Raw genomic sequence first — 60948 nt, 5'->3', positions numbered from 1 at the left:
ACAAAATGACTCGTCATTTCCTAAGCCACACGTAAAAATGCAGAAATTCATTAAATTCGAATTCTGAAATTATGAAAATAGTACCTTGTCTGAGGTCGGTTGGTCGCAGAGCAATGCAGTAATAGGAACCTGGTACATTGATACACAATTGTGAATCTACTTGTCTTGGTCTACAAGTCGTCTTGCATTCATTTATATCTGAAAGAAAAAAAATAACTTTATGAATAAATTGTGAGAATAAGTACAATACGAATTTTACCAAACGATACTAATTTGCACAACGCATCTTGACCAGTTATGTAAAAATATCCACATATAACGGAGCAAAAGAATCTTACCTGAACAAGTTTTACCATTAGAATCCAGGGTATAGCCAGTTTTACATTGACAATTATAACTACCAGGAGTATTCCGACAAATGTGATCACAAGGTCCATATACCGTACATTCATTGATATCTAGAAATAACAGTTATTTAACAATAATCAATGTTGTGCATTTTGAGAGATCGTAAGGGCTAATCACATAAATGCATAAGAGCCGAATGAAAGCTATAATTATCTTTAACTGATCCAAAGACGTGGCCATATCTTATCTGTCGATAAAAACATTGAACCAAAAAGTGTTATTACCGTCACAAGACCTCTTATTAGAATTCAGGGAGTAACCATTAAAACATCGACATTCATAACTACCATAGAAATTGACACAAATATCATCACAGGCTCGGAAACCAACTTGAGTTTCATTACAATAATCAGTAACTACAAAACAAAACACGACAGTTTTGTCATTAGCTTTCCATAATATAGACCTGGGCTATTACCTAAAATGTTAAGCAAATCTTCCCTGGATTATTACAAATATCAGCTCGGAATTATTTGAGTGTAGAAATAAACAAGGAAATATTCAAGCGCCCCATAGATTTGTGGAATACAACTCAATACTGTACTTATAGCCTATACAAAATATATCTGCTTTACCTGCAAAGCCTTGTCCTCTAGGTCCCGTAACACCATCAAAACCACGGAAACCTGCAAAAAGGAGAACAATAATTCATCAAATTAATGTAATTGAACTTTCTGCGTTACCTCGTTTTTCCCATTTAAGCGGTTGTCTCGAGCTCATTGCAATGGCCTAAATACAGAACCGCCTATTGTCTTAAAAGAGACAGCTCAGAGGTCTACACTAAAAGGGACTGAACTTCATTTGCAGGTAATCTCCAGATACAATTTCCTAGGTTAAAGCTTTCATTCACGTAATATCTTGCCCGAATTGTAGGTCAATTTACCTCGCTCTCCTCTCTGTCCAGTGAATCCAGTCATACCAGTAAAACCAGTAAATCCAGTGTAACCATTGGAACCTCGATCTCCTCGGTCACCTCTTGATCCCGACATACCAGTAAAACCGGTGAAACCGGTGTAACCATTTGCACCATCAAACCCTATAATAAATTGGGGTTTAAAGTGTATGTCTATTGCTTTTCTTCACATTATGAGATTGGGCTATATTACGATGGATGTAGAATCACTCACAGGGTGTGATTAAGAAACCATGACAAAACATTAAATGGCACCCCAAACCTTGTTTGAAATGAAAACTGTAATAAAATCACTTGCCTCTACGTCCGGTCTCTCCAGTAAATCCAGTAAAGCCGGTAAATCCAGTATAACCATTTCTACCTTCAAAGCCTCTTTCACCCTTTAAACCTCTCTGACCAGACATACCCGTGAAACCAGTAAAGCCAGTCATACCACTAAAACCGGTAAATCCAGTGAAACCATCTCTTCCACTTTGACCTGAAGGTCCTCTTTCACCACGTTCACCTAGTCAATGGAGCAAAAATTTGTACCTAAATCTAATTTCCTTTTCGAAAAAAACTAATGTACATTTCTATGTTAAGACAATTTGTGATCTGAAAGGAATAGCAAGTAGGCAAACCATCAGAATTATGAGATCTGATAGGATGCCATGAGCATTTTGGAAAAGCTGAGAATTTTCAAAGCCAACTTACCTTTATCTCCCGTGAAACCCCTATCCCCTCGTCCACCACTCATACCAGTGAACCCGGTAAAACCGGTATAGCCATTAGCACCATCAAAACCTCTTCTTCCAGTCATACCAGTGAAACCAGTAAAACCAGTGAAGCCATTTCTACCATTTAAGCCAGAAGAACCACTCATACCTGTATTAAATCATGAAAATGGTAAATTATGATCTTTTAAGATAAAGTTTGCCTCCAAAACATTCTTCGAACTGGCGCTTCTGTATAATTTTAATTCATAGCCGAATTGATTGTAAGGAACAACCGTATCCATATTTTGGAAAGATGACAAAGAAAACTATTTTAATTCTATATCTAAATGAAATAAAACTCACCTGTAAAACCTACCCGACCATCAAACCCTCTCTCTCCCTTGAATCCTCTTTCTCCACTCATACCGGACATACCAGTGTATCCGGTAAAACCAGTAAACCCAGTGTATCCATTGAATCCAGAGAAACCTCGATCTCCTTGTTGTCCCTTTTCACCAGATCTCCCAGTCATACCAGTGAAACCAGTCATACCGTTTCTTCCATTTGTACCATCTCGTCCTCTTGTTCCAGGTATACCAGTCATTCCAGTAAATCCAGTGAAACCAGTGTAACCTGATATACAAAAACTTTATATTGCTATATCACATTTACAAACAGTTATACGTTCCTGGTACATGTCTACACTTTCTGAATTTTTCTCAAATATTTATCATCGTTTCCGAAACTAATTTTATTACAATACACGTCATTTGTGACGTTGAACAATTTTTTTACTCACCTGTATAACCCGAGAAGCCAGTAAAACCGGTCATTCCAGTAAAACCGGTGTAACCATTTCGTCCTTCGAATCCTCGGTCTCCTTTCTGTCCTCTCTGACCAGACATACCAGTCATACCAGTAAATCCAGTAAAACCGGTGAAACCATTCCTACCGTTTACGCCTGCGACGAAAGAAAGTACGAGTCATTTGATACAGTAAGAGTAAGCTAATTCAAACAATATTTCTTATTTGTGTAGTTGTTGCAAATAGTTGTAATATACAATTTTATCGCATTACAATACCCGAATTTTACATACCATCTCGTCCCCGTTCTCCTTTCTGTCCTGGGAATCCAGTCTGACCCGTGAAACCAGTGAAACCATTGAAGCCTCGATCACCACGAACCCCTATTTGACCAGTCATACCAGTGAAACCGGTAAAACCAGTGAAGCCGGTGAAACCGTTTCTTCCAGAAATACCCTGTTCACCCTTGCGACCTTTTAATCCAGAAAAACCAGTTTGTCCAGTAAAACCAGGGAAGCCGTTTCTTCCAGTCATTCCACTGAAGCCAGAAAATCCACGATCACCTTAAATTGAAATATTATGTAGAAATGTACTTTTTCTAATTTATAGTATATTATAGAATTCTTCAAAGGTTCTCAAAGGTTTGTCCAATACCATAAAAGCAATTTATTTTGTGTCATGTAAATTCATACTTTACCTCTTTCTCCTTTCTGTCCCTTGTCGCCTCTGTTTCCAGACATACCAGTGAAACCGGTAAATCCTGTAAAGCCAGTCATACCATTGAACCCACGATCACCTCTTTGTCCAGTCATACCAGTAAAACCCGTCATTCCATTTCCACCATTATTTCCTCGGTCACCTCTATCACCCTTTATACCGGTTACACCAGTCATGCCAGTGAATCCCGTAAAACCAGTGAAACCATTCCTACCATCGACACCTCGGGAGCCAGACATACCAGTCATTCCAGTCATACCGTCCCGACCTGAGAAACCACGTAGACCAGTTTCTCCTGTGAATCCAGTTAAACCATTTGAACCTTGAAAACCTCTCTGGCCAGTCATACCAGTAAAACCAGTGAAACCTGTCATACCACTTCTTCCATCAAAACCTATAAGAGAACCAAAACATCAAAAGATTACATTGTGCAGATAATATAAGCATAGGACAAATCGTTTGCTGAGAAAACGATTTCTGAAACGCGATTTGTAAAAGACCAATACAAATGGTAACATGATGGTATGAACATTTTTCGGCTTGTGTTTTCATTCCAGGAACAAAATGCGAAAAAAAGCTCTACAGAAAATAAATTTGGAAACCCTGCATGTTTTCTCCGTTGCTGCATCCATAAGCCGGGATTGATCAACGGTTGTTAGACAAATAAAGCTGTTTTAGCAGTACCTTGACTTCCTCGTTGACCAGCATCACCTTGTAAACCTTTCTGTCCCTTGTCACCTCGAAACCCTCTTTCTCCACTCATACCCGTAAACCCAGTGAAACCAGTGTAACCAACTAATCCATTGCTTCCAGCAGATCCTCTATCACCTTGATCACCTCTTTGACCAGCACTACCTTGTTCTCCTTTCTGGCCTTTAAAACCACTCACACCAGTCATTCCGGTCATACCATTTCTACCGTTAAAACCTGCTCTACCTGCATGAGAGATAAGATCAAAGTTACGGCTTCTGGCGTGTAGTGTCATTCATTGTTAATCGGGGGAGATCGGTGTTCGTGTTAGAATAAAGAACGGGTTATTTCATTAATCTTCATGTTTAGTGCCTATTCAACAATTGGACAAATATCCTGTATAAAGTACTTTGCCGTATATGTTATAAATATTTTTAAAGGTATAAATCGAATTTTTTATACCAGTTACTCCAGTGACACCATCTGATCCGGAAAATCCTCGCTGACCACGTTCACCAGTAAAACCAGTCATACCACTTTGTCCAGACATACCGGTAAAACCAGTGAAACCAGTTCTGCCATCAAAACCTGATGAACCTCTCTGTCCCGCCACACCCGTCATACCTGAAAATCAATAATTGTTAATACTAGAATAAAAGTTTTGTTGCAAAAGATACAGCATAATCGGGTAATAAATATAATCGCCTCAGGATACATTTTGCTGGTTTAAACCAGTAAAACCCTTGCGTCTTTTCCAGATTAATGAAGACGAAAAAGTTCATGAAATCAAAGTATTTGTATAGTAAAGTCTCCTGAATGAGAAATTCAAGATTTGTAGATGGGAAATTGGTTTTGTTGAATCCAAATATGTCTATCAAGACGGTACCATATCTACATTTTCATTACGGCGTATGTAAAAACGACGACCGGTCCTTACTGTTTTTTTTTTTTAGTAATTAGTTCATCTTACCAGGTTGTCCATTGGAACCATCTCTACCATTATTACCATTAGATCCTCTATCACCACGTTCACCCTTGTCTCCTTGAAATCCTCGATCACCTTGTGTTCCCCTTGGACCTAGCAAAGAAAAATTTCAGATAAAATGGTAATTAAATTCATAATTTATATCAGTTTAAAATTCACGAGACACCCGTAATCGAGGGTGCAAGTTCCATTAGAAGAAGCCACTCGTCAAGGAAAAAGTTAACGAATATATTATAGTATATTATTTACCCGTCATTCCAGTAAAACCCGTAAAACCAGTGAAACCAGTAAAACCTTCTCTACCATCAAAACCACGGGAACCAGTTTGTCCAGTAAATCCAGGTATGCCCGTTCTTCCAGTGAAACCATCTGGACCTCTGTCACCACGATCTCCTCGCAAACCTCTATCACCTAGTTAATGCAAAAATGATCCATTATGGATTGTGATATTTATTTATTCATTATCATCTATTTGTAGTTCATGAACAGAATTTCAGGATTTCATTCGAAAAATATACTTTACCAGGCTGTCCAGTCATTCCAGTAAATCCCGTGAATCCTGTAAAACCATCCCGACCGTTAGAACCATCTCTACCATTAGAACCATCACTACCACGATCACCTCTATCACCACGAGGACCAGTAACGCCATCAAAACCTCGATCTCCTCTTGGACCTATTCGTACAAAATTAACTCTATGTTAACGCCGATTATAAATTGATATTAAAGATTAGTAGCTTATGGGAGAAATAACCTTTACTAGTCAATAGTCAAACTAAAAGCTTACCGTGTTAAATAAGTGCTTGTAGTTACCGACAAATAAGGGTTTAAATTTTACTACATAAAAATGGAAAAAAGTCCTCTATCATTCAGTAAAAACATGTTCTTTAAAAGGGGTTAAAAATGCTTCTAGAGGACGGAGTGATCAAGTAAATAGAAAGTGGACAGACATTTTAAAATAGTCTGCACCGAGAAAATGTATACCTTGAATACCGGTTTGACCAGTAAAACCATCTCTACCATTACTACCAGATCTACCATCACTACCTCGAGGACCAGTTACACCAGTAAATCCAGGTGATCCTGGTGAACCACGAGAGCCATCAGATCCTCTGCTACCTTGATCACCTCTGTCCCCGCGTTCTCCCTTTTGTCCGGACGATCCTCTAGGTCCAGTCACACCTAAAAAAAACAAAACATTAATTATAATTCAATTCAATTCAAGTGTCAAATGTAAATGACCATGTCAAAAACGTCAGGAGGTTTAATTTAAAAGTTACACTTTGAGTTTGATCAATTCGTTAACATACATACCAAAATATACCAGTTCGCATCCTTGAATCTCCAAATATTACCTGTTGCACCACCAGATCCATCTCTTCCGTTATTTCCTTGTCGTCCTTGAGATCCTGTCATTCCAGTAAATCCAGAGTGTCCGGTCATACCAGCTGGTCCATCAGAACCCCGATCTCCTCGATCACCTCGGTCTCCCCTTTCTCCTTTATCGCCTTTGATAACTGAAATTATAACCGTTATCTTACAATTTGAGAATTAAGTTTGAAAGTATTAATCAACCAGATAATTTTAAAAGGGATATATACTATCAATACTATTTTACCAGTCTGATTAAATCAACAGGTTATGGTAAAAAATACATTTTAAAGCTTCGTGATACAATTACGTTACCGTGCACGCAATTCCAATTATTTCATTGCGATTTTGATAGGGTTTTGGGTGGGCACAACTCCAAGCAATTCATAATTAGATCATTTGAATAAAATATTGGGTGACGTGTAGAAGCACCAGAAAATAAATAACGTACCAACTAAAATATCTGCTTGAATAAAAAAGTAATAAGTCTTAACAAAGGATGCGATAGTAAACTGATCACCAACTCGACTATCAAACGGACTGGCTAAATTAGCAACTCTGGTACCATTGTTTGGATTGGGAGAGACCACGTAGCTGATCGGACCAATACCACCTTCAAAACTCCATCCTAGAAGCTGACCAGTGCTGACGGATGGTCGCTCTGGAATGTTCACCTGTGAATAAGATACAGTTTCTGCTTGAAATACATATTTATAATTCTTATCTTTTTGGAAACGCTACATTATGTAATACAACCTTATGGAATAAAAAAATTTTTCCAGGTGAAACAAACCGTTTTTCCAGGTGAAACAAACCGTTTTTAGATTAATAAATGGTTGAAAATAGTAGGCTATCATTAATTTGTCAATGAATACCTACTTGAAATCTTTCCTGGTAAGACGGTTATAAATAAAATGAAATGAATGGAGTTTTACGCCCTGTGGTAAGACGGTTATAAAGTATGGAAGGGTATTTATATGCGTTTGCCAAATACGATTAATATCCCCGCTATCCATATCACTTATCAGAATCAAAACTCACGCCCGGTGAACAGAAAATATTTCAGATCAATATGGATCGTCATCATTTAACTTACTATTTGAAGTCCTTCATTTTGATTAAATTGGACCTGCTTCACAAATCGTAAAGTATATCTAACTCCCTTTTCATTCTCGTCTAGTATATAAAGTCGACCCCTAAATAAATAAGAAAGAGGGAAATATCAAAGTTTATATGCAATGGAGTATATACAAGTAAATAATGACTATAGTTTATATTAATATAAAATACCGGTTTGCCTACTTTGTTACTGCCAACTTGCTTACGGTACATCTGTCCACTGAAAATCAGTGTGACAACCTGCTTCTTGGACACGATATTCTATTATGGCCTTTGATGAAGGTTATAGATAATAGCAAATTTTCCCTCAGACAAATCAGGATCAACAATATAACGCAGTTAGGAAACTTTGCGAACCAATCAGCTTACCTTTTAACGCCTAGATCTTGTTGAATTTGGAATTTAACTTGTTGAAGTGTGCCCTGATAAAATGGGAAATCTTCGTTGATCCATAAAGCTTCCCCACCTTCGTTGTAGTAATCTGTTCCTTTGTATGCTGTTGAGTAACCAAAGCTAACAGTATGCGTTTCTGAAATTAAAATAAACTACACGAGTATTGTATAAAACCTTTGGCTATTGTCTGAGAAGGGTTTAGTGTCCTGAACAGAGTACCCTTCTAATGTGAACAAATGGGTTTGTTCTGAACACAGTGCCTTTGCAACGTCAACCAAATAGTTTATCTATTCAGGGCTATATATTAAATTTGTAATGGAACAAATGACTGTTTTTTTTAAGCTGAACACCTTTATAATATACATGTAAACCAATTGATTTGTGAACTGAATTCCTTTGTAATGTTAACCGAATAAATGAACACTTACGAGAAAAGGTTGTCTCCAGAGTAGCTAATAATACCAAACATGACAAAGGCCATGCGAGTCTCATCTTGGATAGAACCTGCAATCAGTGATACTTGTTCAATTTGCAATAGAAATTACATATAAACATTGAGGCAAAAAATGTCTAAATAATCGTTAATAAGCACACCTTCATTTGATAATCAAATATGAATCAGAACTGTCCCTGGTCTCATGCCTATTAGTATCAATATAATCATACAAAACATTCAATTCAGAATCATCGGTCGGAAAGACTTGAGTTTCAGATTTTCAGGATTCATATTGTCATAACTTCACAATGCGAGATTTAGACGAAAAAAAGGGCAAAATACGAGATATTTGAAAAGTTCAATATCTGAGAGGTTGAGGGAGTTTTCATAGACCAGAAAAAGCAATTATAAAGCATTTAATTGTGTTATTGAAGACATTGTTTACCTTGCTATTTTATTAACACCAATATTCTGCTTCTCATAACCTTCTATTTATTCAAGGAGTCAGAGCTGTACAAAAATCCGACTTATCTCCTGGCGTTTCAACTCAGAAGATAACGCACGTGCAATTGAAATTAATCACGTGATAAATCTCTGACAAGTCTTCCCAGTCATGAGCACGATTATTGACTTCCGGTTATTTGACAAGTGTTTAATCTGATGTCTTTTTTAGTAATCACAAAGTATTATTGATTTGAATTACAGGCTAAAGATGTGTTATTCGATCCTTATAGAAATAGTAGGCCTAGTATATTTGGTTTTTTAGTGTTGAAAAGATGAGAAGAAATCGGACCTTAGCAGTCTAGAATAAGTTTCGCTTTCAAAACTCTTTCAAATTGCATGATATTTAGGATTTTTAAGGTAATATACGGAGCTTTGTTTTTAAAAAAGAACGGCAGAACGGGTACAATCACCAGTATGAAATATTCAACCATTTGTTTTAAACTCCTTTCGAACCTTTTTGAATTTCAATAGGTCTCTTCTTAGACCGAAACATCTACCTGTATTTCAGTCTTTGATAGGTATTAAGAAACTTGTCAGCTGGTGACCGGAAAACTGGGGATTTTTTCGCACATCCAAAATTATTTAAATCGGATCCGCCCAACCCAGATATTTTTTTTAGGACTAGTCTCTACCTTATAATTAATAAGGAACTAAGTGTTCAAAAGCTAGAAATCAAGGACAGCAACTTGTTATAATCTATCTTTTTCGAATTTTTATACTTTCACAGGGCTCCTTGAATCATATACAATTTCATCAAGCGGACAGGGTACAGGACCTGGATCCGGAACCATAATATCATTTTAAAAATGTCAGGCTACCTATACAGCAAATCAAAGGCCTCGACAAAAGGTCAGTAAACACTAAGCCATAATTTTAAGAGTCTTTCTGTCGATGATTCTGAATGGCTGTATTCTCTGGTATACAAGCCAATCAAATCGCTGCGTTCCGGGATACAAGAAAGGTGGCAATAGGAGCAAGGTAATAGCTGAAGGTACTAATTGCTTGACATTGTGATAATGTAGGTACATATAGAATATTGATTATTTATTGCTTATCATGACAGTGAATTTTACAAATTGTATGTCACTCGTGGCTACTAGTGCCACAGACAAGGTCGACGATCATAATAAAACAAGTAGACTAAGATGATATTTTTTATTATCACACATATTCAAGGGCAGTTTCATGTGATCATAAAATTCATAATAAATATTGTCCCGAATAAAAGGTCAAAGTTCAAATGATTATCTCACATGCTCATCATCTCCACAAAATCAGTAAGATCACTCATTAGCTCAAATACTAAAGTTTCTAAATAAATGTCTTCATATGTTTTACTAAATACGTCTTTTTCTTTTTGGTTTATTACCACAATGTGGTAATTTGGTACTATCAGTTATTGATACCATAGTGACACCAGCCATCTTAAAACCTGTCATTGATGCCTGAAGTAAATAATAAAGGGATTAATGCAACAAGAAAATGTTAAAAGCTGATTACAATATCAATAATATTCAATTCCATAATCATAAAACAAACATTCCAAACTTGTCATGAAGTGAAGACACAAGAACAAGATTGCTGGTAAAACTTCAGTATGGACGCAGGCTGATGTAGGTCAGTTGTCTGAAGATCCACAGAGTAACAACATGCTTTGTGTTCTCTACAATTTATGTATTGAGCACTATTTTAACAGTCAAAATATTCTGTAATTGTAAAATTCAATAATTATCATAAAAACAGTATATGGCCTTCTTCAAATGAGCATAAACTCAACTCTAATATTTGATTTAAGAATTCCAGATTAAGCTTTTGAATATTTCAAAAAACATTTTTAAGTCCTATAGGTCCTTATTCAAATACTGTAATTAGCTCACTGTTAATCATGCTCTCCAATCTCAGTCAGATTGCAAAAGTCATGTGTGAATGATCTTTGCACATTTTTCCAATCAAAACAACTGAAAAAAGGGTACAGATGCTTTCTGTAGAAAGAAATGTTGCCCTGACAAGATTTTAAATCATTCTTGAAACATGTAGATGTTCCTTTTTTCTTTTTCTTTTTAAATACTTACCAATCTTCCAGCTCCAAATCCTTTTACATTAATTCTGACCACTCTAATACCTTTACCACGAGCTAATTTCTATAAGAGATAACATTGATCAAAATCTAGTAGTATACGTTAACACCAAAGATGAACATTTAATTTAGTATTTTGAAAAAATCTCCATGAAAAACTAAGATAAATACTCATCTTTAGGTAAGTCTGAAAATTTACATGAAATTTTATTTTTTCAAGATCTGAATTAACAGACATAAATTAATGTACATTTTTGTTTTCAAGGGCAACACTGGTCTAAAAATTCAATATAACATAGAAATGATTAGAATAAAACAGTTCATGACACTAATTCTGTTGTGGCATGTTCCATTCAATATAAACTTTACCTGTGCTATTGATATAGCTGCAGCTTGGGCAGCAATATTGGTTCCTTTTTTTACATTTCTAAATCCAACAGTACCCTGAATTCACAAAATTTATCAGAAAATCATTCATTTGTGACCCATTTGTTGACCCAGATGTAAATAAATAGATTATCCTAAGCTATGCTTTTTTTCCAATTCTTGTTGTATTTGTATTGCATAATTTCTGTTAAGGGTAACAAAATCACACATATACAAACAGTATTATTGCCATTCAAGACAATTTTTTTTTTTATTCCTTTTCTTCTTTCACCAATAAAATTTAAATGATAGCAAAATAAGGTCCCAGTGAAAGGGGCAGAAAAGAAAAACACTCAAGACAGTCAAATTTTTATATTGAAATGTTCCATTAGTAACTGACAATAATTCTGCTAGTTGTTTTTAAGATATAGTTCAAGAAAGTATATATTTACTTACACATGTCTCTGAATACATCACAACTCCTGTTAAAGAAACAAAAGATGTATCAAAGTTAGAAATCCAAAATGAGTAGAAGATAAGCTTGACAAATCTGGTCCACACGATATATATTTCAATGTCAGGGGCAAACTCAAAAGGTCCATTTTATGGGAGTTGCTCTCATACATTACATCTGCATACCACGTCCGAGAAACAGGTCAGATATGTCAGACCAAGGTACGATTTAATTATGTTCCTTGGCCTTTATGATGGTGAGTTTGTTTCCAATATGTTCATGATAATAAACTGTGACATATTTTTCCAACTGCCTATGTTATGAAATAGATCAGCAGGTAAAGTCTAAGTTGGGTTCAGTGGAAAGGTTCACATAACAGCCACCCACCACATTGGTTCCATCTTATATTACACCTTAACTTTAATAATGGCAACTACTCTTTTGGAAAAGAGGGTAGAACCTTCCTGGGAGAAGTTTTTAGTGCTCTAGTCTCTTTGGAAGTGGACTTACAAAACTAATACCTGTAATTAAATTGTATCATTTGATTGTAGGCTATTGAAATATTTGACTTTTGACAGCTACACTTACCTTTATGGTCTGTTACTGATAATATAGTGTTATTAGATGTAGCTTTTATATGTATTATAGGTAATTCACAAAATGGCACATCATTTATTAGCATTGATGCTGTGTCTTTATTTGGAAAAGTTTGTCCAAAATCAGCCTCAGACCTGAAGAGAAGAGAATTAGACAGTGATATTTGAAATGTATTTTTTAAAATGATCAAACGCAAGAACCATGCCACTGTCGGTGCCTTTCAGAGTTGGCTCTTAGCTGGCTCTCAAACCAATGTACCTGTTCCTGAATATCATGAGATTCCATTACATGATATGGATTCATACATAATTACATATATATACATTCAGTAGTAGGAAATAACATGTTTGATTTATTCTGCGAAGAGCACCAACAAATGGTCAATGTAAGTTTTATTAGAATATATACCGTAAAAGCTTCTTCAATTTAACCTTATCTGATCCAAACTCATCAACCTGTGCAATTGAAATTTGCGACCAGCTAGCTTATTTAGGTTACTAGAGGTAAATTTAATTGTTATATAAGAAATAAGCATTGCAATGAAATGCCTTGAAGCAGATTCAATTGCAAGCTAACACATAACTGGTTCATAAGGTCACATAAATAGGAGAAGTGGATCAACTAGAAATTTTTATATCTCACACCAAATACTTACCAAACATTTTCTGGTGATGCAGTTTTCTCACTGGACTCTTCAACTTTCTCCTCTGAGGTAGAATAATTCTGAATTTTAAGTGAAGCTGGTGTAGCTGAAATATTAATATATACTTAAAAAAAAACTGTATCGTTTAATTACACTTTGTTTTGTAACAACCTCAAATTCATCTGCCTTGTTTGTGAGTTATTGTAAACTCAATTAAAAAATTCATGATATGCCCCATTAACACTTGTAGACCCTGGTTTTTCAGCTTTCAAAAAAGCAACATAAATACACTAAGAGTTTCCATTTGTACCAAATAAATTTCTGAAGCAACATCTGTGATGTTTACAGAAAGTGACGTCATATTTGATCTAATATTTCTCAAATTACAGGATCCAAACACCACAGTACTCAAACGAGATATAGAAATGGTGTTAATGGAAGCTAAAAAGTAAAAGAGTAAAATACTCATTCAAAGACTTGAAAACCGTACAGTACAGTACAATACTTTCATAGTTTCATACAGCAAAGTTGTTGACCTGTTATAAGTGCAAGTTGTTACTACTTCAAAAATATCATTGTAGTCTAATGAATTGAAAAGGATATAAAGCAATCAATTAAGCCTTACACAGTGTAAACATCTTTATCTTAAAATCCACAAGTTACAAGACCACAGTGTCAGTGGCTGTATACATAAACCCTAGTCAACAGAAATAGGGTCATTTCGACATTGGCCAATCCAACAGTAAATGCAATCAGTACGAGTTAAAAGTACGTGCCTGCTATTCTAGATGAAAAAAGTAATGATGAACATTGTGAAGAGGCTATCCTAAGAACAGATCGCAACATTTTAAAGTTGTCTTTTTTTTTAGTTTAAAATTATATCATTTTCTCCACTCAGGGGGCTGCCATTTTCTTCATCTCGAACACCCAGTCTCCTAATTTGTATGAAAAAGTTTTCGGAAAAATAATGGACTTCTCAATCGAGACATAAAACTCGCTAAATACTCGCCTCTTACACTCCTTTTCTGTATAACAATATTATGAAAGGGACGTGCAGTTAGGGACAAAGGTACGATCAGCTTGTACTCGTTAAATTTAAAAGGTCTAACAATTATAATAGTTGAAAATCCTAAAAGATTAGGTTAAAGCAGCTCTTCTTGCGAAGTTTCCCATATCGTACACTGCATGACACTGTACATTATAATGATTATCCCAATCAGGTGCAGAAATGTGGGATGTAAAACTCCATTTATATTTGTTACCGGTACCTTAACTAAAGCTGTTTTAACATTTGTTTGGCATTTCTTTGAATGTGACCATTTTTTTGTATTTCATAGATAATCTTACTGATTAAAAAACTAAAATACATTTACTGGAAAATAAAACAACATGACAGCATCAGGGAGATACATACTTGTTCATTTACAGAAATGTGGAGAGAGAAGAGCAGCACATTTCACAGAAGTAAGATTAAAATATTTATTCAGAGTAGGTCCAGGAGCATTGGCTGAAAAGCAAGAAACTTTTTTCAGGTTTGGTATGGTTTGATTTCATTAAACTTTTTGTCATGATACATGATTCAGCTAGTACTAGTATAGGCACATCAAAATGACAGATTCCACTACCATGTAAAGCCAATGTATTGAATGTTGTATTGTAATTTCAGTGTATTGTAGACTACTTTTCCAATAAAAAGGGTGATTTAAAAGCCAATGTCACAGTGGACTTAGTAAATAATAATTTGATAATATCTGATCAATCTACACCAACATCACAATCTGTTAAATTAGTAGTAAGTAATGAGTCTATTCGAATATTGTTAGCTCTGTCGGTAGTAGGTTGGATTCTTGTTTGTAGAAGTTTTGTAAATTCCCAATGCCTTCAATATTATGTCTAATTGATTGCTTACTTCAGCAGTCCAACACCACCAGGAATAAATAAACCAATACCTTTAAAATATTAGACATGGCAACAGTCTAAACTTCTATGGTATATCATTATAGTTTTGGTATACAATTATAGAATATTTTCGCTGTTAAAATAGGGCTCAATACATCAATTGTAGAGCGATGTAGGAATTCAAACAGTTTTGGTATATATGAGAAATGAAACCTGATTCATTTCAGAGAAACCTTTATCATTGAAATATAACTTGATCATTGTGGTATTAAATATTCCATATTTTCAAAGCATTGATTTCTCTTCCAGCATCCATCATTTTGTCCTATTCATAATTTGTCACCAAAAGAATTAGAAGAAATACCTAAAGATATATTAGAATGTGGTATTAATGTGGGAGTGTCTATACTAGTAGAAACATCTGATAATAAAATATTACTTTCTAGGAGAGCAGCACATCTTAGAACCTTTCCCGGTATATGGGTTCCTCCAGGTAAGCAAATGCCATGTAACATTGATTCCTGCAAATTATTCATCACATAAATATCATGATTTGGTGCTTATGTCTAATACCTATTTGCTTTCTCTCAAACATGGTTCAATTTCCAAGCTGAATTTGATGGGATGAATTACAAGATATCTTAAATCTGTATGCTATATGCTTTTTATTTCAATAAGATCATTTAGTGTTTAAAACTAATATTTATCATAGGCAAGTTTTATCTAAAATTTGATCTTTATTATGGTTATTTCTTTTATTTTTTAAGGTGGTCATATTGAAGAAAATGAAACGGTATGTTGTCTTATATTTTGCTGATTTATTTAAAACTGTACTTCATGGTATTTCATGTCATTTCAAAATATGGGTGATTTCAAAGTTGAAAACAAATGTCCATTTGTATTTGATCATCCACCTTAGATATTCATAGAAATATTTCCTTGTAGTTATTAGAAGCTGGATTAAGAGAATTTGAAGAAGAAGTTGGTTTACAGTTAGAGACATCACAATTTACTAAACCTTTAGAATTACTAGCCTTATGGGAGGTAAGTTCATTAGGTTTTTGTTCATTGATCAAGTCTAAATTCAAAAGTTAGCCAAAGAACTTTCGTTCCATTTTTTTTATTAGCTTTCATTTTTCTTTTAACCACTTCAGTTACGGTGTATTGACAGCCTTTTTGACCTAACTTTAACCAATCAAATTTCTACCCCCTCCAGCGCTGGCATTTTGTGACGCAGTGTTTAAGAAGAAAGAATGCCATGTCGATATCAATTCGAGATGCACATTGGAAAGTACTCTTATTAACTGAAGAAAGCAAATCTTTTTTTTCCATTTATTCAAGCAATTTTGTTCTGTTTGTGGTCTGCAGGTTTCCTAATAATATCAATGGAATTTGGTTTAGAATTATGAGCATTCTGTTTTTGAAGTGAATAAAGATAGGACTTTGAGGGCTAAGAATATATCATCTTCTTTGATAATTGATTTTTTTACAGTCAGTGTTTCCAGCCAAACTAAGTGCAGGTTTACCAAAAAGACATCATGTAGTCACCTATTTACATGGTAAACTGTCCAGTTTGACTTCAGATGATTTAATATGTAAAATCAAAATGGATGCCAATGAAACAGACGCTGTGATATTTCTGTCAAAAGATGAAGTTCAAGTTATTGATCAGTTACATGAAGAGAATAAACAAGACATTATCATTCCTTCACATGTACCTCAAACAATCAAGTAAGTAAGCTAATAACCTACAATTTAGTACAAACTGATGGAGATTAAAGATGGTTTCATGAAAATGTATTGCCAGTCAAAGAGAATGACTGATGAACAGATTTTTATGATACCTGATACAAATTTTTTTTTCTGTTTCAGATCTGTGATATTCAATAACAAAAATCAACAAATTATAGGTGATATTAGTATTTTACCACTGTTTAAAAGATATGAAGGTCCCACTGACACTGGAAGAGTTAGTTCAGGAACAAAAATGGCCCTGCATGAATGGTTGAAAAACTGTTGTTGATATTGGTTGTTATTCTTCTATTTATGTTATGTTCTTGTTATGTTGTGTGGTTATTAAATGTTGATAATTTTTTTCATTCATATTCCAATCTAAAAACCATTAGTACCATAAGTTGACATATGAATTATTTTACCAACAAAAGATATCAGGGCTGCCCATTGAAACTTAATTTGACAATTAATTGTTTTAAGTCATTTCTTGTGGAGCAATTGTCATAAATAAACCAAAAAGCTTATGGGCAAATCCTTAGCAGTATCAAGGCAGTTGTCGGTGTTCATTGCTATTTAGTACTCAGATGTAGTCTGATTTATATAATTTTCTAAAGAGTTGCTTCCCCTAGTGGTAACAGATGCAGTCACATGATCTTAAGTGTATAAAATGGCGGATGTTTCTGAAGCCGAAATTCCACCAGTGGAGAAAATTCCTGTCTATAAACGAGACAGGTGAGTACATTACTTCATGAACTTCACCAGTTTCTAAAGATAACATAATGGACTACAATTATCTCTCTGATATAGCATGACAATTTTCTCCATTGAAGATATCCTCAATAAAGATTTTATGGAAGAAATGAAATGGAAGATTGGAAGGGTCAATAATATGAATATTGGCCTAGAAACTTCAACTACTGCTGATTCTTTTTCAAGGTGAAAAGTGATAAAGGAAACTGAATTCAAGCTTAAATTATATCAGTTGATTAGTAAATATTTAGTAAGACAACTTTAGTAGAAACTTAATGCATAATTCCATATTATGCTTTGAAATTCAGGTATGAAAATTTACGAAGCCAGTTCACAGCTAAGTTTAATAAAGAGCCAGAATATTTTGTAAGAGCACCTGGAAGAGTAAATCTAATAGGTATTTTCTGCTTTTCTTTTTGTTTCAATTTCCTACAAGCTTTAATCATGTACACATTCAAACTCGATAGCATATTTTCCGAAAAGGAAAAAAGTTGTATCTCATTTCAATTAAAATTCTGTCTCAGCTATTATCAAAATGTAGTTACTCATAAGTAGTCTTTGATTGATTACTGGAATGTTGTCAGTATTAAAATTATTTATTTTGAAATTCCAGGTGAACACATAGATTATTGTGGTTACTCAGTGTTACCTATGGCAATAGAGCAAGATGTTGTTTTTACTGTTACAAATAATGCAACTAGTAAAATACTTTTAACTAATACTAATTCACAATACAAGTAAGAACACTATATCAATGAAATGTGTCAAATGCATGGAAAGTCTATATCTATAGATATATAGTATGCATGTATTAAGGTATCCTAGTTGGTGGGAAAACTAAAGAGTTGAATGCTGTATGACTTTTGACATGATATAGTCGAATATACTTGAATTGAGCAAAAGTGGTAACTTTGCAGTATCTTTGTTAATTGACAAACTTTTGAACTAGGATTTTTGTTTCTTTTTCTTAGCTTTAAAATAGTTAAGTGGGAATTTTTGTTATCTTGTAGAGATTTTGAATGTGATATAAACAACCTTAATATACCAAAAGATGACCCCCAGTGGTATAACTATGCTCTGTGTGGTATTAAAGGTATATTAGAACATATTAAAAAAGATAACAGTACTGGTTTTACTTGTTTGGTAGATGGTACAATACCACCCAGTGCTGGTTTATCAAGCTCAAGTGCTCTGGTTTGTTGTGCTGCTCTTACTACTATGTATGCTAATAAGGCATCCTTGACTAAGGTTGGTACCACATTTAAATTAGAGATCTTATCCCCTCTCATAATTTGAGTGCTTGCTAAGATATCAGAATAGTAATATAAGTAGTAACAGTAGTGAAAATATTGCCAAAATAGGTATGTGAAATAAGTCTAATCAAATTTCTTATTCCTGGTTTTAGATTCACAATCAGAAGAGTAAATTCAAAATACTCATTCCTGATTTTCCATATTGATATTAGTGATTGTTACCTATGTTCATGTGTGAATTTATGTTCATATACATATGTATTTCAACTTTGTTGTTTATAGAAAGACTTGGCAGATATTTGTGCTCACTGTGAACATTATATAGGAACGGAAGGAGGTGGAATGGACCAAGCTATTAGTTTCATGGCTAAACAGGGAACAGTAGGTTTTTCTTTAATTTAATTAATTTCAAATTGATTGAAATTTCCAATGCCTGTGCTCATATGTATATGTATGCTTATGTATATTTGAATTTATAACTAAGTGGCCTGCTGAAAATATATATCTAAAACACTTGTTGACAGCATATCAGCTCTGACTACACAAAGTGATAAATAACCTGAATTCGATTTTGTCTCACTGTAAAAGTGAGTCTGATTGTCCAATTTGTTCTAATATTACAATGTTTATAGATACATGCAAGATTTTGATATATCAATGGAAAAATTAAAACTTCCCCTTAGCCTTAATAGCTGCTAACTAGGCTTCTAATTCCAGGCTAAATTGATAGAATTTAATCCACTCAGATCAACTGATGTAGAAATACCTTGTGAAGCAGTATTTGTTATTAGTAATAGTTGTGTACAAGCTAATAAAGCAGCTACATCAAGTTTTAATATTCGGGTGGTGGAATGTCGTCTCGCAACACAGGTATTTAGATTAGTCTAGTTTTATTTAGCCTAAAGTATCTGCGCAATCAGCCACTCAATCAGTAAATTGTTTTTATGGTTTTTCTTACTGAGTTTTTGCTTAACTGTAACCTTACAAATCCGTTTCATATCCATTGGTGACTGATGGAAAAAGTTTCTCAAATTATTATTTGATTCAACAAAATGTTTTTCTGTATGATTAAGTCCAAGAATTTGAATTTAATTATATTTTATACAAGAATATCGTTTATGTTAAAATTGAAGATTGAAAAATATGCATTCTGTTTTATTACTCATTTATTCATATTCAAATATCAAGATGTTTCAAAATTAATTGAATATCATTTGTTCATTATTTTAGATCATGGCTAAGAGTAAAGGACTAGAATGGAGAGAAGTGAAGAAATTGGCTGATTTACAACTAAAATTAAAGCTTTCTCTAGAACAAATGTTGGATTTAGTTCAACAAACATTCCATAAAGAACCTTACACTAAAACTGAAATTTGTGAATTACTTGGTGTAACAAATGAAGAGCTAGCTACTACATCATTAAGTCAGAACACTCTTGATGGTATGTACAGAACCGTTTCTAAAATATATAATACCTCAAAAATTTAAGTTACAGTGAAGCTAACAATGTTAAATATTGTATTTCAGTGGAAGTATTTAAGCTATATGATAGAGCTAGCCATGTATATAGTGAAGTTAACAATGTTAAATATTGTATTTCAGTGGAAGTATTTAAGCTATATGATAGAGCTAGCCATGTATATAGTGAAGCTAATAGAGTTTTACAATTTAAGATGTTATGTGATGGTCTACTGCAGGATAAAACTATCAGTAAATTAGGAGAGTTAATGAACACTAGTCACAATAGCTGTAGAGATTTATATGAATGTAGTCATCCCGAACTAGATAACCTTGTTGAAATTTGCAGGTGAGATTCCTGTTTTTTTTTTCAAACTTGGTTTATTCATCCGAACTTCTTCAGGATACACAACCATTAACTCAAAGACTTCATGTGACAGAATTTCCTTACATTTAGCTATTGATTTCATCGTCATCAGTTTGTATCTAAAAGGTTAATCAATTGTTCCTATTTATGATATTTTTTAAACTTTGGGGTTTTCTCTATAAACAGGAAATCAGGAGCTGTAGGATCAAGGTTAACGGGAGCAGGGTGGGGTGGATGTGCTGTTTCCATGGTGAAAGCAGGTGATGCTGTATCATTCCTAGCTAAAGTTAGAGACCAATATTATAAACCACATGAAGATCGAGCTCAGAAAATTCTTACATCTTTATTTGCCAGTGAACCTGGACCAGGTGCAGCAATATATACTCTTTAAAACTTGGGACTTACTGGATTCGGTTTGGGTGGTTTTGATGAAATCTAATTGTACTTACAGAATGAAAAGATTGTTTGAAATATACAAAATTTAATGAGTATGTTTATTATATTATGTACTGGGTAACAATGGTTACGGTATTGAACTGAAATTCAATTGTACTTGTAAAATGAACAGGTTGTTTAAAATATACAAAATTTAATGCAGTAATCATGCTTCATATTTGTGCATCGTGATATCGTGCAAACTGGATATAATACAAAGAGGATTGAACTGAGAATAACTCTCTGGGTTTTCATTGCTAAAAAAATATGTATCCATTTCCTATCAAGATTGAGAAGATTTTAAAAGGAAAATATTTTTGAGAAGCTTTATTTTAGTATACTGTATTATGATACTGGTACAATTTGTTTGTTTTGAATACAGTATATTTATATTTCATGCTTGACTTTATGGTATCATATATTCATTTGTATCCTCAAATTTTGGAATAAACCATCTTGATAGGCAATGCCAATAAGCTGTCTTTATTAAGCAATTTTTTGTGCAAAAGATTTGGTGAAAGATTTTAAAGAATCAGTTTTTCCTGGAATCAGACCAGAATTTCCAAAATGATGATCAAAAATTGTTTGAGGTAATTGTTAGACGGATGGAGTTTTACGTCCTACTGCATCAGATGGTAGTGTTCAATGAGGGAAATTGTGCCAGGAGAGCGGCAATGGACTTATCTTTTTCTTATTCCAATGCAAAGGAAATCTTAATCATGCACACACAGGGCCTCAGTTGATTGTCCCTTCCAGATGCTTTTTCCATGTCAGTCCCTCAAACCAGCATCGCTGACAGGGAAGCCAAAAATTTAAAAGATATTATCTCCACAGATATATTTCAAATGTTAAAATATCACAGACTAAATATTAATACACAAAGATTAAATTATTTGGTAGGAGCTGACACAACTTTTCTTTCAGTTTCTGATACACTCTCATCAGTATCTGATTCATCTGATGATCTGGTATCTACAGTTACAGGTAGTTCACGACCTTTCTCCTAAAATTTATATTTTAAATCAATTATCTTGGCAAGTATTTTCCATACAAAGTTCTAAGTTCGATTTAGTTCATGTAAACAGTTTATGAAAATTGTAAATCATTATTATTAAATCAAATTATTAATATGCCGATTGCAAACTGCTTGGCACGATACAATTTTTCTGTGGTTAGAAATTTTAAATTCCCTTATTTTAATAAATCAATCTGATTTTAATGTAAATGGTTGTTTAGTTTTTCTACTGGTGACTCATTTGCCAACCATGATCTGACTAGATTCGTAATTAAATTGTGTTCTGTGGAAATATCCTCACATGTAGAAAAGAAACCTTTTAAAGAAGACTCCGTTTAATTAGTTGAATACTTACCCTAAGAAATGCAATTTTTTCACACAATATTTTCAAATCTAATGGATTTCTAGTAAACATTAATTCTTTCTGTAGTGCATCAATTTCTCTATTCATTTCTACCTTTCTTTTTTCTAAATCAACTATATCTTGGTTGGTCTCATCACAAATTCTAAAATTTGAAATGAAAAATGTGTCATATTTTCTACACCTGATTGGGTAATGAAGACAGACATAATTTTATTTTATTTTTTCAACTGTAAATGGATTTTCAACATATACTGCCTGCAAGCACACATGACCACAGTCTATTGTCCAATATAATTACCTTGCATCACTGATGGGGAAACAGGGTTATCATGTCAACCTTGCATCACTGACAGGGAAACTGGGTTCCCATGTCAACCGTGCATCACTTACAGGGAAAACCAGGTAACCATATCAACCTTGCATCACTGACAAGAAAATCTGGGTTATCATGTCAACCTTGCATCACTGACAAGAAAATCTGGGTTATCATGTCAACCTTGCATCACTGACAAGAGAAACTAGGTTACAATGTCAACCGTGCATCACTTACAGGGAAAACCAGGTAACCATGCATCACTGACAAGGAACCCTAGGTTACCATGTCAGCCTTGCCTCATTGATAAGGGGTTACAGACCGTGGGTTCAAGATAATTATTTATAGGGTTTTAACCCTGTCCAAAAAATGGTCTGTACATTTTGGGAGTTGACCCCATAATCCTATTTCTAACTGAAAGAAAAATACCCAGATACCTCTCAAGAGAAATTTGATATACTTGCATTTAATTCTTAAAGAAATAATAAATGGTGTATAGACAAATGTTTCTTTATTGATAATAAATCTATTTTAGTCTAATTTCTTTTCAATTTCAATTAAATCAATACAATACTAATATTAACATTAATGATATTATGTTATCTTAAACTGAGAAAATAATAAAAAACGAAATTTGAAAAACCTAAAATATGACAAAAAATGGATTACCTCCCTTCCCTTTGCAATTCATAATTAATCAATATAAAGGTAGTAGCCTTACAAATGTGATTTTCTCACTCAACGTCTGCTATATGGATTTTTTTATTCCCAAGCAGACATCATGCCCTAAAAAGAAGCAGAAGATATGTGATTTGCTTTACTCTGATTTTCCACTTAACTGATTTAGAGATCTAGTCATCAAGCACTTTTACATTTGCATCTATGAAAATACCTATAATTTATCTATTTCTATGTATTTTATTCCAATCTGTATCTAAGTGCATTGATTTTCTTTACTCTCTTATTCAAACAAGACCATCTGTTAGGTTTTTGTCCAATTTCTTTTCTTTACAAAAAAACTTTTCTTTATATTTTATTTGTCATACCTTGTTATTCGCTTACATTAAGATTTTCCTATCTCTAGTCATTGATCAAAATAATTTGTATAAAATTTATCATAATTATATGAGCATTTGCTGTCAAATCGCTATTTTAAAATACCTGTAAGAAACTGAGCATGGTTTAAAAAAATGTTTCAAATACCATTTGGCATTTTCAATTTCATTCATTTGTGTTTTAGGTTTTGTTTTGTAATATACAGTAGCATATAAAAGTTATTTTAGACAATTTTTATTAATATTTTTTAAATATAAATGTATACTTACTTCTGATATTCCTTACTAAGGGCGTTTGATAAAGATAATGTATTCTGTATCAGTTGTTGATATGTTGGTCCTGATGGAGTAATACATAGTAAAGGAACATAAATAACAGGAGTCTATTTTGTCATTTTGAACAATCTTTCATAGCAAATCTGGTGAAAAGGCAGATAGTTTTGTTTGAGTTTTTTCAGGATAATAATAATAATAAAATCTGAATCGACTTGCACACCATGACCTGAAATTCTGAACCATCCAGTAAACCACAAAAAAACAGGAAACATGCATTTCCAATTATCTTCCAAGGTCAATAACAAAAATAAGGCTTAGCAACTGTATTACTGTAGAACCAGATACTATTTGGCTTAAGTGTTCTAATAATTGCTTTCGAATAGTATAATTTTAATCATAAAGGATATGGCATTTTTGCTATTTCTGTTCTTCGGACTTTCTGTCCAGGTTGTTTTAAATCACGTAATTGTCTCATATATAGATAATGTGATATCAATGGACTGCGGCCTTGTGTATTAAACTTGACTCTTTCATAATCGGGACCAGGTCCAATTTGATGAGACTGGAAATATATCATACATAAATGCCATGCATCCAAGGATAATTATGTGCACAAATGTCATGCACCTGCAGCTTTGTAAGTGCACAAATTATGTCATGCACCAAAGGCTTTTTAAGTACACAAACGACATGCACCCAAGCTGAATGAAATACACAAATAACATGCACCCAAGGCTTTTTAAGTGCACAAATGACTAAACACAAGGCTCAAGAAATGCACAAATGTAATTCACCCAATGATTATTAAGTGCACAATTTCCCAAGCCTAACCAAAGCCTAATTTAGTGCACAAATGACATGCACCCAAGACTTATCAAGTACACTAATGTCATGCTTATTGAGTGTAAAATAAAATTCATCTAAATGACATTAAAATAATCCAGAAATGCCTTTTAAATTCTGAGTAATTTATGTACGATATATGTATATGTTTATCTATCAAATGGACCAACCTCTAACTGTTTAGGTTTATGTGGTACCACTGTTCTAGATTGAGGTATAGAAGGAACTGGTAAAGGTGATGATGATGTTAATGTTGTTTTAGTTATATCTCTATGGAAACCACTAGGAGAATGTATAGGACTCTTCTCTACTCCCAATTTCTCTATCATTTTGTTAAATGAATCCATATCTAATGTTATCGTAACTAAAATATATAAATAATAGAAATATGAAAATATCTTATTTCAGGCAATTGCTGACAATTGTATGATTGGAATATGAGAAAGTACTGAGTCTGATAGCATATATGATCTGGTTCAAGATCAATTTTTCAGAAAAAGAAATATGAAAAATCCTTGGAATGGTACCTATGGTAGATACTCACCATCTTTATTCAAAGCAGCTGCTTGAATCATCTGTTTAGCAGCTACAACATTATCATCTGTTTTATTGCCTTTTGTAACACTTGGATGTAATGCCAAAATATCCCAATTATTGTAGGTCGCTGGAACTGGTTTTAATCCTGATTATAAAAAAAACATGGTGAGGAACCAAATTTATCATTAGATCTGTTTTGACCAGTTTCAAAATCATATGTTAACATTGTCAAATCAATCAATCTTGGTTTTTTCATTGATGTCAATACCATATCATATCATACTCAATGATTTTATCTTTTAAAAAATATAAATGACTTATATATACCTGTAATCCATTCATGTGCAAGATTGATCAAATATTGTTTAAACTGGTCATCAAATATAGGTGTTGATTCAGGAAAAGCTTCACTATATATAGCATATAAAGCTTGAGCATAACAATCTGGATACACCTAATAATGAAATTTATAATAGGGATATCAAATAGCCCACTGGGAATTCCTAGGCTACTGACATGCCAAAACTGTATATATTTTTTTATTTACAATGAATTTTTCAATGAGAAGTATATAGTTAACTTATTTTTGTATTTTTCTATATTATGGGTTTCATGCCCCAAGCCTTAAAAAATATGTAAAAAATCAGAGATTTAAGAGATCTACTAGACATAGTGGACATTGGTGTCACATTAAAGCACATCATATAAAACAGCCACTAGCAGTTTAATTATTTATGTACAAATATTTGAACTTACAGCCAAGACTTTATCTTTAACATCTTTATTAATGGTGGTAAATAAAGCAACAAAACTATCAGCTATTCTATCAAATATCAAATCTTTATTCTCATTCTGGCTTTTCTATCAACATAAAACAAAAATAGAGGTCCGTAAATTCATATTTTTTCATATTAAAAAGAATTGTCAACTGATCAATTACACCAATGATACTGTCCAATTTACAAAAGTTTACAAAATATTATTGTATTCTGAATAAATCAAGTTTATATATTATGACAAAGACAACATATACTTTAAAAGTAGACTTTTACGTAAATATATGCAAACACTCTTTATTACTTAGTTGGTATGTGGTCTCCAGGAATGTGATGCTATAATCACAAACCCCAATCACAGAGAGATATCAGGTGTTCTGGCAGTGCAATCTGTAACATTATTGATACAGAAATAATCATGAGTGCTTTAAAACTAATACGTACATCTTTATTGAATTGATCTAAAAAGATCCACCAGAATGTATCTTGAACAACAGCAACAGATGCTTCTGATAAAAATATCTTTTTCCAAAATTTCTTAAATCCAGGCTAATAGAATCATAAACATCATTAATATCACTCTTATTCAAAATGGCAAAAAAATTTCACATAAATAATCCATTATGAGGACAGGTGGTAGTTATAGGGGGACATTTTCTCTACATTACTGAGAAAAACAGAAAATTCAGAAATAATAATGTAAAATGTTCCATGTATTTAAAAACCAGATACTGCCAATCTTGACAGATCATACTTACATTGAAATCTTGAGCTCTAGTGACTCTATCTAAAATGGGTGGTGTCTCTAATTGACTTGGTAGTTCAATAGACTCTTTCTGATGAAAACCAGGAAAGGTACAGTACTCTAAAGATCTTTTACGACTCTCTATTATTGATTCACTGTAATCCTAAATGAGATTTTGAATTAAAAAATTGTTAAATTGAAAGGCCTTTCAAACCTTATTCAAAATTCCATCTACTTTTGCGGTCCTTAGATTTATAATAATTACTTGGTACTAGTGACATAAATAATCAGAAAGTCAATTGTATATTTAGTACAGAAATAGTTCTTGGAAAATGGGAATTTGCAAAGATAAAATGGATGATATGAAACATTAATTTTGTAAAATGTTTGATTCAAATCAATAAGTTTGGGAGCAATAAAATAAGAACGAAGAAGGTCATCCCAGATAGCTTAAATTAAGTTTTAATAAGATTTATCCAACATAACATTTGGTGAGAAAAACAATATTTTATACTATTACTTACAACACTTTTACATCCTTTAGAACTTCTCTGAGTCCTCAGTCCATCAAACTCAGATGTCTCAGTAATAAAAGCTGAAAAATTACAATACTTAAAATAAACATTCAAGATATCCTCAACTTGCGAATGTGAATAAATTTGAAACATTCCAATGTGATCTTGCCTTGCTATCAATATTCAAAGGTGGGCCTTAGACTAGCATTAACTCTATAAACATTCCTGACCACAGCTGATATTATTCATATGATAAATGTACATGTATTGTGTTCAATACTCACATGTGTCTCAAAACAAAATTACTTACTTTTGTCTTTTGGATGAAACAATTTGACTTCCTGCTCTTCAAGTATTCTATCAGAGAAATATTTTAAATTCTTCTCTATATTATCTAGTCTACTGTCTAAAGCATCTATCATATGAACACCTAAAGCTTTGTATATGGTTAAGGATTAAATCATTTCTGCTCCTTTTAATTCCAAACTATTAGATTGACTGTTAAATGTAGACCCTTTTAATTGAATTCATAATGAAATATAGATTTTGAAAATGAAAATAGATCAAAAGTAATTATTTAGAAAATATTATCTCTAAAGCAAATGTATGTCAAGTCAACATGCATAGCCACAAACACAAACTTCTTGAAGTTAACATTATAAAGGATACGGGCAGCATCTCTTAAAATACTAATAATATCTTCTTGGGAACCTAGCATATCACATTCTTTTTTAAAATCTAATGTTCCTTCAGCATCAAGTGGCCACTGTGTCTATTAATAAAAATGCAAAAAGACTCAACTCAAGGCCCTTATCGAAATGGTCACTTAGAATTCACTTAAATCAGGAAAGGTAAGACTATTTATCTGAATATAACTTTAAATGATGATAGGGTCATGAAACAATAAGAATGCAAATAGACTAAAAAAAAATTATGTACAAAGGTACTTTTCAGATTCCTTTTCATGTCCAAGACTCCAAAGAATATTGCATAAACCAAACAATTCATTTATCTAAAAAATTCAAAATAATTACAATTTTTTCACATTTAAAAAATTCTTCTAGTGTGGTTGGTGGCTTTACTGTTGTTTCTTCATGTGTGGGGCCATCTCCATAGCTACCATCTTCTATTTCTTGAGGATCATTCTTATGCTCTAATTTGGCCATTAATGCCAGGACTTTAGGATCAATCTTATGAGATTGTTCCATAATGATACTCATGATGATAACTTTTCACCTCTTAATCTGAAAAGCAATGCAGTGACAGAATCATTGTAACTGTTGTACTGATTCCAATTCATTTTACAATCATTCATTGAGTAAATTGAGTTATAAAACTAGATCATGCTATGAAAATAAGATGCAGCTCATCTTTTTTTGTCCATTATATCTATATGCCATGCCTTGGTTTGCTTAGGGCTAAGTGTCTATCTTACTAAAATAAAATATCTGCCAGTTAAAACATTGTTAAGACAGGAAAGGAAATGCTAATGATTGAGATGGTAAAAGGCTAGTCAACTCAAAACAATTATTAATTGGTAACAGTCCGTACACAAACACTGTGACTGTCCTTTTTACAATCACTTCGTTTGAGTGGAATTTATATGATCATGGATATTGTATCATAAGATTTTCACTTGTCAGCTATGACAGCTTTAGGAACATAAGTGGAATCAAATAGATATACCTTTACGGAATGTATGAACAATAGATATGCCGGGGAAGTTCATGAGTTTGGTTTTCACTTCATTGTGATTGCAAAGTTGCTATGAACGCCATTTTTGTTTACATCGGAACCGGAAATACACTTTTTTATTTGACGCGAGTTTAGAAAGAGTTACCTCCCTTATAAAAATCCCTTTTAACAGCCGAAGAATTTACAGAAAAAGTGTCCGAAAATATAGGGTTTTGCATTGTCACGGAGAGTTGCCTATCAAAACATCTCATAAATATCAAATGATAGACCTTTGTACAGTATACACAGTTTCTCTGAAAAAGGTAAAAGTCATCTACAACAGAGTGGTCAAAAACACGACTTTCTTCAAACGTTAGGCCTATCTATAGCCTAACAGACATGGTTTTACAACATTTGGATAGTATCTGATTGGTATTTCCAAAACAAAAATTAACGACTTTCTTTAGAGTTCAAACTGAATTGAATTTCATAAGTAGGATACAAAAAAGAGAAAATATCAGAATCAAACGATATATTGATCTTGCGGTTTAGAAGTTTTATAAAATATAATTTTGTAATATCTGATATCAAACATGCTTAACTACTCTTATAGCCAGTTACAAAACTTTGCTGGGTCCTTTATTATCTCTTTAATTTTTCAAATATAGTTGGCCATTCTTTTCCTTTTAAACGAAATAATTTTACTTGTGCATTTTGTTTGCTTTTATTCTTAGCTAAAACAGTGTGAAAGGAGAATGTAATGTATGGAGAGAAAGATTATCCAGACAATATAAGAATGTTAGAATATAAAGACAAAGGTGAGGTTCTGGACAACAAAGTCTATTTGTAGAGAGACAGAAACAATCGGTGCTCCACTGAGCTAGTAATTTCCGTATTGTTCTTAAAATAGCTTTTAATTAAGTATTTTAAACCTCCGCGTGAAAATATAGTTTCATGCAAGTTTTCAGATTCCTTCCCAAAGCTTCCACGTTTTTCAATAAAATTAAACCCCTCTACAGAGAAATTATATATTTTATTAAAAGCTAGAGGTAATTTGACTAGTGTTTTGATATTTTAAAAATAGATACGAACCGCGATGTTGTCACGGTCAAGACTCATGTTGTTTCGACATGGGGCCGACTACATAAGATATAACGGGATTTAACGAAAAGTAATGGAGGACAAGGCAGTGAAGATGGAAATTATGATATGGATTCATGGAGCGATTTGTTAGGAGGAGCGTTTCTAATCAGCTCCTCTATGTAGCAATATGCATCAAGAACATGGACCTTTGGTCCTAGCAGCTATAATTCTTTTGTGGAATTTGGCAGATGCTGGTAAGTAGGGAAAATACTATACCGTGTAGAGATATTTTACTGAGTGATACTGTTATGTGTTCACTGACTGCTGTGTCTGACATCCCATGCTGAAATTCCATTGTCTCTCAGATTTAGTTCTAGTTCAAAATCATGTCAGTCTTTGTTAGACTATTTTATGGTTTCAAGTAATTTAGGCATATGTTTACTTTAAGGGGACAAAATGTAACAATGTTATAATTTGAAGAACATAATGATACTGTTAAGGGTTTAATACAGAGAACATGAGTTAAATACTATGACTTATTGATTATTATACCACATTATTATATCATATCTATATAGGCTTATATAACCAGATATATAAGTGAATTACCAGTTTGTTTCATATAATTTAGCTCTGAAATATAACAATATTAAAGGGACAATCTATTGGAGATATAATTTTTTTTTTTTGAAACAAAGATTAAATTGGGTCAACCTTAAAAAAATATTGGTCTAAATATTTTGCTCATCGGCTAGTAGAGGTTGATGTCAGCTATCAATACCAATAATCAGATTAAAAATCAGACATCCCCATTCTACAATTAGAATGGAAGTTTAGACAGTAATCAGGGTGAAGTTAATATTCTCATGTGCAAATATTACCTATATCATGACAGTACATTGCTATGATGTGGGACTTTTATTCTCAAAGATGCTAGGAATATATCTGAAAGTGAATAAAATGAGCTCTATAAGCTTGCAAAGTGAACATTGAGAATGACATATCCTCTAACAAAAAAAAGTCCTGGAAATTCAACTTTTCATATTTCATATGCAATACCTTTTAAAAATTTAATCAACATAACAGGAACTCTGAAAATTATTTTTGGTTACAATGCATGTGTTATTACTTAAAGTAAAGGTCACATTTTCTTTGGTCGTTCATGTCAATGTGTTTTGTAATGAGAAATTTCAAACTTTCACGTCATGTGTGTGAGTTTAAATTTTATTTTGAAAATTTTGAAAGAAAAAGTTTTCAGTGTCAATTGAAAAGTTGCAATGGGATTTCTTTATGAAATTAGAAATCGTAGAGTTCTCTCATAATTAGGTAAATTTATCTAAGTAAGATTACTAAAACTGATATTTACTACTTGGCAGTAAATAGTAAGAAAGAAGTAAACCATTAGTCTAAACTTGTCTGAAACAAGTTATACAGGTGATATCTTAATTAACAAATGACCCAGAACTAATCTAATTCTGGTCTGTGTGTGCCTGTGTGGTCAAATATGATACACAACACTGTACATAGATTTCTTAACACACTGCTGATTGCAACTGTGCTCACAGGTGTAAATTCCCAAAATTATTTATTAGCCTGAATTTTTCTTTTATGTTATGACCCACAACTACTATTATCTTGGCCAAATTCTATTCAGAATGTATATTGAGGAGGGTGTTGGTTATTGTCTCTTAGACTTATAACTGTCATTGGACTCATAGTATGAAAGGAGAAAATAGTGATCTTTGTTTATTGATTTCAGTAGTGATTTTAGTTGAAAAAAGCATCAAGAAAATCATGCTTAATCTAGTGTTATCTAGCAGCTATAATCAGAACTTCTGAGATATAACTAGACTAGAAAATTATTTGGCTTCAGAAATAGAATGGTATTCTTCGTTGACTATAGGATAGAGGAACCATCAAACATCGTCATTTAAAACATACCTCAATATCAGTAAAAAGATGGGACCATAGTTCACTTTGTCCAAATAGTTTTGTATGAGGCAGTGAATTTTTACCGATGATATTAGCTATGATATGATAAGTTTCATGTGTGTTCATATTTGCAAAACAATATGTGGGTAGAAGCATGTTGTTTGGCTGTGTTGAAAGTGACATCATTAATATTTATTACAAGTTATAATTTATAAGCTACTAAAGTGAAACAGGGTAGAAGAAGAAATATGTAGTTTCAAGGATGCTGAAGAGACAATGAAGCCCAAATTGATAATGCAGACCTGGGGGTTATCTGACAGCTATCTTTGAATTTTAATGCACCGTCAAGAAATTGGTAAATATCATGTTATAAAAATACATGTACCTTTTATATAGATCAAATTTATTTAATTATCTTAATCCACGTTGCTACAGATAGATAGATACAAGTATATGTCTTAATTTAGTAAAATATAATCTAAGGTCATGTTGATATCATACAGTTTAAATAGTTAATGTCTAGTAAGAGATATATTTACTCTATTTTAAAACCAAATTAATTCTCCATTCAGATACTGTAACAAAATATTGCAATATGTCCCACCTTATTACTCATTTGTTTGCTGATTTTACATCTGTCTTTTCTTTCAAAATATGGTAGGTTTCAGTTAACATTTTGGCATTTATAAAGTTCTTTTGATGTCATACAGTTTGCAATCTTAAATGGTTCATTTAAAAATCTTTTTGTAAAATATTCTATATATTTTATAGGAAAGGTGACATACATAAATTAACATTCCTATTGTTGCGAATTGAATATAACACTTATTCAGTCTCAAAGGTATTCAAAAGGTTTAGTTGTTAGTACATCACGCTTGATTTCTACAAAAATGCAATTTGACGTGTGTATTCACAATTTTTGCAAGCCAGATTTAGTTATTGCCCTCAATTTATTGTGAGAAAAATGTTTAATCCCATTAATTTTTGACCATTTGTAGCCATTTGTGACTATGATTAGTGACTGGCTACTCACCTTTATTTTCGAGAAGGGAAATTCCTCTGTAAGCCACTTTCTGAAAGTGTCCTGGGGTAAAAGTGCTGTTGTGAGCAGACTATTTCCTATATTTTACAGTGCCAGTTGAATTGAAATTAAGTTGATGATCATGTTTGATTGTTAGCTTGTTTATATTGTGAAGTTTGAGAAATGTACAGATGACTTCACAATGAAAACTTCACCTATTTTTTTGTGCATGAACGCCTTTGAACTAATATTTATATGGATAGAATTCTGAATTGATATAGAATATACTAAATGAAACTTTCTGTTGACATTTAAATAGACTTGATGTTTATTTTTTGTTATAATGATAAGATGTAGTTTGTAAGATGTGAAAACTCAAGAAGTGTGTTTTATTACCAATCATTTATACTGCTCTACATTTTCTTTGATGCTAGTAATTTTGAATTTGTTTCAAAATTGATTACATTGATTACGTGATTCAATTTAACTGAAATTGCATGTGTCTGAAACTAGATTTTCTGAATAAAGAACAGGGCTTTTATAAGCCCACATTATAATGGGGTCGTATTTTTCTGTTGCCCAGTTGGTCAGTCGGTCTGTCGACAATTGCTTTGTGAACACAATAGAGACTACAATTTTTATAAGGGTGTCATTCTGATATTTTTATGATTTTTTTCTGAATGATGAAGCAGCTTTCTTCCAAAAATGTTGCCAACAAAAGAAATGCAGTAAAAAATGAAAGAAATTGTGCCAAAAGAGTGGTATTTGTCTACACTTTACACAACTGTCAAGGGATTTTCATGCTCAACTTATTCCACCGGTTGTCGGATGTCTAGAAAGAGTTGGCGTGTTGGCAAGTTTCCCTCACTTCACTCTGCATGGTGTCGTTCATCTCTATTAAAGAGAGGCAATAAACTACCTCAAAGGAGCAGTATGCAAAAATCATTTCTAAAATATGCTATTTTCTACTTTGTATCTACATGATCAACCTGATTTTGTTTTAAAAGGTTATTAAAAGAATATAAAACATGTATGATTTTAGTTGAAACCTCAGTCAGAAACTTATTTTTCTACAATTTGGCGTTTAATTTTCTTTTCATTAGTTTTCCAACAGCAACAACAACCAAAAAAACATAGGGACTATAAAATTATCGCCAGGTTTTTTTTAGTTCAAAACTTTCAGACAAGGTAAGCGACACGTATCTGTTGATTTTGATTTATTGTTTTTGTTAATTTGGGCACTGAAATTTTCCGACCTTCTTAGAATATCTGCCCCTTTAAATTCATGCAGATTTTTTATAAGATTTTCTTTGGTTTCTTGATCAAGCAAAACCAAAATGTTTATATTACTTTAAAACATCAACTATGACCTGGTATGCATGCACACTCCTTGTTTTATCATAGTGATCAATTTTATGCAGGCTACAATAGATCTATTCAGTTATATTCTCTATTGATGTAATAAAATAACTGCCTTATAGAATAGTTGTCTAGAGTAGCAGATGTTGTTTTCAAAGCTTTAACTTGATTAGTCTATCATAACATTTGACTCAACACACAAAAATGTCAAATGTTAGAATATAGACTTTATTTTACCTACAAGCAGACTATTCCATCGGTGTATGGTTTGCAAGCATTTGTCCGAAACCTCTTAGTACTTGTTTCTGTTTGTTAGTAGATAGATCAGCTTATAAAACTTGTTGTCTCTCATCTACAGCTTAGCCTACAGTGTGGCTAAACTAGAGACTCAGAGTTCCATCCAGGCATAGGTCAAAATGATATTATGAATATTTTAATTCATTTCCCCCTTGTCAGTGAGGTTAGTTTGTGTGCATTAGAAGTTCAAATTTTTCTCCACTTTTTTGTTCTGAAAATGTAGCATGGTCCTAAAAGAGTACCAGAATATCCCTATAATTATTAAATAAAACTCAAGAAGAATAATTCAAGCCAGCCCAAAAAGAAAGATAATTTTGCTAAGTGGACTAGACTCTACTCTACTCAGATTTAAATCATGATGTTTTATTCTATTTTAAGTTTGCATCATATGATCTTATACATGTCTCCCTTCCACCATTCTGATCAAACAGCTTGAAATAAGTATAAAATAGTTTATATCACATTACTTCAAAATTCATTATAATCTAATTGGTAATTTGAAGAGTTTGAAATGTAGAAATGCTTGAACTTGTGAAATATGATGCAGAGAGGAGATAAAATATGATGGGTATGCCTGCCATGTGTGAAATGTTTTTGATATTTTGGATGATTATCTCATGTGCAGTAAATGATGAGTCATGAGTAGGCCTGTCTTCTATAGTACTACTGGCCGTCTGTTACATCAGATCTTTTATAGTAACCATTTCTACAGTACTTCACTACACTGCCACTAGTCTTCTGCCATACTCTCATCTAGTTTTATTGACAGCATCTATTGGATTTTATTGGCATTTAAATTACTTGCTCAGATAGCATGAATTGATAATATTTATTCTGAAAATATTTTAATGTGAACATGGAAAATTGTATGAATAAATTTGTAATATTTCTGCTCAACTGTAGAAAACTGAATACATTATCACTTTTAAAAATGTCTGTATTTTATATCAGAATGAACTGATGATTATACAGTCTATAGTCTAATGATTTCCATAGAGGAATTCTGTAGAGAAATAATGAATATGAAATGATGGCATGTTGCAAGTTGCAGCACCAGTGGGGGTTAAGGGAGGAGGGAGTTAATATCCACAATTTCCTGACCAATTTTTCCTCAAAATTATTTGTCAGAAAGCAACAAATCAATTCTATTTTTTTTTTTAATTTTGTGAGAGAGGGAAGGTAGTGAACTTCCCTAGATTCTGCATGAGAGGCTTGGTGCTATTCCACATTTGTATCAAATTATGTCGTTTGGCACTGCATGTTAAAAGAAGCTAGCCCTGCCATTGTATTCTGCAGATGAAGCAACATGGTTTAGTCATGTCTGTGGTATTTAAAATGTCATATTATCTAATGCAGACAATTGAACAGTTAGTAATGGCAATTACACATATTTCTGCTCAATGAATAACATAAAATAAATCTTTCATTAAAAAAAGAATGCATAATTTACATAAAATGTTAAACATAACGACATGGAATATAGGATATAAATATTACTGAAAAAAATTCCAGATGATAAAAAATAGAAAACATTTTGACCATCCTATTTAATTACCTTATTAGGACATACTGATAATGACTAAGCTAAAAAGAATGGTAAAGTGATAATATTGACCCTCTCCACATTGCGGAGGAGGTTTACTCTGGGAGACTTCAATAGACCAAAGTTTGTAGCCTGGAGCAATTTCCTTGTTAAAATGGCATTTGGAAGTTAATAATATTGTGTAATAGAGAGAAATTGAATATAATTTGTTTATAATATAAGGCCTACACCCTAACATGTCTGTTCATTAAACATGTATATTGAATTAAGAGTTCCACCCAGTTCATGCTATATGATATACTTGAATATATGTGATATATAAGATGAGAACACTTCACATCTGATTCCTTTTGACATTTTTACTGCTGAATTTTTGTACCTTATGTTTACAATGAACCATGTTATTGGTACTGTAAACAGCACTCAAGATATACCATTTTACACATGTTACATATTCATACACCTGTAACTTATCAATCATGAAGAATACCATATCATATTATCCAAAGTTATGATATTTCTCAATTGATAATGTTATTATTAAGATTGTGATATTTCTCAAACTCATGATAAATGGAATAAATTGTATCTTAAAATACTCCTGTAATATGGTAGATTTGAAAAGTACTTTAGATTTAGGTTAAATATTTTTCTACACTGACTAATACTGTTGCTCAGTGCTGTTATTTTGTCAATCTACTAAATTACTCTGAAATGCCTCTTATAAGACAAATGAATTTTTTGAAATTTTATGAACATGCTCCATTTTTTGGGGGGGCCCTTTTCATATGTAGAATTATACTTGACTTTATTTGAGGCATCATGTGTTTGTAATCTGTAATTTTAAAGCTGACACGTGCATGAAATATAAATTTGAAAAGTGTGTGGTTTTTTTACAGTGTTGCAAATTGAAAACATTCAATCCTCAATTTAGATTTTATATATTTTGTTTATAAACAACGGCACATATATAGTATTTGAAGAAATTGGAAACTGCTACTGTTTTGGTAGCTTAAAATATTCTTATAAGGAGTATCTGATCCTTTTTATTTTCACAAGGGGTTAATTAAATTTGTCAGTGATAATTCTAAGTCACAAGGGAGGAAGAGAAACCGAAGTCGACTAGCCAACAAAATCAATTTGACAGAAAAACAAATAAAACAAAAATGAAAAAAATAAATGGCAATTAAAAGATTTATGTTCAGAAAACATCAGAGGGTGATGACAAAGACAATGGTTTCAGAAAGTTTCTGAAATATTAAAGATTGGCTTTCAGTGAAAACTATGGCCTGTGAACTGTTATCTTCACTAAAAGTAATTATATTTCATGTTCTATGATATCTATTTATTTATATGTGTTTACTCTTTCTCTTTTCAGCTTCATTCTATGGACAGAGTTATGTCAGAGTACCATTTCAACTATCAGCTAGATCCAACCAGGTTGATCTTGACTTCAAAACACCAAGACCTCATGGCTTATTACTGTTGGCAGCAGGATCAACTGATTACTTCTCCATTGAACTTAGTTCAGGAATCATCAAGGTTCAGATTGATCTGGGATCAGGAGAAGCTATCCTTAACTCTCCTCCTGGATTACGGCTAGATGATTCACAATGGCATCATCTCAGCATTAACAGAACAAATGGCAACTTAGTCCTAACAATTGATGAAGTGATCACTAGCTCCACAGTTATTCCTGGAAAATTCTCAGAATTGAACATACAGCATGGAATCTTTTTGGGAGGTCTTGGAACTTTTACAGATGCTTATGATGGTACTTTCAAATATTTCCGTGGCTGTCTGAAGAAAACATTTTTCAATAAATATGACATTTTGTCTACAGCACAACAAATGAACAATCCAGTCAACACATTTGAAATCTCTTGGAGCTGTGATGATGAATTTGATGCTGGTTCGGATCAAGCTATAACTTTCAAGTCTGACTCTTCCTTTGTTGCCTTCCCACCTTTACACATACGAGAAAAGGGGACATTTTCCTGTGATTTAAAAACCAGATCAAATACTTCTGTGATATTTTTTAATACTGGTCGAAGATCAAGTGGGCTAGATTATATTGGACTTGAGCTGATCCGTGGTAAACTAAAACTGAGTGCCAATAAGGGAAGTGGTGTCATTGACGTTTTCTCTGATAAAAAAATTAATAATGGGCATTGGCATCAGGTGGATGTCATCATATCTCCTGGTATGTTAGAACTTCGAGTTGATGGACAACGTAATATTACACGTTTGTACTCAAAAGACAATAAGTATTTGAATTTAGCAGGACATTTGTATGTGGGAGGAATAGGGGTTAAGGATAAGTCTAATGCTATAAGACGTGGACTGGAATCCCTCAAACATGATCGTGGTATGCATAGTTCAATGAAAGGATGTATACGTAATGTTGTGATAAATAGTCGTACTTATGGATTTCGTGAAGTTGTTGTCAGCAGAGTGGTTCAACCTAAATGTTCTTTTGACTTCCCATGTGCAACAGAACCATGTATTGAGGGATCAGTGTGCAAAGAACTGGACAACAATGAATATAAATGCCTATGTAACCAAAACGTGTGCACAAAATATGTGGGTACAACTGAAGGTGAGACTGGAGAAAGAAATTCAGCAGATGTTTTGGCAATTGATGAACTGCGTGTAGAGGAAGGTGGAGAAGCAACACTAACCACAAATGTTATTGATGTGATATTTGACTACCAGGCCTATTCAATTAGGGAATCCTCTGTTCAATTTACTGTTAAAGTTCATCCAAGGTTTGGAAGTCTTGAAGTGAATTTGCGAAGGAGGACAAATGAAGACATTTTCACATTATTAGATTTAGTTGGTGGTAAGGTTTCTTATGCCCATGATGGAACTGATACACGTTCAGATGATGTAACTATTGAAATGAAGATTACTTCTTATGATGCTAACTTTCCAAAGCAGTATCAAGGATCATTCATGTTTGTTTTACCCATTAGGATTTCACCTGTAAATGATCCACCCAAGTTAGTGCTGGTGGCTGGCAGTACAATTCAAATTCTGAAGCATACAAAAACCTTATTTTCTAATCAGATATTTAATGTTGATGATCCTGATTCGACTCCCAATAAATTGCGCTACATGCTGACATACATCAATAATGATCATGGATATTTTATACGGGCAAATGTCTCAAAGAAAGAAGTGACAGATTTTACCCAAGCTGAAATAAATTCTGGAATAATTTGGTATATGCATCGAAAAGATAACACTGTTCCAATCCGCTTAAAAGTTAGTGATGGCTCATTAGAAACTGCAGAAGCAGAAGTTATGCTTCATGCTGTGGACATTGATATTTCAATACCTATAAATAGTGGATTAAAAATGGCGCTAGGAACAAGTGCTTTCATTCTACCAGGAAATTTAACTGCTGCTGCTAATGTACAAGGACAAACTATAGATCTCAGATACCGCATAATTCAAAAGCCCAAATATGGAAGCATTCAACGAAAGCAACATGAAAACCATAAGTGGGTTACCGTAGAAACCTTTTCTCAAAGACATATCAATAAACATAAAATACGTTACATTAACACTAAAAAACCAGAGTCTGAATATTTTGATGAATTCAGATTTTTGGTTAGTGCTAAAGAATCAACCACAATTGAGAATAAATTTAGAATTACTTTCCAGTCAGTGAAACTTCAACTTAACAATAATAAACAAATACTTTTGGCCTCTACAGGAATTGGACAGGTAACTTCAAAAGACCTTGAAGTTATCTCCAACTCTGTAGCTGTAGAAAGTGATCAAATTATATATACTGTTGCTGGCACACAATCCCAAGGACAAATTTACCGAGTACCTGAAGATGATGCCACTTCTAAGGACAGTTTGTTTAGGGATGTACCACCTATCTCCACCTTTACACAGAAAGACATTAACAATGGCTTTATATATTTTAAGCTTACCAAACCAACATTTACACCAGTCAATAATTTTGTGAAACTAAGTGCTTCCTTCCAAGATCAGCAAGTTCTTGAAATGAGACTTAATTGGAAATATGAACCTGAGGAATCATCCATAAGATTTACCAATAATGGACTCCAAGGTGTCATTGAAGGCGGTTCAAAGGCTATTCTAAGAGATGATCTTTACCTGGAAATAGATGGAATTCAAGAAACAAAATTCAGTATTCTGAGTTTACCACAGTTTGGTATGCTGATTCTGAAAGATCCTAGATCTAATGCTGTTATTCAAAGTAATATTTCAGAATTCACTTCCAAAGATATTTCAGAGAGCAAAGTTTATTACAAACATGACGATTCAGAGCATGACAAGGACTCGTTTTCTTTCATGTCTATACCTCTATATATAGACGAGGAAGAGATCTCTGGAGAAATTCAGGAAATTTCAGGCGTTTTTGATATCAAAATGATGATGAGGAATGATAATCAACCAGTGAGAGAAGTTGACAGAGTTTTTCATGTTGTGACCAACAAGAATCGACCATTGACCATTAAAGATGTTTCTTTTTCTGATCCAGACATTGACTATGATGCTTCCAACTTGAAATACACTCGTCGAGGAATACCAAATGGTGATATTGTGGACAGGGAGTCTGGTGCTCCAGTTTACCAGTTCACTCAACAAGATCTAATAGATAAAAAGTTACTCTTTCAACACAGTGGTGCTGAATATGGTAGAGCTGCTTTATGGGTAACAGATGGTCAATTCTTTACCAATAGTTTATTTGAAATACAAGCTTCACCGCCCTTCGTTAAAATACAAAATAATACAGGTATAACAGTTAAAAAAGGCAGCTTCAGTTCAATATCTTCTCACAATTTGAGCCTGGAGACCAATATTTTTCTGGAACCAAGTGATATTAATGTAGTTTTAATTGAAGAACCTCTTTATGGTCATTTGAGAATTCGGGGTAAAAAGGTTTCAGAATTCACATATGATGATCTCCTTTCAAGCAATGTAAAATTCTGGCATGATGGCAGTGCAAATCAAGAAGACAAATTTAAATATGCCATAGTTGCCAATGAAGCTAAAGTACAAGGAATCTTCCCAATCGTTACCTATCTTGAAAGTCAACTTCAACCACCAAGAATCACCCATAATAAGATCTTAGAGGTATCAGAAGGCAGTGGAGCCATTATTACTCAAAATCAACTCAATGTTCATCATCCCGATTCCATACCAACGGATATTGTCTACACAGTGACCACCAAGCCGCAATATGGTGCCATTTATGTCAAGGGTATTCTCTCTGATTCAGATCAAACCACATTCACCCAACAAGACATTATTGATGATTATGTTAAATACACTAACACTAGGACCGGAGTACTAACCGATAAAATGGTTTTTGATGTGAGTAATCAGTTCCAGACTCTCCGAAATCTGGAATTCTTCATAGAAATTGTACCCAATATATTGGTGTTTGAAACAGAGGAAGTCAAAGTGAAAGAAGGTGGTCGTCAGGCACTGCAGCCAAATCATTTCAAATTAAAGGGAAGGTTTTATCAGGGTAAAGAAGTGGTTTATGAGATTAAACAACAACCTGTGTCTGGATTAATTGACTCAAATAAAAAGAAAGGAGTTCTTGTCTCAACGTTCACTACTGATGACTTGAGGAAAAATGAAATCTATTATGAACATGATGGTAGTGAACGGCTTAAGGATGAGTTCACAGTTGTGGCATCATTAAGTGATAAATCAAAAGCAAGTCTTCCCCATGTTGTGACAGTAACAGTAGAATCTGTAAATGATCAAGCACCTCGCATCATTGTCAATTCTGTGTTAGAAGTTTGGAAAGGATCAGTAACATTGCTAACGAACCAAAGTCTCCTTGCTGAAGATCCAGATTCCTTTGATGATGATATTATATTCCGTGTTTCTAGTCCTACTAATGGCCATATTGCCTACTTAGATAATACCTTTCGTGAGATAAGTCAGTTTACACAGTCAGAAGTTGACAAGGGTTTGATCGTATTTGTCCATGAAGGTAAGCATCTGATGATATTACTGAAATTTCATTCGTTTATTTATTAAAGGAATTGCATATATATTACTATTCCTTACATTTCAATATTTCCCTGGTATACTGATGTAGTAGAAGTAGTCTTGTCTGATGATCATGCTTGATCATGTTTGGTTTTGAATTATGTCTATGACAAAACATATGTGAAATAAATATTGCCTGTTTCTGCTGATTGCACTTGATATGTTCTTCATGCATCATTTATCAAATTGCAAATTTAAACAAGAAACTTTGTGACTAGTGGTTTAGAAAAATCCTATGTCGAATACATTCTTATCAGAAAACACTGAACTCTATGGGACTTACCAATACTAACAAGATCAATATCTTAACCATCTTAAGGGTTAAGGTTTTAATATTCATACAATATTTATTATTTGCATTCAACAACATAGATTTTTTGTCTTTTCAGGTGATAATTTGGGAGAATTTAACATCCAAGCAACTGATGGTGTAAACAATGACCAACTACAGATCTTTCATATAAAAGCTAAACCACTCGTATTAACATTAGTAGAAAATAATCCACTTCAAGTCTTTCCTGCTACATTACAACCGATTACTAGAGATGTACTTTATACAACCACCAATGCCAAAAATGTTACAAAACCAATCACATATACTTTAGAAACAAGACCAAGACGTGGTAAAATCGTTGTTCTTGACAATGGCGTTCCTTTGGAAGTGACATCATTTACACAAAATGATGTTGATGATGCTAAGATTTTCTTCAAACATTCTGGAAATATACACCATTGGTCTGAAAGTGATTCTTTCTTCTTTGAAATCTCCACTACGTATGCTGAACCTTTAAAAGAAGAGCTTATAGATATTCAGATATCGTATGGTAATATCAATAGTGGAAACATTGACCAATTTTTACGTAGATCACCACCATCAGTTCGAGAAGGAAGTGAGATAACTATTAGACCAGAACATTTAGATATATCTTTATTAGAACGCAGATTGTATCAGTTTGGATCTCGTGTTTCAGTGGACTTTATGTTGATTGGACAACCAAAATATGGGTACCTAGAGAAATCCAGAAGGCGTCTTGCAACAACAGACATATTTACCCAAAAAGATATCAACCAGGGAGCAATCAGATACTTTCATGACGATACAGATACTCTCGAAGATGTTTTTGATATTGCTGTTCAAATTCGCCCTCCAGATTTATCGACTACAGACTCTGGAATTGATAGCTATGACTATGAGACAAACTTCACTATCACGGTAACTCCTGTAAATGATCAAAATTTCAAACTCGTGACAACGACTCCATCAGTGCAAGTTATCCAAGGACAATCTGTCAATATCACTTCTGATCATCTAATGACATCAGATCCAGATACCAGCCCAAGTGGTTTAGTTTACGAAATAAGAACTGCTCCTAAATATGGACGCCTGGTTCTTGATAAAGACACTGGGAAATCTGTTACATCTTTCACACAAAAAGATGTTGATAGTGATTTAGTAGCATTTATTAGTGATGGAACTCAGGAAGCAGACTCCTTCTTTTTCCGTGTTTCTGATGGTGTTCACAATCATTATTATAAAAAATTCAATATCTATATCCTGCCTATAACTGTGAAAGTGAACTCAAAGGAATCAATCTATTTGGTTCAATCAGAATCTTCTGTATATATTTCGCCGAAATCCTTAAATGTCTCTACCAATGGCGAGCGTAGTAAAGTATGGTATAATGTTACTAAAGAACCAGAGTATGGTAGTATTTATTACCAAGAATCACAAACTAAATATTTCAGTCAGAGTGATATTGATGAAAGCCTGATGCTGTACATTCAGTCTGACTTATCCGTGGGTGAAGATTATTTTATATGTGATGTATATGTGGAGGGTGTTAATGTGTTTCTTTCAAAACAGCGTTATGATATTCGTGTAAAGCCATTGCTAAAGCAAGGACCATTGCATGCACCAGCTGGTTCAAATGTGGCAATCACTAAATATACTTTGGATGCAAGTCGTTTAGCCGCCGTAACTGGTGATAATCCTGTGTTTGATATTACTAAGCAACCAGAATTTGGTCGTATTGTTAAACTAAGTCGCACAAAAAAAGATTTATATTCTGTGGCACCTATTTATAAACCTGTAGATTTTTTTACCCATGAGGATGTTGTATATACTAAAGTGTATTATAAAGCAGATGATAGTGCTGTAGATAGTGCCGCTAGTGACAAATTTTCTTTTACTCTTCGTGCAAAAAACGTTCAGCCAGCTTCTGGCAACTTTATTATTGATCTCCAACCTCCTGAAATTACAACACTTTCTTCTGCTGGAGTTGATTCTGCAAATGGAGGGGGACTTAATCCGCTAAATCCAACAAACACGCTTGCCCCTGGATACCTCACACCACCAATAAGTGAAGGTGATGAATCCAAATCATCTACTGATATTGCTGATGAGGATGATCCAACTGTTATGATTGTTTTAATAGTGTTAGCTGTATTAATTATTATAATCATTGTCATAATCATCATTGTAATCATGTTCCGTCGATATAAAATTAAGGAGAAAGAGGCAGCTGAAGCAGCTGCAAAACCCAAACCACGTCCATATATCAGTGGTCCTTTGCAATTGGAGCAACCTCATGTACATATAGAACCAAAACAATGGTTGACTCCTCAAAGTGATGAAGATCAAGCTTTGGTTATATCTCCTAATAGTTCTAGTAATATCCCTGTGATTAATATTTCTCATGAATTAGATAGTCCTATTAAACAGCCTCGATCACCTGACCTAACTCGTGTTGAAATCAGTCAAACTGTGCCATCATGTAAAGTGACTCCATTAATAGAAATACCTAAAAATACGGAGGACTTGGATCCTTCTCCGGAGAGTGCGAATTCTAATAACAGTGCAGAATTGTTTAATTTCGATTGGACATTGATGGACCCAGAACTGTTGGAACATTGTGGTACAACAACTCCCGTATTAAGCCAGAATCAGTATTGGGTCTAATCTGAAGAATCTCGTTCAACTAGTGAAGCTTTTCATCACTGACATTTTGTTTGCCATGGATATCAGTCTAGAAAATGATATATGATTAAAACAATTCAAGTAATAGGTTACTTTATTATCCAAGTTTAATGAGTGTTACAACATAATAACAGTCATTTAAATAAGATTATTGATATTATTATTATTTGATAACAATAAGTGGACTGATCATTTACATTTGATTTGATTTTGCTTTCCCTAACCCTGTCAATTTTTTTTGTGAAATGAAAGTAGACAACTTGTTAGTAATTCGTTTTTTTTTTATTGAAAAATACTATTTTCATTGGCTCCAAAGTGTTATGTTCTTGAAATTTGCTTTTGATATTTTGCACGTTTGCTATGAATGGAAGTCATGTTTTCATGTAAGACCGATAGGCAAACATAACTAATTTTTTTGACTGATATCGGCAAAATGTAACGATGGATATTTTTTTTCATAAAATGATTTAGGCCACTGCAGATAATATCCTAGGTCAAGAAACACTAATATTGCTTGAGCTAAGCGTGATATTGGAATTATATGTAACTTGGCGCATGAAACAGATGGAATATGACATTTTTTTTTTTGTCTTTTTTTCATTTTGAAAGTTTGTTTCTGTTAAAGGCTCTCATTGTATTGCAAAGACAATAATGTAAATCATATTTTGAATTTTTGATAAATAAGTTGAGTTGATGTTTTTTTCTTTGATTTAGTGACGTCATAAAACCTTTAGTTTAAGTGGAATTACAGGAACCAAAGACGTCTGATTGAAAATTGGAATAGTGCCAATTGATCCTATCGATGTCTCCGATACACATAATTTTTTTTAAAATAACATTTTTACAATCCCTTTAAGTTACATTGATGAATATATTCCATTTTATCCCCAGCATGTCAAATTAATGTAATAATATCTTTAGATTAACCTATTTTGTATGAGCAAATTTAAACCGCTTGAAATTACTTTTGTGTGGAAAATTTGGCTGTGAAAGTGGCCGGAATAGAAATGGAAGAATGAATTATAATCAGTGCTACATTTATATGCTTGATGTAATATATTATAATAATATATTGAACAAAATATAGTCTTGTGTTTTTCATCGGCGTGAACTGCTTTTTAAAATGGAAGACGGGAGTCTGTTCCATGTGATCACTATAACGGGTTGAAATTTGTGATCATTTTACAAATTCATATCAGCAACTACATTCCTACCTATTTGTATATTCTTACGGTACCAAGACAGTTATACCTTAAAAAGCTAAGAAATTCAGCTATGTGCCTTCCGCCATTTCGTCCCTTTGGTCTTTTTTAAAACAGTTTTAGAAGTGACTCTAGGCGAACGAGAGAATATGGTAACTGGACATGTCGTGTTTATAGTGGAGGGGAGATAACTATCATTCGATTGATGTCTGTAATCTAATGTTAGCTTTAAGTTCCACTGTAGTGGTCCCTAACCCCTATACCATAGGACATAAAGGGTGCCGGAATTGTTTATATCAAAAGGTATATTCACTGCATGTCTGCCCTGCTCAAGAAAGAAAGGTTAAGCTAGTTGTCAAAGGGAGATAATATAAATATTCTATTTTTGAAACACTACGTTTTTCTGGAAAATTATATTTATTAAACCAACAAACAGGAATAACGAAAACAATTACAGGTATATTTCAAAACTTTCAAGGCTGCCTAAAGATCAAAATGAAATCCAAAAAGTAATTTCTATATACAACATAAGGTAAATTAACGTAACAGTGATAATCTAACTGGACAAAAGTAGGGAAACTCAGTGAAGACATTGAACGTGTTTGTAAGCACGTATTCTGATCAGTAACGTGTTATGGTGGACGTATGATGATGCATACACACGCAAAGGGAGAGAGTCGTACATATTATACATAACCAGCCGGTAAATCTGTTTCAGCTATTTTTATTACTTTTCACTTTTAAAATCCGACGCCCGGTTCCTCTTACACTTAATTAAAGACGCACCGCGCCATTCTAGACTGTAGTCCCTTTCAGGGCATTATTATCCTTCCCAAGGCAGTTGATGATATTGTGACTTCATTGGTAAGAATTTCGGATTTTAATACTGTAAGGTGGAATAGGTAGCTGAAACTTAGATCTAATGGCTCGTAAAATACCAAGAGGAATAAACGGGGAAGGGAATACAACTCATATAATGCAGTACGCTCATGAAACACTTCTCGATATGGCATCTTATTCACGTTTTTCGTTATTTTTGTCGCCTTTCTTAGAACTTGAAGCTGTGCTACTTTTTCTTTTTGTCTGTGATGGAGAAACAACCGAACTTTCAAGATCATCTGGACCTATTAATCTGGTAGCACTATTCATCTTTACATTTCTTGGACTGACGAGACTGCTTCCACTACCCTGGATTCTCAAATGTTGAGTTTGGCCGTCAGGAAAGGTCAATTGATGCGTATATGGGAATCCGGAAAGATTTCTGTAGGATTTCGTATTCTGGTTAAAGGATGATGAGCCAAACACGGGCGACTGTGAGCCTCTTACTTCAGTTGATGACTTAGTATGTTGGATTCGGATTTTGTCCCCAACTGGCTTCGTATCAGCTCCTTGCTTGTGCTGCACATGTGCGCTACTAACTTCTGCGCAAGTTTGCTTTAAAGCTTGTATTTTTGAAGACAATGACAAGTGCTTTCTCGGACTCTTTCTCGGTGACTTCTCTTCTCTGGTGACTTGACTTATCGTGCAAGTTGGAGCTGATTTCAGGAAAGGTGACATTATATCTGGTCCACTTAATTTCTGATCATTGACATGTGAGGCTAGATAATCCTCAGCAGTAGTTATGGGTTTCTCACCAGAAGTACATATAAATGGAAAGTATGTTAATGGCATAGATGTCACACACGGTCCAAGATTCAATCCATGTCCGTCTTGGAAACGAAAACTAGGCGTAGTCGTTGCACCGTACATCGCAGTTGATGTTGAATAGTAGGGCTGTTTTGGGGTGATCAGTTGCATAGCCCGTTTCTGAGCAAGCTCTGGATTTTCGATTCTATGCAGTGGAGAACCTTCAAACACTGGCAGACGTTTCCTTACTATTTGAGATAAAACCGCGTCTGATGTGCTGCCAAGATTTGATGAATGTAACGGTTTGATTAAAACGCAGGCCTTATCTTCAAGAGGGTTGTTATGTATACGTCCATTTGAACGCAGTTTACCCGAGGTTTTCTTTCCTAATTTAGATGACGGATCAGTAACAGACTTTGAAGCTCTTGATTTATGTGCAGACGCTGCCTGTGCCAGGAGCTGGCCTGCCTGGGCGAGGACTTTTTTACGTTTTCGCGACTTTCTCACCTTTATTTCTTTCTTTGGCCATTTGCAATCATCCGTGCAGGTACCGGTACTGAAAATATCAGAATTTATCAGAATAAAGCTCATGTTGGTACTAGGGCTTGCGTGTATGGTATTGAAATATCTAAGTAAGTTATGTTTCAATTTGAATTGCAAATATACTGAACATTTGTTAGTGAAGGCAACATAAGCGCTTTAAATTTTAATTTTTTGATAATGTAATTATTCAATACGTAATAATCTATGTAACTTGAATTTCATTATTGTTTTTCTAAGCTTTTTTAAACTGTGATATATTGTTTTTTAAATACCTTGAATTTATAATATCTGATGTTTGAGTTTGTGTTCCACTAGAACTACCAGTCAAAATGTCGTCTGGTAAAAACGATATCAAGCAATCTGCTAAATCCGTCTGGTCCTCGAGCAGTATTTGAATGTATCTCAATGTCTGAAAAAGTAATTATTTACCATTTGAATCATTCAATCCCAGTTTGTATTAAAATGAGTATTATAGGATTTAAGAGATAGAGAGTCAGAATTCCATCTATCTAAATAAATGCTTATTTTAATGACGCATTGCAGTAACAATTGTCATAAAAGAAAGATGATTGATCAAAGATTGTTAAAATTAAAATTTTCTTGTCACCCTATTTCTGCTGTCACAATCTGATGGTTTAAAGTCACACAAGACCGTTAATATCATTTTATAAATTATTGGCAGTGTGTTGATTTTAATCATATTCATACAGGCCAGGAACGGTGCTACATCAAATGACAAAAACTGCTCCATTTCTGAAAAAAGAAATATGAAATGTGTCCAGATTTGTCTTTCAAGTTTCATTTCAGACATTCGAGCAATCCTATCATACTATGATCCATGTAATTTCTCGTCAAAACTTGAGTTTTTCAACAGTCTATGAACTCCAACCCTGAATTTCAGGCTTCAATACCTTCGGTTTTTCAACCCGGTTCGCCCCTGTTAATGATGCAATAGGTGATCTGGAAAAAGTGTCTAGTACTGTAGTAGAGACATTCGGGACAATAAATTGAGGCCCAATTTGAAAGAGCAGGTTAATGCCGTTGTATTTGTAGAATTCCCCGCATGGCGTTGTCCTCTTCATTAGCCAAATTATGTTCTGAGAAGTAGGACATAACACTTCATTCATTTCAATTTTTATAAGCTATTGCCAAACTAGATTTTGAATCTAAGCTTTATACTATAGCCTAGGTCATAATATTAGGCTCGAGAATAGTGGGTACGGGGAGGTAACTCTTTTTTATAAAAATGATGAAAAAGTGCCAAATATTGGGAAGAATTCCTACCAGATCTACAGTTCACTCTAGCTTTTGGGACTGATATAAAAATATTAGTGCTCTATATATCAGCTATAAACCATTTTTGTTAAAATTAGACAGCAAACAAGGGAGCTTAAGGTAAAATTTAAGACCTATCATCAAAGCAAGACAAACTTAGAGCTGCTCCCCAAATATACGTCGGAAGTTTCGTACTTAATGTAGTCTTTGTCTTCCAGATACTTTTAGTTTTGCTGATAATAGAGGTGTCGTTTTCGATGCCGATCTGTTTTCTGGATAGTCTTTATTACAGGATACAACTCTTTTGGAGTAACCATATCAGGCCTCTAGTCTAGCCAATTTTAGTTTATCAACCTTTCTGCCATTTGTTCACAATGATAGCTGTCTAAAATTAAAGGATTTGAAAGTGGAAAACGAACAGAAAGCTCTGTCCATTCGTGATGTGAATCAAAATAAGAGAGAGCACAAGATTATTTATATAAAGAATTTATGGAGAGCTAAGTATATGTCGGACATTGATACGGATGATGCTGACTGGAAAAACAAAATCAATCCAATGTATATTGTGAAGAAATACACAAGTTCTTGATAAACATTTTCATATTCGCTATTGTACAATTCCACTAAATACATAAGTTGTTGATAAACATTTCTATAATCGACATTCTCTTGATGCAATATCTGTACATGTTTGATAAATATTTCTGTAATCGATATTTGTTATTATACTACGTCATGAAATACAAAGCTTCTTGATAAACATTTTCATCATCGATATTTGCTACATACAATTGCTTGATAAACATGTAAAAAATTGATATTTGCTAAAATCGATATTTGCTATACACAATATCACTAAATACACAAGTTCTTGATAAAAAATTTCTATAATCCATTTTTGCTATATACAATATCACATAAGCTCGTGATAAACATTTCTATCATCGATATTTGCTCTATACAACATCACTAAGTACATATTAAGTTCTTGTCTATAATCGATATACACCGGATACAATATCACTAAATACTTCATCAGTCAGGCCATCATATTGTTCATGTATCGGATTATAATAATAAAGGGGTTCTTCCGTTTTCTTTGGATCAAATCCTTCATCAATTAGCTCTATCTGCAAACAAAAAACCCACAAAACATGTATTATAAATGAAGGTTAGAGATACTTCTGTTAAGCATACTGATTCAAATCCGTTTGAAAAACTATCTTTTATCTCTCGGAATGCAAGCCCCCTTCTGGTTAAGGATTACTCTTTCAACCATGAACCACTCACATCTCTATTCTTTACTTTTGCTTAATATGCTGTTAACAGACGGCTTCATTCACTGGAATTAGGGACAATAGTTTAAAAAATCACAAAATTTCAAGCAGGAACGCTTACCTTTCGTTGTTTAAATGTACTGGTTAAACTCATTTGTTTTTGAACACGTATAAACTTCGGCCGTGCATAGCTAGCTAATTCATTACTACATTGTCTATGTAAAGTTTTTATTTGATCCTGTGTTAAAACTTGCCCCTCTTTTAATGTAAGTGCGGCCATACCAGCTTTACCTTCACAGCCTTAAATACAAAAATCAATGGTGTAATGATCACTGCATCATTTGTATTGGTCCTTCCTGAAACTTGTTCCAGCTTCATTGGCCTCTAAAACATCAACCAATATTCCATTAAGAATATGACTATGGGTCAAACGCCAAAAGTCTAAACATTACCAGGAAGTCATTTTATCAATCAAATTGTTATTTGAGGCAATAACAATTAATGATTGTAACGTATCATTATGTAAACGTAATTTTCATTGGATGTTATCCGTGATAATTTGAATCTAGTTCATTTTCAACACATACCTGGTATTTCAACACCATACACATTCGAATCCTGAATAAAATCTAACGTATTTAAAACTTCTGTCACTTCTGATGTCGAAACATTTTCACCTTTCCACCTATATAAAATACAAAATATAAAAATCGGTAGAAAATACATTGAAATAACAGCTCTAGAAGGAAAACTTTAGTACCAAAAGTAGAATGGATTAAAGGGATAGTCTGATTTTATTCAACGTGAACAAATTGGCCCAATAAGCGTGATCCTATATCTAAATCTTTCTTCATATTTCAAGTTGAATCTAAGGAAAATATGTTGGCAAGCAGTTAAAAGCATTCCAAGCCTTAACACAATATGCAAAAATCAGACTATCCCTTTAAGTCGTGTATACTTATACGCTCTTCTGCAGTCGGGAGATTTCACAAAGACTGGAGATTTTGAAGTGTTTTAAAGACGCAATGTTGGTATTATTGCTATTATAAGTTAACTACTAATATAAGCTTACCTAAATGTATCGCCCATTCTGTCTCTAAAATACAGGAAGTAGTTGTCATCAATACGAAATAAATCACCAGAATCAAAATACAGATCTCCTTCATCAAAAACATTCTTTAATAATTTCTTTTGGTTATCTGATTTATTTCCTCTATAGCCTTCAAATTTCACCGATTTGTGTATCTTTACCACCAACAAACCCACTTCACCTTCAAACAATACACAAAATTTAAATTATTCATCGTCGTCGAAAGAAATAGCAAGAAAACAAAACGAATCTCATATCCCGGAAACATACAAATCAGCTACCGGTTAACAAACTTAAGTGTGAAAAGATATCGTGGCCTGACTTTAAGGTAAACATTAAGATTTTGAAAATCTGAATATTTTGAGAAACTAACTGAAACCCAAATTAGGATGGTTCTTTTTGATTTTTTTCTGCCAGTGACTCCACCTGCCATAAATGATCTGAAGTAATTGCAATGTATCTCATGTTCTACATGTGTGGAGTTTATTGGGATATATGTTCACAATGCTTAATCATGACAACTGTTGGCGCTATTGGGTGAAATTAGACTGAAAAAGTCAGATCAAGGATTTTAAGAAAAAGCATTGAAGGAAACCTCTTGATGAGAGATCATCTGGCAGCTCTTGTCATCTTGTATTAATCAGCAATATCATTTAAATTATATTATTAACCGAATTCATAAGCCGTTTATCAAATTTTACCCTTACCTGGTTTTGCTATAATGCAGCTATTGTTTATTTTATTTCGAACCGGCTCCCTTGTTTCATGGTCATATCTTAAAAACTCAATTTTGAATATCTTTTTCTGTAAATAAAATTAACCGACGTTTGTGGAAATTCATTTAATTTGGCCATCCTCAATGGGCCGTTTTTAACTAGCATATGAAAGTGGTGTTTATCAGGCTAGATCAAACGGTTAATTTGGGGGTTCAAGAGAGCAGTTGAAGACCCTAAATGAAGTGACTATATATGAAAAATAACAGCTAATAATGAAAAACGGAACGAAAGTTTGGTCTAATTTTAAAAATCTGGTAGTTTCTGTTGTAATCAATCAGTAAAAAAGCTTGCTTAAGAATTTTTCCATGTCAAACTGCACTGTTTCAAGAGGTCACAAGAATATCCGCGAATATTTACAGACTCACTTACTAAAAGAGGTGATGTTCTTCCTATACTGCCAAGCTGATTACAAATATTAATCAATCCTACTGGAGCTTCTGTTGCACCATAGAACTCTGCTACATGAGGTATATTAAATCTTTCCTGAAAGTCTCTCCATACATCAGATCTTAGACCATTTCCAAATGCCACCCGGATTCTATGATCCCGATCTTCGGGCGTCTGAAATAATTGTACTTAACTTAACCTACAGAACCTATAGATCTCTTCTATTCCTGTAAGTCTAAAGAAAATAGTTCTTTGAAATCGTCAACAGGAAATGTGCGCTCTCAAACGTGTCGGATGTGTTTAATTGTATATAAACACGATTTTGGAAGCAAGGAATATAATTCTTTCTACTTCATGGTTTCATTCTTAAAAAGGTTATTGGTTTAAGAAGTAATATATATATGATTTACCACAGGTGCTGCCATAAGGTATCTGCACAATTCTCCTATATAATGTATAACAGTCACATTATACTTTCTACAATCTGCTAAAAAACACCGAGCTGAAAATTTTCGTCTTAACACCATTGTTGAACCTACAGTTTAGCATTAATACATTTATACATTTTTTCAATTTTATTTTAACTATTTGTGTTACAAAAAAGGATTCCTTATCGCCAGACAGGCTCATGCGAGAGACATCTAGCTTTCCACTTACTTTAGATGACCTGTCAACTCACATTGGCAAGGAAAAGTAAACATCCATGATGTTGACCAATACTAGTGGGAAGCAGATCATGCTTTTCGAAACACCTGATGGTACTTCTCTTTGGAGGAGTCCACTACTATACAACATTTACTCTCGATTTTTATTTTCCATATTGCACAAGAATTAAACTAAAGGTTTGGATTCATGCTATCCTTATGCTAATCATCTTTAAACGTTTTTTGTATCCATCTATACAACTGGATGTACTAGAATAATGCCAAGAAATAAGGAACATAAGATATATTCTTACCAGTATCAATAACATTAAATAAAGCTAGTTCCCCAGCCGCTGAATGGTATAATGGTAATGTTTCATAGAATACATCATTGGGTCCGAGATTAAATGTGGAGCACACGACACTTCCCTTTAAAGCTTTATCTTGGGATATGATAGCAGCCTTTGGTAAACCTGAAAAGTAATGGCATTATTACAATGTCGGGTTGCCAGTTCCACATTAACAAATTCTTATCAAAATAGCTTTTGCGGAAAAAGAAAAAAGAAACAAAACCAACAATTTTTCATTATTAATGACTTTAAAGTCACAATACATATATAATCCTAAAAGGTTGGATTGTTACCTGTTGTCCCGGAAGTAAATATCAATTGACAAATGTCATTTTTAGTAACATCAGCTCGACATTCTTTAGGAAAGTCATCAGTCGATTGCTCATCCATAATCCTTTTAAAACTTTTCCTTTGATCTGATTCATACTCTGATATGGAGAACACCTCTGTATCTGATAGTGACTCTCCGATATCTTCAATAGCTGAATCCAGATCAGCATCGTCCCCAATTATCAGGAAATTGGACTGTGATACTTCAACACAATGAGCTAAAGACTTGGATCGTAAAAATACATTGATGTATGCCACTGTGACTCCAATCTTCTGTAAACCTGGAATTGATAAATTGAGTGGTTACACCAATGGATGCAACCGACACAAAAAATAGAAGTAACTTAAATATAGAACTGTCTGCAATTATAGGACCCAAAGGTTTTGTTTATACCGATTTATTCCTGGAAAAGTATCAGCAAGAGGGGCAGATATATCATATACCTTACTTACCAAAAAATAACCAGATGAATGCTGGTTCATTATACAACATAATCCCAACTGTATCACCTTTCTTGACTCCAATCTGAAGAGCTGCACGTGCTACTTGGTTAGCCTTCTGGTTCACCTCGTAGTATGAATAATGGATGTCATTGTAGATAATGAAGATTTTTTCGGGGTGTTTGGTAACCGTTAGCTCAAATGTATCAATAATGAACTCATTTCTACGTACTTTCTGTGTATATCTTCTGATAGCGCGGAACATCTGCTTCAAATGAAGCAAGTCATATTTTAGCCATGGATATTTGTAATGTAACAATGCCAGAACTAATGTCAGGAGACCAACTACTATTGAAATTATCCAAACAATTTTCAGGTCTGTCTGTACAGGTATCTCGGTCACACTAGGCTTTTCAACTTGCGCGTGGTGGTGGTGTTGGTGTTTCATCGGACATCCCATGGCTTTTCTCTTATATTATGAAGCTATCATAGAAGAAAATAAAAAATCTACATTATTATACAAACATTAATTTCCGTTTAGCCACTGATAATGGAAAATTTTGGCCTTTTTCAACGCTATGATTCCGAAAAAAGACGGAATTTCCCTTTTCGTCTCATTGTTTTCAACTTAACTACAAATTTTGAGTAATAGATACCTACTTTAAAATGTTATTTCAGTACATCTAAACTAGTGTATCATATGCATTTGTATATAGCTATAGTATGTTATGTATATGTATATGTTTAAGCCCAGCAGGCAATGAAATGCCAATTATTGTATCTGTAAATATTTTGAATTACATTTCAATGTAACCTTTAATTCATTCCAAACTTTACTTTATTCAACGACGTGCTATATTAAGTAAATCATATCGTCTGTTCGTAAGATGAGATATACAAGTTATATGTACAGTATAGCTAGATGTACAGTGCATATTCATTGAAATGAAGCACATTATATCTCACCAATTTGAAGTAATTAGAGCGTGGTACATTGTTTGAAATTGTTCAAGCTATTTGATACAGATTTCCGAAGCTATGAACATCAATATGAGGGTTATTCTAAAATCTAACAATAAGAACAATGCAGTCTTATTGATCGACAAGATTTGACTTGATCTTTATATGAATTAGATAGTGTACTTACGAACGAAGTTGATAGTGAATAATTACATTATATTAATATCAAAACGTACCTGTTAAATATTTATTTTAACGCGTACTAAGTTTATTTTCCTTATACGATGTTAACTTTGCAGATACTGCGGAAGATGTCCATACTAGTTTAAAGCACGAGGTTAAACTAACACATGCGATACAAACGTTTTATAATTTTATATCACCTACACACTCTCGAGCTACTTAAAAAAGGAAGCCCTTCAAGTCAAATATACTTCCTGGTTTATCTAAACGTCCTTTCCGCTCGGGTCGTCTGCAAATCACAATACTCGTATTTATGAATGCATTAGTAACTAAATGTAATAACGGAGAGCTTTGTAATTCAAAGCAGATAATATTTTAACCCATTTTAAGACAATTTGGTTTTACTAGTAGATTTCGGAAACACCCAAGCGTCAAAGGTCAAATTTATTGACCTCCACAAAAATGTGAGTTCCAATTTGACTTGGCAAACGATTGACATCTGCCAGCATATATACAAGAAATTGAAAATTGACAGATGTTGATCTCTAAGACAAAAAATTCTTAGACATATAGTGGTTCACGTTGCCTTCAAAAGAACAAACATGGCTACCATAGAATTTTTCAAGGAAACTCGTACTTCGTGTTTTAATGGACGCTCCATGGCTATTTCCTTGTGTGTGAAGGTATCAAATGCATGGTCACGTAACTTTCACATGCCGTATTGTTAGATTGATACGGATAGCTGTAATTGAGCTTTATCAAATATAATTATATCCTGTATTCTTTTAAATTGATGATACGTAGGAAAACACTACTACTATATGGAAAAAAATGACAGTACATCTGTCCTAGAACGCTTTGATTAAGTAGGCTAATGGGAGTTTGGGGGAGGGGGTGTAATCCCACACGAAAATATAACACAATAGTACAAATATAACACTTTTATACATAAAATAGATTTAGAAACCTTATGTAATTTTACGACGTAGTGCTGCCTATTATTATTTCGAAGCCTATGTGGAAAATTTCCAACACATCATAAGTATTTTGGGGGGAAAGTACAACCAAATTTCATAGCGTTAACAAAAATCAAATCGTCTATTTTAATACAACAACCCCTCTCTTGAATGTCTGTTGAGGGCGGAATATTTTTCTAAGTAGGACCGTCGATACATATAGAAATATAGAGTCGTGAAGCCTAATAACACTCTGTGACTCAGCGGTCAACATATATAGGTCTTGTTGTACAAGTGGGGGGACAGTACTTGATACAAATTCCTTTTATGCGTTCAAAGTACTGTCAAAAGTTAATTTCATTATAGTCCTAAAGTGCATCTAACCTTGAGGGTTATGCTTATACAAACTCCACCAGATAAAAAAAAGTAATATGGAAATGATTAGATTAAAGTTGAAGTTTTCCGGTATTAATGTCTTGATAAACATTGTTATCTAACGGTTTAAATTCATTTTGTTTAGTATCATAGTAATATACTTCTTCGTCTATTCTATTCGGATTGAAACCTTCTTCAACCAAATCGACTTTCTGTTGTTTGAATGTACTGGTCAAACTCATTTGTCTCTGAAAACGTAAAAATCTCGGTCGTGCATAAGTCGGAAGTTGTTCATTACAGTGTTTATTTATCTGTTGAATGTGTTCCGGGCGGACGGAAGCACCCTCTTTCAGATGAACTGCCGCCATTCCAGCCTTACCCTCACATCCTGAAAGATATGGTTTAATGCGAAATATAATTTGGGTTTGGGTTCACACCGATTTGTAATTCTAGATCAACGTATTAATTGAACCCAACTCATGATTACCACATCAAAGACTTAGATCCTGGTTGGGTAAGTTTCAAAAATGAGAAGTTAGCTTGAAGAGGTTGGCCTGCTCTTTTTCGATTTCCACCTGTCGAAGGATCCTTCCAAAAATTACTATTTATATCGGATTACATTAAATCTTTCTAAAAATTTCATCGAAAATAATACATGTATTAATACATAAAACTCCAATGATCATGTTCAATTTACCTGGTACAGTAACACCATAAACATTTGTATCGTGTACAAAATCTAAATTATTGACTATGCCTGATACTTCAGTAGATGATACATTCTCTCCCTTCCATCTGAAATACCACGATACACCATAATGAACTGCTACATATATAAGATACACCATAGTACATTATTTCAAATACAAGATACACCATAGTACATTATTTCAAATACAAGATACACCATAGTGCACCGTTTCGCATACAGAATACATAATCCTGTTTCAAATACAAAATACAGCAAAGTGCTCTGCTACAAATACACGATAATACATTGTATATTCGTATGCAATATCATTGTACTCTGTTTCGCATACACGTAATTATGTGAGTGATACCAAAGTCATAACTTTGATTCATATTTCCACATAATTTCACATCTTTCATTATTATTTTTATTTTCAAAAGTCGATTCGCTTCATAGGAATATCAGTGGCTCTGTTCTGGGTTTGGAGAATGGCGAAGATTTACCTGTAAGCATCGCCAGTTCTGTCTTTAAAATATAAGAAATATTCCTTATCAATATAAAATATATCCCCAGAGTTATAATACATATCTCCTTCTGATATAACATTTTTAATAATCTTCTTCTCGGTATCTGCTGGCCTGTTATAATAACCTTCAAATGGTATAGAACCTTTAGCTGGTGCCAACATTAAACCCTCTCCATCTAGAAAAACGATCGTTTTGTACATAGTAAAAACTAATACTTCATTTAGATCAGTGGGTTCCAAACTGTTTTTGTAAGTGTCCCAAAATCATATTTTGCATGAAAACGATGTTCCCAGTTATCGAAAGTGAAACTAGGACTGGATACTTGAAACGGTATCGGGTATACAACATGCTGCAAATAATTCTCCGAGTAATCAGAGATAATGTTAACCAAGACCGTGTTTAGTGTAGTCATACATCGGTATATTGTAGGTGGTTGTTTTTTTGCCATAGCTTGTGACACATCAATTTCCCAAAAGAATGTCCACTTTGGGACATGTTCCTGTGTTTAAAAACCCACGATTTAGATATGCACGTCTACAATTCTTCCAATATTTGATAGAATGATTGGTCACTAGTTCGTCACTACAGTTTTCAAAAGAACAAAGCTTGATACCAACCTTTATCTAATAAAATACATTGTCCATTGGAATTGCGTAATGGCTGTTGCGTTGATGGATCAAATTTGATAAATATTACTTTATTCAATTTCCTCTATAAAATAATTATAATATGGATGTTAGTTCAATGGATAAAATACCTTCAATATTTAAAATGAAAATCAAACTTCTGGTTCGCTTAGAATTGGAAGAACTGTGTTAACCGGTGGACATTATGGGTCACTCTCGGGCAAATATTATCTAGAAATTACATAGATTATAGGCATTATGAGTTACTTGAAGGCGACAAAGACTTGAGATTTTCATTTTGTGATACATTTCTAGAGTTACGTGCTTTCAGATTGTAAAGTAGAAACTTCTATAACCAGACATGAACATTTGTTCGTATTGTAGAACGGTTTCTGGCAGAGGGAAAATCCCCTCAAAACTCCCATCTGAAAATGTCAATTACTTCCATCTGACATTGCCAACATCTTTATCAATGCCATCATGTGATCTGAAGTAGATATACAAATTGATCTCCTCAATCTATTCACTTCTATTCGAAGACATATATTATCTTACCAATAAAGGAGAACACCTTCCACAACTGCCTACTTTATTAAAAATATTTTGAAAGGCAATGGGTGATTCAGTAGCAGCATAAAACTCTAATATTTGAGGTATTTGAAACCGTTGTTGAAATTCTTGCCAGATGTCTTGTCGTAAACCATTACCAACAGCTACTCTTATCTTGTGATTTTTACCATCACTTTCTAACTGAAAAACATGAAAAGCCTGTATCCGAAGAGGTGTAGATATCATACATTAACATGAAACTGAAAGAAAAGAGGAAAAACGGGCTGATGGGACAATGAAGCACCCTTTTATCGTTATAATTCATCCATCGTATCACGAATACGGGTTTTGACATGATCTTATTAACCCGTATTAAACTATAGGACGAATGGGGATGTGGTTTGGACACGATGCAATTCACCCACTGGTCTACAAAATAACATCCATAATGCATCACAAAATATCATATACGTCATATCCTGTTTAAATTGTATTCTTTTATGTTTTTTTCAGCAAATCTCAAATGATTTAATAGGGTTTTTAAATAATCAATTTTCAATATCAAGAACATTTTCGACACCAAAGGATACTTAGGAATCGAATCAGCTCCGGTCGAACATATCATTAAATCTAGGATAAAAAAAGGGGCTTTGTTGCTGATTATCTGAGACATACCTTTGGCTTGGCTACCAGAT

The 60948-nt window shown here is 33.5% G+C and overlaps 9 protein-coding genes across 9 annotated transcripts in view; 2 read left to right on the top strand and 7 right to left on the bottom strand.

The window, feature by feature from the left end:
* Nucleotides 1–339: 339 nt before the first annotated feature.
* On the bottom strand, nucleotides 340–732 carry LOTGIDRAFT_88990 (hypothetical protein; the record flags this gene model as incomplete). Its single annotated transcript, XM_009058395.1, has 2 exons — nucleotides 340–458; nucleotides 633–732. Coding segments are annotated over 2 exons (219 nt in total), but the record flags the coding sequence as incomplete, so codon positions are not given.
* Nucleotides 733–3506: 2774 nt separating this feature from the next.
* Nucleotides 3507–6396, bottom strand: LOTGIDRAFT_120585 (hypothetical protein; the record flags this gene model as incomplete). The annotated part of the gene is made up of 4 exons (XM_009058428.1): nucleotides 3507–3760; nucleotides 4222–4473; nucleotides 5498–5602; nucleotides 6240–6396. Coding segments are annotated over 4 exons (768 nt in total), but the record flags the coding sequence as incomplete, so codon positions are not given.
* Nucleotides 6397–10066: 3670 nt separating this feature from the next.
* LOTGIDRAFT_233001 (hypothetical protein) lies at nucleotides 10067–14094 on the bottom strand. Its single transcript, XM_009058427.1, has 7 exons — nucleotides 13950–14094; nucleotides 13186–13279; nucleotides 12522–12664; nucleotides 11936–11961; nucleotides 11483–11557; nucleotides 11109–11177; nucleotides 10067–10481 (listed from the first exon to the last, which is right to left on the bottom strand). Exons 1-7 carry the CDS (start codon nucleotides 14017–14019, stop codon nucleotides 10374–10376), a joined length of 585 nt encoding a protein of 194 aa, XP_009056675.1. The 5' UTR covers nucleotides 14020–14094; the 3' UTR covers nucleotides 10067–10373.
* A 687-nt stretch (nucleotides 14095–14781) lies between these two features.
* Nucleotides 14782–21894, top strand: LOTGIDRAFT_206567 (hypothetical protein; the record flags this gene model as incomplete). Its single annotated transcript, XM_009058426.1, has 9 exons — nucleotides 14782–14801; nucleotides 17865–17953; nucleotides 18170–18293; nucleotides 18567–18804; nucleotides 19092–19190; nucleotides 19527–19679; nucleotides 20040–20250; nucleotides 20412–20616; nucleotides 20821–21894. 9 exons carry the CDS (start codon nucleotides 14782–14784, stop codon nucleotides 21023–21025), a joined length of 1344 nt encoding a protein of 447 aa, XP_009056674.1. The 3' UTR covers nucleotides 21026–21894.
* A 2592-nt stretch (nucleotides 21895–24486) lies between these two features.
* On the bottom strand, nucleotides 24487–27930 carry LOTGIDRAFT_162435 (hypothetical protein; the record flags this gene model as incomplete). Its single annotated transcript, XM_009058425.1, has 8 exons — nucleotides 24487–24654; nucleotides 25106–25299; nucleotides 25480–25617; nucleotides 25800–25926; nucleotides 26229–26333; nucleotides 27007–27156; nucleotides 27518–27588; nucleotides 27819–27930. 8 exons carry the CDS (start codon nucleotides 27928–27930, stop codon nucleotides 24487–24489), a joined length of 1065 nt encoding a protein of 354 aa, XP_009056673.1.
* A 9840-nt stretch (nucleotides 27931–37770) lies between these two features.
* LOTGIDRAFT_120635 (hypothetical protein) lies at nucleotides 37771–44716 on the top strand (the record flags this gene model as incomplete). The annotated part of the gene is made up of 4 exons (XM_009058424.1): nucleotides 37771–39004; nucleotides 39041–41969; nucleotides 42039–42409; nucleotides 42858–44716. Coding segments are annotated over 4 exons (6393 nt in total), but the record flags the coding sequence as incomplete, so codon positions are not given.
* Nucleotides 44717–47050: 2334 nt separating this feature from the next.
* LOTGIDRAFT_232998 (hypothetical protein) lies at nucleotides 47051–50012 on the bottom strand. Its single transcript, XM_009058423.1, has 4 exons — nucleotides 49728–50012; nucleotides 49424–49569; nucleotides 49089–49225; nucleotides 47051–48829 (listed from the first exon to the last, which is right to left on the bottom strand). The coding sequence occupies exons 2-4, from the start codon at nucleotides 49565–49567 to the stop codon at nucleotides 47662–47664; spliced, it is 1449 nt and encodes a 482-aa protein (XP_009056671.1). The 5' UTR covers nucleotides 49568–49569; nucleotides 49728–50012; the 3' UTR covers nucleotides 47051–47661.
* A 663-nt stretch (nucleotides 50013–50675) lies between these two features.
* Nucleotides 50676–56681, bottom strand: LOTGIDRAFT_232997 (hypothetical protein). The gene is made up of 11 exons (XM_009058422.1): nucleotides 56583–56681; nucleotides 55399–55869; nucleotides 54909–55226; nucleotides 54580–54738; nucleotides 54032–54156; nucleotides 53604–53795; nucleotides 53166–53262; nucleotides 52441–52639; nucleotides 51956–52053; nucleotides 51490–51668; nucleotides 50676–51221 (listed from the first exon to the last, which is right to left on the bottom strand). Exons 2-11 carry the CDS (start codon nucleotides 55844–55846, stop codon nucleotides 51084–51086), a joined length of 1953 nt encoding a protein of 650 aa, XP_009056670.1. The 5' UTR covers nucleotides 55847–55869; nucleotides 56583–56681; the 3' UTR covers nucleotides 50676–51083.
* A 1250-nt stretch (nucleotides 56682–57931) lies between these two features.
* Nucleotides 57932–60948, bottom strand: part of LOTGIDRAFT_216606 (hypothetical protein) — a gene marked incomplete at both ends in the record, with an annotated part of 5240 nt that continues 2223 nt past the window's right edge. Inside the window, 6 exons of the mRNA XM_009058421.1 lie at nucleotides 57932–58248; nucleotides 58558–58655; nucleotides 59055–59253; nucleotides 59696–59789; nucleotides 60260–60454; nucleotides 60929–60948. The exon at nucleotides 60929–60948 is cut by the window's right edge and continues 105 nt beyond it. Of these exons, the coding sequence (XP_009056669.1) occupies nucleotides 57932–58248; nucleotides 58558–58655; nucleotides 59055–59253; nucleotides 59696–59789; nucleotides 60260–60454; nucleotides 60929–60948 (923 nt within the window). The remainder of the gene's footprint in view (nucleotides 58249–58557; nucleotides 58656–59054; nucleotides 59254–59695; nucleotides 59790–60259; nucleotides 60455–60928) is intronic.

This window comes from Lottia gigantea (assembly GCF_000327385.1).
Source record: "Lottia gigantea unplaced genomic scaffold LOTGIsca_34, whole genome shotgun sequence".
Classification (NCBI taxonomy): Eukaryota; Metazoa; Mollusca; class Gastropoda; family Lottiidae; genus Lottia; species Lottia gigantea.
Note: the sequence above shows the minus strand (reverse complement) of the source record. Positions and strands in the feature narration are given on the sequence as shown.

Coding starts and splice junctions, on each gene's coding strand:
- LOTGIDRAFT_233001 (XM_009058427.1), bottom strand. CDS start 14,019: ATGTTGCGATCTGTTCTTAGGATAGCCTCTTCACAATGTTCATCATTA. Junction 12,665..13,185: donor GCATCACCAGAAAATGTTTG/GTAAGTATTTGG, acceptor TCTTCTCTTCAG/GTCTGAGGCTGATTTTGGAC. Junction 11,558..11,935: donor TGATGTATTCAGAGACATGT/GTAAGTAAATAT, acceptor TTGTGAATTCAG/GGTACTGTTGGATTTAGAAA.
- LOTGIDRAFT_232998 (XM_009058423.1), bottom strand. CDS start 49,567: ATGGAGCAGTTTTTGTCATTTGATGTAGCACCGTTCCTGGCCTGTATG. Junction 49,226..49,423: donor ATTGTGACAGCAGAAATAGG/GTGACAAGAAAA, acceptor TTACTTTTTCAG/ACATTGAGATACATTCAAAT. Junction 48,830..49,088: donor TCAGATATTATAAATTCAAG/GTATTTAAAAAA, acceptor TGATATTTTCAG/TACCGGTACCTGCACGGATG.
- LOTGIDRAFT_232997 (XM_009058422.1), bottom strand. CDS start 55,846: ATGGGATGTCCGATGAAACACCAACACCACCACCACGCGCAAGTTGAA. Junction 54,739..54,908: donor ATTTACTTCCGGGACAACAG/GTAACAATCCAA, acceptor ATTACTTTTCAG/GTTTACCAAAGGCTGCTATC. Junction 51,222..51,489: donor GTACATTTAAACAACGAAAG/GTAAGCGTTCCT, acceptor TTTTGTTTGCAG/ATAGAGCTAATTGATGAAGG.